General features: G+C 41.3%; 1 protein-coding gene across 1 annotated transcript; it reads right to left on the reverse strand.

The window, feature by feature from the left end:
- Window positions 1-12,125: 12,125 nt before the first annotated feature.
- anos1 (anosmin 1) lies at window positions 12,126-51,815 on the reverse strand. Its single transcript, XM_028591595.1, has 14 exons — window positions 51,551-51,815; window positions 45,928-45,975; window positions 30,734-30,796; window positions 30,210-30,432; window positions 25,798-25,982; window positions 25,305-25,434; window positions 22,794-22,999; window positions 20,758-20,902; window positions 19,570-19,716; window positions 16,983-17,071; window positions 15,697-15,868; window positions 15,030-15,250; window positions 14,185-14,326; window positions 12,126-13,224 (listed from the first exon to the last, which is right to left on the reverse strand). Exons 1-14 carry the CDS (start codon window positions 51,740-51,742, stop codon window positions 13,166-13,168), a joined length of 2,022 nt encoding a protein of 673 aa, XP_028447396.1. The 5' UTR covers window positions 51,743-51,815; the 3' UTR covers window positions 12,126-13,165.
- Between the last annotated feature and the right edge of the window lie 2,662 nt (window positions 51,816-54,477).

Consider the following 54,477-nt stretch of genomic DNA (forward strand, 5'->3'; position numbering starts at 1 on the left):
CCAAAGAGGGCTGCACTCACTCCAACCCAGATTGTGTCTGTGTTTGTTGGCCTACAAGTGGGTGAATTTATTTCCAAAAGGCTTTTTTTTCCTTGTCAGTATCTTGCAAGTCTGTGGTTAATTTTAACCCTGCTGTAAGCTGACAGTCAAACAGAGACTTAGCAATTAAAATACTCAAGGCATCCAGGATTTCATACCTGGCATTGTGGTTGGATTCTATAGCACTAATGAGACATCCTTCTTACTCCGGTCACGAGGTGTTTCCTTAAAAAAGTTTGCGTTCTTGGTTTGTTGGCAGCTCTCACCATCTCTAATGATTCATGTCTTTAGAGATGAAAATGGTTGTTTTTGAGAGCTAAGATGAAGCTTGTAATAATAGCTCTTTTCCAAAGTTTGATTGATAAGGTGTTAGTTAATAAACCACCTTGAACTAGCGCCTTATTTTTCAGGACACCATTAATATCTAATCTCTTTCAAAACTATTTATCTCTTCTTTCTAGCACGTTACTTCATCTGTCTTAGTTTACATTTAGCTTTCAAGCATCTGTCAATTGTTTGGATGTCATCGCATGCTAGCTAATGCGGACAAAGAAATAATTGTTTAAAGCCACTTGATATGAAGTTTAAAGGCATTCATCCGGTGTTATCATACTGATCCAAGACCAAACAGCCACACACTGAATCACGCATAATGCTGCTTTCTTGCACATGTTTCATGAAGTTGGGATCCTTTTGGCACAGCAGACTGGGGAGACCACGGCAGTCTGTGATGTCATAGTGACAGGCCTGTTGGGATTGACACATTTCAAGTGGGATCTAGTGGGATTGAAAGACCATGAGTGCATTAGCAGTGAAGACACGGTGGCAAAGACAACACCTGCAATATGAGTTGCATGTTTCAAACAAAGTAGCATTACAGTCACTTTTGATATGTAAGAAAATGAAGCATAGCGGGCAGATAAATCCAAAGATTTATAAACCTATTAATGCTTTCCCATGCCATGCCACTCTGTCATTCATGTTTCTGGTAATTTTTATTTACAAAAACAGTGAGATAATGGGACATTTGTCTTTTCATTCCATGCATTTAGGTTTGTCTTCAGATGCCAAATACCCTCAGTTAGGCATAGCCCAGTGGAGCGGGGAGCAGGAATGCAGCAGGGATGGTAGCTCTGAGAGTGTATTTACTGTAATGGGAAGCAGACAGGAAGAACTCTGAGCTGCTATTGTTGTCCACAGGTTTGCTTTGGATTCCTGTCTCACCCCTGCAAGCTACAGACCCATGAATATTTAAATAGGAAAGGGACTTCCTCGAAACATCAGTCAAAACTCTATCTATTCTATCTGGCCTCAGATCTGATATGTCTAAAAGCAGCTTTTGATGACAAGAAATTCTGCCTGTGGCAATGCCCCTGAATACACCAATGATGTGGACAATGGGTCAATTAAAAACAGCCCCTTCTAATTGGCAGACCTGCAAGAGAGGAAAGTCACTATATATATATTCAGTGACACTGCACTTGGAAGAAATTCATAAGAACTTTTAGTATATTGAAAGAGGATCAGAATACAGAAGAAAAAAATCGCAGTAAAGAAAAATGATCCCCTTTTCTTGTAAAAAAAAAAAAAAAAAAAAAAAAAAAGATTATAATAAATGTACCCAGTATGAAAGTTTAACTCAATTTGATATTTTCTCATAAAGTATGTTGAATAGGCTCAAATTCAAAGGCTTACTCTTTGAACACATTTCATCCTTGATAAATGCCAGAGGCCAACACTATTTCTTTTGTATGAAAAGATGAAGAAAAAAAAAAGCAATAGAAAGCCAGTGTGTGGGTGTGTGTGAGAGAGTGGGAGGGGTGGACTGAGATGGGATCAGATACACAAACAGTAATGTCAAATAAAAAAAATATATATGAAAAAAGAGCGATGAGAAAGAAAAACAACACCTGTTCAAAGACTCAAAGTCTGTTGTGTGGAGCTTTTGCCATGAGAAAAAGATGACTCACACTGGCAGCGGATCAGTTGATTGGAAGTGTGTCATTTAGCAGCCCTGACATCTTTGTCAGTGAGCGATTGCACACAACAGTCCCATGATCTTTTTCAACCACAACAACAACATGGCTCAGCCTGCAGAGAAGCTGTGCTTGACACAAACCTATCCTTCGCTAACAAGAGCCAGAGTGCTATTCTTGGCAGTCAGCACTGGTCGACTATGAAAGACAGATCGTTCAGCAAGGCCAGAGGACTACTAGAGGGGTTTTACAGCAACCACTACAGTGGTTGGCTAATATAATGTTTGCTTTTTGTATTATCTTGACATATTGTGGCTTCCTGTTCTTGATTGTTTGTATTAATTGAGTTAATCAAAGATCAGAGTGTTGTGCCCTACAGCACATGGTTGATTTACTATTATGAACATAAGAAAACCAAAGAGAAATGTGTAAACACAGCAAGGGGATGAATGACCAGTGAGAGGGCTGAAATACTGTGCTTTGATTAAAGGAATAGTTTGACATTTTGGGAACAACCATCGCTTTCTTGCCAAGAGGTAGATGAGATGATCAGTATCACTCTTATATCTGTACGGAAATGAAGCTACAGCCAGGAGGTGGTTAGCTTAGCTCAGCATCAAGACTAAAAATAAAGGGAAAAAGCTAGCCTGGCTCTGTCCAAAGGTAGCAAAGCTCTAAAGCTTACAAACAAATATCTCGTTTGTTTATACTCTGCAAAAAACGAAGTGTAAAGAGTATTTCACAGGGGGTTATGTGGCATTTAGCTTAACATAAATGTATTATTTCTTTCAAGAAATAGTCCTGTTTCCATTCGTCATGCTAAGTTAATCAGCTACTGACAGTAGCCTCAAATGTAGCATACAGACACAAGAGTGGTATCTATACTCTTATCTAACTCACGGCACTCTTGGCGCTTCCTTTACTTTGTTAAGGTTATTAGTCTGTCTCTGCTAATGTGGTCGGTGGAATTTTTACAGTTCACTGGCAAGTGTGGTGTCTCCACAATGCCAAGAAATATACTTATGAGGTTGTAAAATGCATTCACAATTTTACATTTTAGTGTGTTAAAGTGTTGAATCGCCTGGATAATAATATCAAATATATAGTGTATTAGCATAATCAAAGGTTAATCTATAAACACTATTATCTGAAATTCTGCAGTTTCTTTATCAATTATTATTATTATTTTTATTATTATTAATATTATATGTGGATGTGAGCCATTCATTATCAAACATTAGGTAGATTTTGTTTGAAACAAAGTTCAAGATTAATTGAAACACATTCCAGAAAGCCTCTAAAAAGAAGACGGTAAAATATAGTCAGAGCTGAAAAGAATCTGCAACGCATTAAACGCCTTGCTTGGATGAGCAGATGAAAGGCGCTGCCTATATTATTAAAAGAACTGCTGGGGAGGTGAAGGATTCTCCTCAGGAGAAATCTGAAACACTCTTCTCCCACTGGCATACTGACAGTAACTCACCAGGCTGTCAATCCATTCTAATCAAATTACTGTGATTTTTCAAACAGTCTATTTAAAAAACAGGAATGACAGAAGTCTGAGAGATTGTTAGTTTCACATTATGAAGACTGTTTTCAATCAGATCTGCACAATATATCATTGCCTTGGAGCTTTGCTTGAAAGGACTGTGAGTATGAGAAGAGATGAGCACAGAGATGAGTTGAGTTGAGGGGGTCTTTAGCAACATCATATATCCACAGACGTGAGACAATAGACGTGGCACAAATCATACGAGGCAGTAAATTGTTTCTGAATTGAAAAGAAATTGTTTTTGTTTTGTTTAGCACATATGAATATAACAGAAACTATGTAGCTTTTCAGGAATCATCTCTCTTGAGGTGCTCTGCTTCAGCCAAATGGCAGCTAATGTTTCATAAGAGACAGCTTTTTTTGTAGAATAATTATATAATAACAATAATTTAGGGGCAATGGTGGCCTAAAGGTTAGAGAAGTGAGCTTGTGACTGGGAAGTCATCGGTTCAATCCCCAGACTGACAGGGTAAAAAAATCTGGGTGGGGAAAGTGAAAAGAGCAGCACTTGTCCCTCCCTCATTACCACCACTGAGGTGCCCTTGAGCAAGTCCCTTAACCCCAACCGCTCCAGTGGCCATGCAGCAGATCAGACTGTGGTATGAATGTGTAACTGTGTGAATGTGATCAGGGTGTTCCTGCAAAAGAGAGGCTTCCTCTCAGTGAACCTTCCCTGAATAAATAAAGGTTAAAAAATATATATATATATATTAAACATCAAGCAATTAAAAAAAACAATATGTCGCTGCAGTCATCAGATGTCAGTATGAAGGATTGGAAAATTTGCTTTGTTTCTGTCACAAGTGATGAAAAGCAGATAAGTAGCTGATAATGTCATTTATCCCAAAGGTGGGACGTGGTTAACAGCCACTTACCATCAAAGCGTGGAAAAAGAGAGCTCATCCCTCGGTTAGCCGGGCTGTGCAAACCTTCCTAACATGTATACCATATGTTTTGTTCTCCTCTTGAGCGTCATAAACGTGTTACAGGCTGTGTGGGCACAGTGGCCTGTCCTGACACTGAATCACAGGATTCCCTCAGCTCACCTAAATCTCAGGACCACTCAACACCTCAACACAAACGGAACTGTTTATGTTGCTAACAGGCTTGAAAAAGCACACTTGCAACGGTGCATTTAGACAAGGGATTTATGAACTATTTTTTATTGCTGATCCACCATTGACACTTTTTCAAGATGTTAATACCCACTGCAGATATCCCTATCATCCCTTCAATAATCTGTAATGTTTTTGTGAAATACGACACTGACAAATGCTTCAGTGGTGTGACTGAGATATATCCCATCACGCTCTGCTCACCATGGTGTCCTCACCCTCTGAGACAAACAAGACCAGGCTGTGCCTCAAAACATGCTAAGGCACAGGAAATGGTCAGCCATCACCGAGGTCATAAATTGGAGTCATGAAAGTATTAGTAGTGTGTGTTTTTGGGTGATAACAGTGCATACTTTTGTAATGGTTTTATGGCTGTGTTCATGGTTAGTAATTTGTTCATTCATTAATACCATGCTTTAATACCATATTCATAAGAACATTTGGAGGTTGAAGACTTATCAGAAAGTTTTAAAAAGCTGTCAACCTATATTCTTTATTAATGTTAATAGTAATGTAACTGTAGACTTAAACTTAACAGGTTTTTTGGTTATTAGTAAGTACTAGGGTTATTCCAGTACAACAGTCCTGTTTTGGGGCCTTTTAATACTGCTTTTGGATAGATGACAGTAGAAACAGGACAGGAAACAAAGGGCGAGTGAGATGGGGAATGACATGCAATACAAGTCCCCATCATGGTTGGAGCGGTAATCATGGTGTTCTTGATGAATTTAATAACTAGTTAAAGAAAAAATAAGTTATGCTGTAGGATGATATACACCAGCCAATGGGTTGTTCCCACAATTTGTTTCTACAAGTGGTTACTCACTCGTCTATGAAGCATTAATTAATGGGTTATTAACATTAATGAAGCTTTTAACTTTCAAAAACCCGTTATAAGTGATGTCGTATTAGAGAATGGTACTAATTTGTCTAACATGCAGATATATATGAATATCACATAGCATTAATGTTTGTTCCAAGATCCAGGCTTGTGACCAAAGGCAACCGGGCCTTTGCTGTTAGAGCCCCAAGACTCTGCCTAATGAAATTAGACACGCCACAACATTAGTATCTTTTAAATCGCTTCTTAAAACTTACTCTTATAGGAAAGCGTTTATGAATATTAATACGGTGTTAGGTGTATGTATGTGTATGTGTATGTGTGTGTGTGTGTGTATGTATGTATATTCTATGTATATGTATATATGTATAAATATATATGTGGTGCTTCATGATACTTATGTTTTTAGTATTTTACTTCATTGTTGTTGGCTGTATTGTTCTTGGTTTTGCTGTTTTTCTGGAAAGCACTAGGTTATGTTTGTTATTATTATTATTATTATTATTATTATTATTATTATTATTATTATTATTATATTAATGACAAGTCTATGAAAAGCATAAAAAGTGATGCTTTAGGTCTAAATGTGTAGATGATTTATTTCACACCTAGAGCCATCATTCACAGTTATAATTTCATTCTTTGTAGGACATTACTGACCAAAGCCACAGTATCAAGTCCACCAGGTCAGACAGCTCTCAGCGCAGCTGGCGTGCGCCAAGAGACGCCAACGACCAGAGAGTTAGAACGGTTGACTTTCACCAGCCAGGCCCTCTGTTTGACATCGTGTTTTGTTAATGAGAGCCAGCTGCCCGCAACATCAGTACTCAACTTCATACCGGCATAAAAAAACATGAAAGTTAGTGCTTTAAACATGTCCAGATCCCTTTGTACGCCACGGGCAGAACTAGGCTGCTCGTCAGCATTACAATCAATGGTGCCTGTGATCATCAAGAGTGGAAATGAGCTCTTAGCCTTTGAGCACACACATACACACACACACACACACACACACACACACACACACACACACACACACACACACACACACACACACACACACACACACACACACATAGAGAGACAGGACAAAATACTCCATATTCATTATATAAACATGCGGTTTGTTGAGCCATGTGCCAGCTTTGTTTTTTAATGTATTTAGATCAACATCTTCATACAAAATAAAAACAAAGAATCACATTATCCTGGTGTTAATTTATTTGTGGAGTCTGTTGCTGCCTCATGTTTTCTGGGGCCTGTAAAAGCTTTTGTGATTGCACATATAAGCCGTTCCTTTACAGTGTAATCAATTTCATGCTCCCTTTTCAGCTCGCGCCCCATTTTGATTTTCTCAGGACAATAAATGGATTTAACAAAAATTTTGAAAAATATCCCAGTGCCTTTATTGTGAGCAATACTGTAATGACCTCTGATGCCATCTTTCTATATGTAAACGAACAGCAACATTTATTATTTTGGGTATGAACTAGATGTTGATCCATAGCAGTCCTTCCACATGAAAAGAGAACACAGTAGACAGACGAATGGATTGACTGTTTGAAATATAGTTTTTGTTTGAAGCAATCAAGATGGAGACAGAGCAGATTTCCCTCAGAGAAATCTTTGAATTAAAATGTGCAACTGTGTTTGAGAGCAAGAATCCAATTTTTTTGTTTATTCTAAAAAGAGTGCATTGATTTTAATCTCTAAACAGCTCTAAGAACACATTTTTCACAGCTCTTTTTCCTGTCACGCAAGTTTATTTTGACATTCTGAGGAAGCAGAGGCGCTCAAGCAAAGTGTTTACACATCAAATCATGCCTTTCATAATTTCCTCTTCTACTGTAAATGCCACTTTGGATGGCACATGCATCATCTTATTAACACCTTCGAATTAGTGCTCGGAGCTGCAGATGTGTTTACAATCTCTGATGTTGTGCCTGCCTTGTGGTGTCTTTAGCGGCAGGCCAGCAGGAAAAGAGAAGGAAGCTCTGTTTTCCCCTGACAATATCTATTTCAACATCCTCTGTGTGGATTCCATCTGAACTCAACCCCTGACCCTTTCCCTTGTCCCCGAGCCTGGGCCCTTCCCTCACGCTGCCGTCCATCCTCCAGGGTACACGCCGACCTGTGAACTTTGCCTCGCCTCTGAGGCCCGGCTACCGATCCTGCACACTGACTTCACAGGAGAAAAGAACACAAGACGGAGAGTTGCCCCTCATCGCTAGTCACGCCTGGGGGGTGTATTGTATTGTGAAAAAGATGACACCAGCCAGCAATCCCAATTCAAACGTGTCAACTGTTGTATTTTAGGTTATTGCATATACATTGTATCATTAAGAGCTACAATACAAGCTCATGCAACACTGGATTGACCACAGTGAATATGATAGCATACCAACCTTCATTTATTAAGAGCAGGTCACTTGGGTCAACATGTGTTTATTCTCAGGAAGGAGCATTAAAGGGATTAACACTAATCAGAGGGGATTATAACAGCTATTACCCAGCTGGATGGCACTTTCCTGCCTGATCTCTCCACTTTGTACGCCTGTGGAGAAGGATGTTTGGTTTCGAAAGAGGGATCTGGATAACGACTCCTCTGGTGACATTTTCTTTGTAAACACAAACATACTGGACCTCTTTCTTACCTTTGACCCAAAGTCCTAAGGATGACAAGTACTTTGAACAAAGTGTGTTTCAGTTTAGGATAAAGGGAAAATGTATGTGAAATGTTTCATATTGGAGGTTAATTTGATTTGATGTGATTTATTGGGATCTCCATTAGCTGGGGCCGTAGACTGGAATAATCATCAGAAGACTTGAAGGAAGGAAGTATGCACATTTAATCACTGTACTAAAGTACAGTTTTGAGGTACTTGTACTATACCTGAATATTTAATTAATATGCCACTTAATACTTCTACTCCACTACATTTCAGTGGGAAATATTGTACTTTTTACATTCATCTGACAACTTACAATCACTAGTTACTTTGCAGATTTAAATTTGAAATGCAAAACATATGATCTGTTTTCAAAATACAGTATGCCGTATGGTCTGAAAGACCCAGCAGTATTTGCAGTTAGAGCTAACCAGCTGCTTATGTTAATACCATAATGATAATGCGTAATAAATAACACTATGAAATGGCTCGGTCTTCCTTATTAGTACTTTTACTTCTCATACTTTAATTACATTTTGCAATTTATGATTCTGTACTTTTTACTTCATTTATAAGTACCAATTTAAATGCATGACTTTTACGGGAGTATTTTTACATTGTGGTATTGATACTTTTGCTTTAAATAATTACAGTACATCTTCTACCACGGATTATACTAAGGTGTTTAAACATCTGTTTATAATAGTCCAATATATCTTCACTACAACTGGCACAAAAAAGCTGAATCAAGTGTCAACAAAAATTATTTGGAGAGCTATTGAACTGTTTTTGATTGCACAGGTGTACATTATAAGCTGCTATTATATACCATTATATATATATATATATATATATATATATATATAGCATTATAAACTTTGTTTATACAAAATCATTTTCTCATATTATTGTACCAGCTCAGTCGCTGACTTATACAACCCAAGAAAGCTTTTCCAGGCACAGAGACGAAATAACATTCCCAGTGGAGACACAGAAGCAAAGGCCATTTTTAGCAACAAACACATTATCTGTCTGTCTTTGGATGAGGAGGTGTTTTTACTTCAGTGTCCTGGTAGGCTAGTACTGCTTTTTAATCATGGCACACACATGCTCATCAAGCTTCTCACTTTGTCAGCCTTGAGAGGAAGGAGAGGAATACAGAGCTTGTCAACAGTGTTGTAGCTCTAGTGCTTGTGTAATGTGTGGCATGTTCTCAGGTCTGGCCATGTGTTCTGGTCTTCATTAGACTTAGACTGAACATCTTTTTCAGCCTGACAGAAAGATCCTTTCATGTGTCCCCTGCCTGGTCCCACTCACCAGAGCCTAACCAGAAACATGCCACTGCCCGGGGCAAGGTCAGATTTCTCACCATATCACAGCATTAAAGCAACATTGCCTTTCCTAATGGAGGGGGGAAAAAACACTCTTATTTTTCATCAATCTCACAGACAATATATTCCATCTCATCATATTGAAGGAGTACCAGCGCAAATGGATGTAGTCCATGTGGTAGTAATCTGGAGCGCATGCCTGGCTCTCCTTGATGATCTCACTGACCTGAAACTCACATGAGAGCAACGTTTGCTCTCAAATCGTTCAAGTTACGATCAGTGACATCTGAAAAAAGGAAAGTAAAGTCCATCCATTTTATTTTTTGCCTCATACTTCAAAGTAATGCTTGGATCGTACCTATCATCAAAACCTAAATTCCAACAATCCTTTAAGGGGTAATGTTACAGTTGCTCCGTCAAACTATTGTAGGATGACCCATAAAAGTGGCTTAGATTTGATAAATAGTAATGCATGGCTCATTGCAATGTTAATCTGCAGAACGGTGCAAAGGGGTCAGAGGAGATGTGTGGAAGAAACAGCCTATCTTTGTTGCACTCCTCTGAATGGACTCACTGTGTTATTCTCAGTTCTAATAAAATGAGGGCTAATGCCAACCAGGAGACGGGTAAATATTTAATTGACTGGGATTATTCGCAGAGCCAAATGAATAATATTGTTTTCATAAATATGTGTTCAAATTTGAAAGCAATATCCCCTGCCTGACTTTCACAATAGGGATGTAATGTCATGCAAAGTGAAAAAGCCCTCACTGGCCTTGTACCATAAGAAACAAAGCTTTTGTACTGACGACTGGCCTATTATTTAGTTGTTGCATTTTTTTCCCCTTTCTTTTATGTCCTCGGAGACTTGGACGTCTTGCAACATGCCTCAAAAGAGGCTAGAGGCCCTTTTGTTTTGAGGTTTTCACACTTGAGGGCCATGGTATTTGCTGTGTGTAGAGAGGGACTGTGACAGCCTGAAAGGGAGAGGGGCTGGGCTGGCTCGCACAGAAAGGAGCCTTGGCTAAACACTGGCCCGGCTCCTAGAAAAGAGAGAGGGATTAGCGTGCACAGACCAAGAGGAACTAATCTCCTGTGACATAATAGAACTGTACATAAACAACATCCCTGAGAAGTGAGCGGCGAAGCATTGACTGACTGAAGAGGCTGAGTGTGTGAAAACAAGGGCTCAGAATAATTTGTCGCTCGGTGTGGAAAATGGTGACAAGACTTCAGAATCTAAACATCTGGACAGCAACGTCTCTTCACAAACATACATTTCAAAAAGCAAGCACACCCACACAAATATGCAAACACACAGACACAATCAATACAGTCCATGATTTCTAGTATGTCTTTTAATGGAAATATTTGCAATACTGAATTGACACGGATTAACCTCCAACAGCAGAATAGAAAACTGTTCCTTTGCTAGCAGCACACTGGAAGGAATTTTGTCTCTTTGGTGACACTCATTTTCCTTAAGTGCATCAAAGGCAACTTACACATGGCTCAGGCTCATGAAAATGCATTTTGAAACTTGAAAGCCAACTGCACCAATTGAAAAAAAAAGTGTTTTTTTTATTTGTAGTTACCTTTCTGATGATTTTTGGAAATGCCATAACGTATCTAATTGATCTGAATTTAATTGAATCTCAGACAGAGTACATGATTTGTTTAATTCTATGAAAGATATGAAATCCATCCACTGATGGATTCACTGCATGTTGTCTTTGAAAGTCCAAAATTCCAGGTTTGGCAGATGCAGTGGTTTGAATACTCTGAATACTCTACCAATGAGCATGCTGATGTCCGTTAGCACAGTTCCTATGGAGGATGCATGCACTTCTTGTAAGTCACTTTGGTTGAAAGTGTCTACAAAATGACCTTAAATGTAAAGACAACGACCACATATACAGTATAGTGTATACTGTATGTGGTGTAAATAAACCTCTATCTTATTAACAAGAATGTAATGTCAACTTGCCTGGATACACATAATAAAACATATAAACCGTATGCACCATTAAACACTATTCTGCATGCGCTCCTTTCAGTATTGGATGTGTCCTAAAAAAGGCTTTTATCCAACACACATAAATAACTCCGCTTGCGGTTTTGAACACAGAAATCATGAGCGGCATACATATAGGATTAACTCTCACAATGTCACTCTTAGCTATTTTCTTAGCTATTACATTTCATCTTTTCATTCAGAGGGTGAAGGCTGCTGAGCAGAGGAGCGATTTAATGCTTTTCAAGTGCTCCGAGAAGCAGAGCATTATGTTGAGGGGCGCCCGACCTCAGCAATGGTAAATTTGCTTGGGCTGTTAAGCTAGATGACCTGTTTATTTGGACTTGCAGAGCGCATGTCTCCTGGACCGATCAGTGGATAGACTGTACACAGAGTCAGCCATGATGGCTTTTACAGCCAAAATAAGCAACATTAACTGCCAAATAGTGGAGAAGCATGTCTATTTACTACTTCAATTAAACAAACAGCAAAGGGAATTGGTTAAGGATTATTTTATTACTTAGCATTTTGTACAGTTTCTACCATGGAAAAATAACATGTAACATAAGACTGTATTTACAATTCCATTTTTACAAAATGTCTTTACAAGATTTTCTTGTCTGTTCAAAAACTTGAGACTAGAACGCACGAAACAAACACATTCACGCACATCCAAACCAAACTTTGTAATACACACATAAATAAATATAGACATTCACTGACTGTTCCACGACAAATATTTCTACAGCCAAGAACATGTACAATTCATCATTTCCACACAAGTTATAATTTCATTAATAAACATTACATATTACTCCCAATATAATTCTTTGTTAATCTGTTAATGAAATATTGCTAACATACTGAAAAGAGGTAACAGACAATTATTTCATGCCAACAGAATGCTAACGCTTGTCATGCAAAACCATTACAAGCTTTCAATTTGAAGCAAGTAATTCATTTACAGTTCAAAAAATCAAATGTACTACATGCAACATACTATGACTTTAGTTACATTATCCATCAGTACTGACTTATTCCTAAGCGCCTCTTTAATGGGTAACACAAAATAAATAGATGAATTTCTACTTTTCTTTCTTCATGAATAAACTTTTTTTTTTATACAGTTCTGGCATTTCCTACCATCCATGTTAAGCCATCTTCAATCAAGTACTTGTTTGACTTTAAACCATGACCTAATTGCCGGCCTATGATCAACTGATTTCAATTTTGCTAATATCGTATGGCTGTGTGCGATGACAGCTGGATCACAACTATTTTAGGGGGCTTTAACTTTTACCTAGAATTTCATAACTTCTTGATGATTTGGGGGAAGTGTTTTGGGAGCTGTGTACTAACCAACGCTGAATGTGAGACCTCGCGGTATAAATTTCACTGTACAGACCAACCCGTCCACTGACATATCTCAGTCAAGGGAGAGGGGTTGAGAAGGAATAGCTGATGTGTTGTGGAGCCTGGAGAAGATGGACCCATATTTCACGAGCAGGGGGGTCAGTTCATGGTCTGGTGCGCTGTGTTTCTGTTTGGTTCCACACATTCCTTCCCTGACAGACAGGAGCAGAGAGCCACCGGTGCTTCTCCCTATTGGGTTTGCCTCGACTTGCAGCTCAGTGCCTCTCCACTGATGGCTTCTGGTGGTGAGAGTGATGCTGCCGGAGTCTGGGTCCTAGAAAGACACACGTTATTTACACATTACTTGGCAGTGTTTAACCTGTTATACAGGTCATAAATACATCGCCTCCTTTTGCTGAGCTAAACAACCAGCGTTAAGTATGTCTTTTCCGCAAAAAAAAATGCTGCCTAACCCAAAATAATGTGGAGGAAGCACCGCATCTTTTCTTAAAACTGCTGATTTTTTGGCAGCTTGGGGGCAGTGGAACGAAGCTGTGAACATTGACATAATATCTACTTATAAAGTTGATATGGCAAACTTGTTAGAGTCGTGTATTTTGGAAACCTGATGAATGTAAGCTCAATATCCAATTTTCTTTTAGCTCTGTTTTGCACTCCACTAATTCGTGAGGGAAATATCGGACTCTTCAGCTGCTAAATGCTCCACTTGGGTTCTCTAGCTAGGTGTTTGGTGATGGGCAGGTTTTTAGAGATTTGTTTGCTGAAAACAGATGGCTGTTGTGCACGCAAAAAACGACGTGGGCCAGAAAACCAAAAAGGTGAGCTAAAAAAAGGCCAAAACGCTCTGTAGAGCTGAGGGGAGATGCTGTAATTCTCTGTGGGTTCAGCACTTCAAGCAACCCCTTTCACATATAAGTGCACATAGGACAGAGCCAGGACAGCTGTTTCCTCCACAAGTCTTTGTGCTAAAATAACCGGCTGCTAGCTGTAGCCTTATATTTGTTGTACAGACGTGAGGGTGGTATTTTCTCATCTAACTCTTGCAGGAAAGCAAACTAACAATACAAAATGTCAAACTATTGCTTTTAGGATAAAGATTTTTAAGATTTTAGGATAAAAAATATACTGTATACTGTTAGCACTGAGCAGTAAGAGCCACTGAATGAAACCCAACACAAACTTTAACAGATTTAAATTTTTCAGTCAAGAAAAAAATCACATTAGTTGAAATGATGTATAGCACCAAAGACAGTGACAGTGACTTAGTACTTACGGTGTTGAATGACTGGTAATATGTTCGGCGTCTGGAAGGTCTTGACAGTGGCAGGACCTTCCCCTCCAGTTGTTATGACCTGCACCTCCAGTCTGTAGTAGGTGGATGGCCGCAGGTTGGACACGACAAGCAAGTTATGATCCTGCCAAGTGAGGGAGGAGAGCAGCAGAAGACATGCCATCAGTTGAAATACAACAGAATTTAAATTTGACATGACTTGAATTGGAATGGGCTGTAAACCGGGGGGGGAGTATCAGCTGCAGAGCTGTCTTTGCACAAGCCACAGACAAAAACAAAGACTTTGTCTTCATAAGGCTGGCTGTCTGTCCTTTTTTTTTGTTGCTGCCAGCTTGATAAAGTGTGCGGTGGGTGCTTTTATTTATAGAAGAGTTCCAGAGGCTGGGAGGTGCAGATAGGCAGAACGTGTTGTTGATGGAGCAGATTATGTCAAAGAGCGGCTTTTTCTGAGCTCTCACAGAGGATGAAAGAGGAAGACGTGAAGGCAGATGAAAACGTAGAGGAGGATAACTTCCAGCAGGACACAACACTTCCTCAGATCTCTCCCTGTGCCTGTCTACACACCACCGCTTATCACAAGATTCATGCAAAGAGGCCACAACAGTGTTATCCTCAAATCACCCTCACCTCTGATAGATTCAGTGAAATGAAATGCTGAAAATAGAACATACCTTCCTACTACAAGGGACACTTTACTGACTATATATGAGAGCATGGTCCCTGTGAGATATGGAAACATATACATCTGCAGTATTTGAAAACAGCCTTTACGCTATTACTAGCGTAAAGGCTGTTTTCAAATACTGTTTTAATGAAAATAGACTTACTGGAGGCAGGATCTGGGACTGGGAGATGATGCTGTTGGGCAGGCTGTTTTGCCGGCTTTCAGTGGTGATCTCGGCCCAGGTGACTTGGAAGCCTGTGATTCGCTGATGGGGAGCCACCCTGGACACACGCCACAGAAAGTTGCCGGTGATGTTTCCCTCAATGATGGAGAAAGAGGCCGTCAGATTCTCTGGCTTAGCCAAAACCTTTGGAAGCCCTGGAGCTGTTAGGAGAAAGGTGGTCTCATTTAGAGTCTTGATATTAAAGGAATAGTTCAACATTTTGAGAAACACATTTACCAGTATTTGCTTTCTTGCTGAAAGATAGATGAAAAGATTGATACCACTCTCATGTCTGTAACTAGTGAGCTTTAGAGCTGCTGCTAGGCAGATTTTGTTACCGGTGCTAGGAGCCGGCTAGCTGTTTCCTCCTGTTTGCAGTCTTTTTGCTAAGCTAATCTAACTAGCTTCATATTCACCGTACAGACATGAGAGATAGATCTATCTTTTCATCTAAAGCGAATTTGTGTATTTCCCAAAATGTTGAACTATTCCTTTAAGAGTGTATAGATTTTCTCATCATTATTTTAATATGCTACGGTGTCTGATTACTGTGTAATACAGATCGATTTCAATATGTCCTTTACGCGTCAAACTGCTGAATACTCACCTCCCTCCCCTGGGCAGGGGATGTGTTTGTGAGTCTTGCTACGGATGGTTGCGCAGGATGGGGTGAGGAAGGTGGTGCTCTCGTCCTTGGAGCGTCTCTTGGACTTCAGCATGTGAACAGTGACTTTGTACTTGCAGGAGAACAGCAGGCCTGGGAGGTTGATGTAGTTCTCCTGAGCCAAGAAACAAATTATTCAGCCCTGATGACTTTGACATGTCACCCAGGTCAGGTCCCATGGAGCTTCAGAGATAATTAAATACACAGTGCCGGGGCAGATCACATTCCCACTCAGACCTCAGGAACATGCCCCACATTACAGGACCACTTTGAACACTCACATGGTAGGGGTTAGACCACTATCCTTCTATTCAACTTACAATATAAAAGATTTTTTACAGCTTCCACATGTCGCATAAACGCAACTTAATTAAGAAGCAGCAACCAAAGTAAATTTATGTTTCATTTTTCAAAAGAGAATGGCCTGTAAATCCCTGTTAATGAATTCTGTGCTGCAGTCTTACACTTTACACGTATTTCAAACTTTAATCATCTATTGATCTTAACAACAAAAAAATGCCATTCTCATCTCTTTCCAGGAAATAAAAAAAAGAAATCCCGCTGACTAGTGGATTTAGATCTTGCATTTGTAATACAGAGGTTCTACATTAATAGGCAGTCCCCTGAGAGAGGGTGTGTGTATAGTCTCTCTGACTTGAAACAGCTTTGATTAAAAGTGAATGAGGCGCTGTGCTCACATAAAAGCACAAGCCCTGGAATCCTTCCCAGCGATCTATAGAAAATGGATGTATATTTCCTAGCAACGAGAGGGCTGGTCCCCAAAGAATGTGTTGATTGCCAGGCCTCTGCCATCCTGTATCAGCCTGAGCCCAAGACTCTCCCAACCCCTACACAGAGCCTACAAGGAAGCCCCGTGCAAAATGCATGGCTGTGGCCGTTGGAGGTGAATGATCCCCCATTCCGGGAAACATTGTTTAAGTAAATGCATTTTATTGGCCAACACACCACATGCCTGACCACACGACTGACTCATAATATTCAAAATAACAGCCAGTGATTTGCCTAGTGCAAATCCAACGCAACAGGGCTTCAGCCTCACTCAGTAAAGTTGTTTTCTTTAGCGGAGGTGTCCTTTTTTAAGCATCAGACAAAAGGTTAGGCACGTGCTTTGCATAGCACAGAGCTGCTGATCAAGTTGTAGCTGCGCTTTGCACTCCATGATCAGACCTGCAGTTGGAAGGTGTGTGAAACAGCTGCTGGAGACTAACCTGCGTGACAGATTTTTCTGGTCCTCGGGTCTCGTTGTGGCTGCAGTACTCCGGCATCCACTGGACATGATAGCGACTCACAGTGGGGTCTGAAACAAAGGGAGGATGAAAAGAGAGAATGTCACATCACATGACAAAGACCCAACTCAGTACTCAGATCTTTAGCTGAGCAACAAAGAGCAATCGATGAATCGATGAGCAAAATGTCTAAAGAGAAAATGCACTGACAACTATTGGAATGAACTACATTCATTTGATTCATTCAGTGTAATGATTTGCTGCTTTTCTCTTTATATCTGCAAAAAATATGTTTTGTACTTCTGACCGACAAAAACAAGCCATCAGGTAATCGATAATCTAAACAATCCTTAGCAAGACACTGAAGTCCAAACTGCTCTTAACGTACATTATGTGCATAAAACTTGCTTTGGACAAAGGCATCAAATGAATATATACCGGTCAAATAAATGTAGTCGAGTAAAAAGCATAACACTTCTGCCCCTCTAAGTATGAAGTAGCCTTGGATATCTTAAATTGCACCTTTGTACAGTACTTGAGTAAATGTACTTAGTTATGTAACACCACTGCACCCACTGAACATGAATTGGATATCAAAAGACAATCCGACTGGCTGAAGTGATTAACTGATGGGTATCTCGCAAATTACAACAGTCCCTATCTGAGATCTGATATCACTAGATCCATAATTGATGATCCTGATAACTAATGTCTCTGAAAAAAAGAAACATGAAAGCACTTTCTTCTTTATCCTTGCATTAGTTTATTAACTTCATTTTCCGGTTTCCTAAACCTTTCCTTTTGTTCGCTGAAGGCTCAATTCCAAAGCCAAACTTTTCTACTTCAACTTTAGAGATTTGCATTCTCATCAGTGGAGTAGCAGCCTTCATTACTGTACAGTAGCTCCTCCTGAGCTCATCAGTGGCGTTTATCTGCCCATCACCCTCATCTTATGTTGCTAGATTTATTATTCATTCAACTGTGTCGCTTGCATATGTGAAATACTTCTCCGATTAATAATTGAGTTATGCTATATTCGCCCTTTGGCGGGGGCCTGGGTTGTGGTGGGGAGATAAAAGGGGTCCTTTGAAGGCTTACACACAGATCTGGCACTTGGAGCCCCTGAGCTCTTTGGAAGCAGAAAAGAGGAATTACAGGGAACCGGGGAAAAATAAACAAGATATGCTTAGTTGGGACTGACAGAGAGGGGAAGTGGTATGTAAAACAAGAAATGGGACATGTAAATCAGGTAGAGAACAGAACCTCAGCAGTGTTGGATAAATCCTGGCTGGAAGCGAGCCTCAGAAGTGCCGCCACCGCCGGACTGCTGTCTATTGTCTGGGTGTTGGGCAGACAGCGATATATTATCTAAACTGGTGTACAGTAAGACTCTTTTTTGTCTGCTGGAAAAAACCCAGAAGCTGCTCTGGATCACAGAGACAATGAGTGAGAGTTTAATCACGGTTCAGTTAACCTGTCCCTTCTCCCTGTCACACAAACCAGATGTCCAGAGACTACAACTCTCCAGACCATCTGTACGTCTGTATGTTTACAGTAGTGGAACCCAGGTTGTCAGAGTCAAAGCAAGGGTCATCCCTCAGACTAATGAGTGGCAGTGGCACGCACACACACACACACACACACACACACACACACACACACACACACACACACACACACACACACACACACACACACACACACACTGCAGACCAGCACTGCAAACGAGACAGAAAAAGAAGCTGGACCAGGATTAACTCTGCACTGCAACACTGTGATTCCCAAGCCACGCTTGATCCCCGTCAGCATCACTCAGCTCTCTGAGTCCAGGCCAACCTCACTAACAGCTCTGGGCCAACTCTCTCTTCCCCTTCTCTCTCTCTCTCTCTCACTCTGATTCAGCAGTTGGTGTCTCACCAGGCCTCTCCTTTAGCCAGGGCTTGCATTCTTGACTCTAAGATGTGGAGTTTGGCTTAGATGATGACATATATTAGTAACATAACATAGACCAGTGAATGGGACTTGACAGGTTACCCTGAGAGCATGGCTTTCAAGGTTTCCATATTTCCACTCTGGTATTAACAGAAGGTTTGGGGAATGGACGCCGCTGGGACAGGCATTCCTATAGGCTTTAACCCCTTGCTGTGCCACAGCCCACAACCGTTTCTGTTCCCCATGACATCAGGTCTTGTAAAACAAAATGGACCGCTTCAACACTAATGCGAGGGCGAGGATCTATTAAATACAGCTGTCAATAAATCCCATCGCACGCCTCCGGCTCTGAGTGTTTATTGTTCTTTACTGAACGGTGGCTCTGCTCTATGTGCAGGTTTACACAAATTTGCCCAGCGCTTACATTACTCAGCTCTCACAATGACACATTGTTTCATTTATTTCATTTACACCATCTGATGCCACATTTATAAAAAGGAATCTTCCTTTGCTTGTGTAACTGAGGATCAGTCATAACACTTTATTATGGTGTACATGAGTCATAGTGATTGATGTGCATAATGGGGTGGAAATTAGATTCTAACAAAGCTGTAAATCAATACAGTAGAGTGCATACCTCCCCGGTTCTTCCAGTAGACACGGACCTGCAGCTGGCCATCCTGGAAGAAGGGCGTGCCTACCTCCAGAGGGCCAGAGGGGCGTTTGGCCAAGGTCGAACCAAGAGGGGATATCTCCTCCTTCTTTGACTTGAGCACTGATTTTACTGGGAAGAGAAAGGAGAAATGTTTGCTGCTGTAGCTAAGACAGTGACTGTCTTGTGGCAAACTCTCCAGCATGGTAACAGAAACACAGCAGTTACAACATGTTCTTTATGCATAAATGTGGTGTGACTTGATGGGTACGCACAGTACTGCGTAAAACAGCCAAGATTAGGGGTTCAATTCCAGATGTGCTGTCAGCGCACCTTGGCCATTGCTGCTTTTTGCCATTCTCATGCTGATGGTTTGCCTGAAGACTCTCAGTAATTTAGGAAAATTCAATTCTCAAAGAAAACAAACAAACAAACAAAGAAAATTGGATTCTGATTGTTCAGCCAACCCCATATGTATCTGCAATCACAAAACTGCAGCTCCATCCAGATTTTTTTCCTTCTTTTTATTTTTTTATTTCAGGAAGTGCATGACTCAGCATGTGACTCGTAATTGCACCTACAGTACCAATGATTTGGTTGCAGTGGACTGTTAACCAAAACTAAGGTGCTTTGGCTAAAAGTATTCACTAAATTGCAAATATATAGTAAAACAAGACTAAAAGTCTACAGCCATGCCACGTTCACCATCTTAGTTTAGCGTGTTAGCGTTTTCAAATAAGCACTAAACACAAAATACAGCTGAGGATGATGGGAATGTCATTAGTTTGGCAGTGATTTGGTCATAAAGTGGACAAAGTAAAATTTCGACCTGATGATGGTGCAAGGTTGAAAAACCAGTGATTACCCAAAATGTCTGAACTACATTTCTATCTATTACGACAATCCATCCAGTAGCTGTCCATTAAAATGTCCCTCAAAAGCCACATATGTCAACCTCAGAGTGGCGCTAGAGAAAAAGTCACTAGGATTCATGTTCTGGGGACCGTGAATGTTTACACAAAATCACATTGCAATCAATACAATAGTTGTTGAGATATTTCAGTCTTGACCAAAGTGGTGGACTGACCAACTGACACTGCCATGCCTAGTGACTAAAACACATAACAAGTCCGACAGCAGAATGACCGACAGAAAGTTAGCACCAATGTTTACCTGACTCATTATTTTGGGTGGTGCTGAAGTGGAGAGAAGCCTTGGAGCTCTTCAGGCGCACCTGTCCCCAGTATGTGACGGCCTGCAGCTCCACAGTGTAACTGCTGTTTTGTAGCAGTCCCTCCAGATCCACCCAGCTCTGAGCCTGCAACAACAGAAAACACTTGCATGTTGGATTTTGTATGTTACCACAGTGTCACTTGAGGCTTCTTTCAAAGCCCTGTCATTGTCTCAGTCATAGTTCCAGCTCAGCTCAGCCTGGGCCGACACTGGCTTGTGGGAAAGCCCTGCTTATTAAGAACACATGTGGAGCTGGGAAAGGTATCGTGGCAAGGAGATAGCCTTCAGGGCCTTGTGATGGAGCCATATTATCAGAGCCTCCCAGGGCTTCCTCACTGTGTTTGACTTGCAGCATTCCACCATCAGCGTGAGCTTGATGAATTCTTGTTATTGACTGTGCGTGTTTTGACATTCCTCTACCAGCAGGCTGCTTTCAAAGCCCTGAGGTGCCAAAGTGGAAACCAGTAGTACATGTGTCATGGGTGTCTGGTGTCTCCCACCTTTATCTCCTCTGTGCCACATCTGCTATGCATTTCATACACTAATTCAGGAGAAGACTCTATGGAGGTGTGTGTGTGTGTGTGTGTGTGTGTGTGTGTAAACTATACAATCTGTCTATCTGCCCAAGTAATGAAATGCTCTTCACAGATACTGAGCCACAGGTATGTGCCATCAGGTCACATATTGCTGGATGTATTGTGTAAATGGCTCATAAAACGTTTGAATACCAAATATATTTAGATATGCGCAGAGAGTATGTTATTTATGAGGACAGTCAATGATTTATCTATAAGGTTCATTTATATGCTTATGGACCTGTTGCTTCAATCTGTGACAGTCTAATCAATGCTTGCATACACACTTCTATGTAGAAGCCAAAAACAAAACAAATTTTCAATACTATCAAAATATTATTCTATGGCTTTCTGAGTTGTCATAGCCAGTAACTCTAACTTTTGAAACGTTTGTTAAAGCTTTTATATCCAAATTGTATTAACCTATTCTTTGTGATCGCAAGTGGGGCTTAGTCTATGATGTGACATCCCAGACAACGGCCCATGAAAACTCTTTGTTCTGGCTGGACCAAATAGTTGAGAATGTTCCAGTATGAAAACTAAACTATTCCAAGGAATTAACAGCTGGAATCAATTGTATTTTCCTTTAAAATAGATATTTATGTCATTATTAGAGAATTACTGGAATTGTTAGGTCTTTGTATATTATAGAGTGTGGTCTAGACCTACTCTATCTGTAAAGTGTCTTGAGATAACTCCTTTTATGATTTGATACTATAAATACAATTGAATTGAATTGAATTGAATTAGAAAATGTTTCTTAAATGTTTTTAGCTGTTCTGTTTTACTGAGTCTCCCCTTAGTTTAAATATACTGTAGGCATGAATGGTGAAGATAATAATAGGAGAGGAATTGTAAGTATAGTTATATAACCACTTGACTTTGAAACTGCTTGAAAAATAGGACAAATAAAAACCCATGTAACCACTTCAGAAACAGCTGCTTGAATTGCACATACAAAAACCGAGTAGGAGAAAATGAAAGCTCCAAAATACAAACTGCAAAAAACAATACAAATTGAGATATTTAAGAAACACAGCTCTTGAAATCATGATTTATAACTATAAATAAGGCTATTTATCACTCTTAATGTGTTTTCTTTAAAGCTTAACAGCGCGTTTAAGGGTTCTTTCGTCAGTATATAAGGAATTAAAACAATGAAGACCACATTGTATCAATCTGTGTGTGATTGATTGAGTGCCTTGCAAGTATATACAAGTCCCATTCCATGTTTATCCTTTCTTCCATTGCAGGCCTACATGGATAATATTAACAGTGATGTGTGAAGGCCAGAGAAGAGAAGATGCTGAGATAATCCTGGACAAGAGCCTGGCGTCTTAGAGAGAGGAAAAGGGAGAGAAAGAGAAAGAACACATCACTGAGACAGGGTGAGAAGATTACCCCGTTGGTGGTCTTTCTCCTTTTCTTCTTGGATGGCACCATCGACTTGGTAGGCACAGTCCAGCTCCAGAACACTTTGTAGTGATGTATGGGGATATCAGGCTCCTCTGGCAGGGTCCAGTTGAGACGGGCTGTCACCAGGCCTTCGTCACCCAGCGTCACGTTGCTGACATGCAAACTGGTTGGGCTGGGAGGGGCGGACGGATCTGAAGACATAGTAACAACAAGACACAACACAGTCAGCTCAGCTGTAACAGATTTCAGTACATCTGTAGGCATTTAGAGCGGAAGACAAAGACGGCCTATAGGTCTTGTATGTGACAAATCTTGAGCCAAGGCAGTTTTCTTGCAAGTATAATTTCAGGTCGAATGCATTACAGGCCAAGACACCTTTCACCACTTGCGGGTTAGCATTGCAGTTAAGGAGGGGGACCAGTATGACACATGTGTAAAGTAATTAGTCCTCCACTGACAATCTGCCATGAGATGTTATGACAGGTGTCATGTCACGTCTATGATGGCGTTCGGCAGGACCGAGAGCACAGGTCAGGGGTTAACAAACACATGCTGCTCACTTTGGCTCCACACTCGACATTCCTGTACTCTAAGTAATGTGTGTTTGTGTGTGTGTGGAGTAAAGCTGGTTCTGAACCCATCCGTATGAGCTGTGACCCATCTGATGGCAGCCTGGTGCATGAGGAGGGGCAGGGCCACATGCCAGACGGCAAACCAGAGGGAATAACCCCCGTAATGAGAAAATGATTCATGCCACAGCCCTGTTGGCTCTCCTCTTCTACTGCCCTCTCCCACCTGAAACACATTTAATCCAGTCCAACAACACAATTGGACACATCGGTTCTCCATACCAGCTGATGTTGGCTGTGCAAGATAAATAAGCAGTCAGTTCTTACAAATTGCCCTAACAAAGTATGGTAGTGCAAAATTGCAATCAGATGATATGGCCGTACTATATAAATAACAATGGCATGACAGAATGGCCAGGAGCTCATCAAATCCATGACAGCTCCCATCAATCTATCAATGTTCTGGCACTGATTGGCCTGATTGGAGATTGGTTTCCATCCCTGCAGCAGAATCCTTTTCCCACCTGGTGCCTGGCTCTGTCTGACAGCCATCCAAAACGCTCTGGGGAGTAAATGTATGACGAGGGATTGACAGGGCAGGTCAACACGCAAATACACGCCACCAAACCCACTAATACTTTTTGTATTTGGCACAAGTTTTCAGTATTTGGCAGAACATGGAAGTAATTAGGATGTCTGCCAGTGTCCCACTGATAAACAACTTTATATATTTTAAAGAATAAATAACACAAGCTTGGTAAAGTATGTTGATGTGCACTGTGCGTTACATAGATGAAAAAATGTAAGTGATCCACACAATGCAGACACTATTTTACATGATATACATTTACAGACCGGGCTGCATAAGGCTGAACTGGCGGGCATATGTCTCTGCCTCTACATGTCAAACAAATACTGTATCTGATCTGGATCAGATTCAATCTCGACACATTATATTCACAAATCTGCAATCCCTGGGAACCACACAACAATTGGCCGTTGCTTTAACAAATCCCATCTGCAGCCCAACACTGTGATTTAGTGTCATTCAACACTAAAAGTGCAGGGTACAGGAGCAGAGCAGCAACACAGAATGCCATCAGACCTTGTTCACTAATCTGTGGCAAAGATCTGAAGCGCGTCTAGGTTACGTCACTCCCTCTGGAGGCAAGACAACACTTGCATTCATTTGAAACCTGCAATATCCTGACTAATTCAGACATATTACATTGTATATGACTGTAAAGAGGGGGGAACCCCTCCTTTGAAGACATAAACGAAGATCTGGTTGCAACACAGAAAAAAAACATTCTGCACACCCAGTCCCTTCTCATTACTCGCATTTTAAATGGCATCGGCATGAATTACCCTTTCCACTTAGCTCAATGGGTAAATGTGTGGAAGCTGTGGAGGGGAAGCACTTATTTACAATTCAGGTTAACAGGGTAAAGAAAAGAATTCAAAGGTTTAAGCCCTGAATACAGTTTTAAATTAACGCATTGAAGCAGTGTGAATGCCATCAGTAAATAGTAATAAATGTATGTTTGGCTTTACCAATCATATTTCAGTCATAATCCGTTTTCTGCTGGTGTATGGAGCCATGCGGTTGACCAGCTTAGCACTTCAGTTCTCACTAAAAATACCGGTGCAGTGTGGGTGACTAAAAACCAAAGTGTGGGTGACTAAAAAAAGATTTTTTTTTTTAAACACCAAACAAAATACACCCTTTCTTTGAGTCAGTGATGAAGAAAGCTTCACCACATACACTTGGTTTGTAAGGTCAGATAAAAAGTCAAATCAGGCTTTGCAACTCTTTCCCAAATGCTCCACCTGTTCTAAGGTCTTAACCATAACAAATGGAGGGCAGTGGGTGTCAAACAGGAACCTAAGGCCACACACACGTGCATATGTACATACACACACAGACCTCTGGAGGAGCGGAAGTGTTTGCTGGGTGCAGTGAAGCCGCGGGTCCCATGGACATTGACTGCAGCAACTCTGAACTGGTACCATCTGCTGGCTCTGATGTCAGCCAGTTGGACGCGCTCCTCTGCAGTCTAAGGGACAGATGGGGGGAGAGAAAACCACAGGGGTCAGGGTTCACGCAGGGTCACAGCCTCATGTGAGTTTGCTGCTACATCAGTCATCTGTGTGTTTCTCTTTGCCAAACTTTCAAAGACACTGTGACTGTGAGGAATGTGCAACCGTGTGCAACAGTCTGTCAGCGCACTGCAGCACTTTCACAGCTGTAGCATGTGGCAAGCTGGGACATATAAAGCTGACATTTCTCAGTGATACAAATCCCAAATGTCTGATCAAAGGAATCACTCACATGACATCATTTGAGGGGATCTAAAAGAGAAACACTTTTCATCTTACTGACATGCTTCAGTATTATTATACGTTTGGTGCATTCCTACCTGTGCCACAGTCTGCCACTCAGTGGCATCGTCTTCGCTGGGGTGGATGCCATAATTCCAGCGGCGCTGCACCACATAAAGGACAGGCTCCACAGAAATGTTGAACTTGGAGGACCAGCGGATCTCCAGCTGACCCGACGGCTGCTCCAAAAACACCAGCTCTTTCCTTGGCTTCAGAGGGACTCCTAAAAGTACAAGCAAGATAGACGATACCGTGACAGGAGTTAATATCACCACTGTGTGGAACATTGTAGGTGAACTTCAACATTAAATTGTAGTTTTCCAATCTTGGGTGGAAAGATAAATGACACCATCAGAGTTGGACAGATACAGATTTGAAAATGAGACATGACCTCACCGCAATAGATTTAATACATGCTGCGGGTCAACAGCATCATCTTTCTACTGTGACAGATTGTGATATTTCCTGGCCAGAGTGATGTGTTTTAGTAGCTGCGCTTCTTAGTAATGACACACATAGTTTGCATCTAGGTATGGGAGATGGTGCGCGTAAGGTCTCCATCTCTTGCGGACATGAGATACCACAGTGAAAACATACACACATGCATGTAAAGTTTTTTGCATCATTGCACTTCACATTCAGCCTTTCAGAAGAAGTCGATGTGGCCATGTGCAATAAATTAGAGCTTTATTAAGTGCGGGACTGGGCCAAGTGCTCAGCCAAGTCAGACTCTCTCAAGTAAATTTATTGCACTGGAGACGTAGTGAGTTGTTGATTGAGCGTTGGGCACAGTGATAATGAGATGGAGATTGGAAAAGCAAGTTTGAAAGTACAGGAGAAGGCTGAATACATCTCACAGTTCTTAATAAATCACCTAGCACTTCAGACCATTATGTTGGACCTCTGTTGCTGCTGAGCGGCCCACCCCTGCTCGGCAGTTATAAACAGCATCAACACACGCTCAAGGCTACTGCGCAGCGTGTCGGTAAACAACATAATCAAGACTGTGTTTTGTATGCAGAGCACTTGATCTACTTATATCTCTATTCAGTCTTCATACAGGGCATGTAAAGTGATTGATTGGTGCATATAAAATCCTGGAAGATGGAGGAGGGCCACATGCATATGGAGTCAGTACTTTGTTTTGAGCTTTCTGCACACTAACAGCTGGGGGTCATTGTGCTGTGGTTTCACAGCTCCACAGTCCAGTGTGTGTGTGTGTGTGTGTGTGTGTGTGTGTGTGTGTGTGTGTGTGTGTGTGTGTGTGTGTGTGTGTGTGTGTGTGTGTGTGTGTGTGTGTGTCTGTGTGTGTGTGCGCAAACAAACATGTCACATTTCCTGTGCAATACTGAACACCACAGCATTCCTCTTCTCCCTCTGTCTTAGCTCATCTTCCCACAAAGTCCAACAAGTACTACTGCAACACACACACAAACACACACATACAAACACACAACCTCTCTCTTCCGCAATATGTGGGAGGGCAACAAATACACTTTCTCTCAGCTAGCTCTTTCCAAAGATAACTTTTGGGTCAGGTTTGGTCCAAGAATCATACAGCGTTCATTTTTCAATGGCTGCACGCTTCCTCCAAACCGTGATGTAACTGCTGCTGAAGCAAGAGTACAGCATCCGTTCATGTCTTAATCATGCCAACAATTACACTCCAGGAATATAATTCTCAATACTCACGCACATACTGTCATAATGATTGCTGTAATTACAGGGGTTGAGGAAAACACTACAAATACTGCTTGTAGCACAAGGACATACCGTAAACTGAATATGGCTAATGGACTGATTAACTGACTGGCTTGTTGTGACAATGTGGTGATAACTCCATCATTTATCTTCAATTTCATTCCGGCATCTACATTTTTCACTTGTTTTTTTTATTTTAATCACACCTTCAGCTCCTTTGCCAGTTTCTCTCACAGTATATTGTGGAATTGTGCACTGCTTTTATTCAGAATACAGACAAATATGGTAGCATCACATGTGGTGCTATTTCTTCTGAGTAACAGAGAAAATGAGAGACCTAGAGAGAAATATATGAAAACAAAAGAAATAGAGGAGCCTAATAAACCACCTATTTCCATACGCACACTGCATATTTTATCAGAGGCACTCCCCGCGAATACATCTTCGATACGACATTTCAGAGCAGTGGATGATGTCTAACAGCATCGGGCTCTAATGATGTAAAAAAAAAAATAAAATAAGCTTTATTACTCATCAAAAGCACAGTGGGGGTCCAGTCCTGAACACTGAAGTTTTTCTTTATCAGGGACATACACATGGGCTGGGGACCCTAACCTGAACACACACACACACACACACACACACACACACACACACACACACACACACACACACACACACACACACACACACACACACATCTGAGAGTGATCTCAGTGGGGGAAACGCTCCATTTCTTCCCGCTTGTGTTTGCTAATGGCTTCCAGCATCATGGCTCATCATGGCAAAGACTACACACACACTTGTGCACACATAGAAACAATTACGCTCTTCAAACCATGAGCACCTAATTAGACCTTTAACACTGAGGAGGACCAGGACAGGAATTCCATCCAGACTTTCACTAAAACGCTCAGTGTAATTCAATGTAAATGCAGTGCTGACGGCGGCCCGTCGTGAGCTCAGTGTTTGGACTGAAAATCAGCGTGTAGGCTGCTTGATTTGAAGGTCTCACAGTGTGGTGAATGGTTTTCATTGACTGGGTCACTGTATTTTCAAGGTTACGCCTGCTTTCATCTTTCCAAGATTAACGTGCTGTTCACCTTTTGAGCACAACATCCACTGTGAAGTCCCTCAGGATTCTTTCCAAATCAAACATAAATACTAGCATGCTCTTCTGTGTGCAAAGGCTCAAAATCACATGTTCTTGCCTCTATCAGCTACAAACAGTAAAACATGCTTACACTAGCTGCAGTGTGATTTAAAGCATACACAGTCGATCACCGCTGCGGTTCAAAGCTTGATTTAGACTCATCTTCCACTGCTTTCACTTCAACATCTCCTCAACTTTGTTATGGCCTCAGGCTGCCAGCAATTGTGCGCTGATAGTGTATATAATGTAGTTCAGAGGCTCCTGGTTCTCTAACATAACAACTCAGCACCCTCAGAACATCAGGCCGCCTTGGGCAGCGCTATTAAACTGTTTTACTGGAGCAAAGATTCCTGGGTACATCTGTGTCTGTGAAACCCTCAAGCTTATCCAGCAAATTCAAGGCTTAAGATATATTCTAATTTACAGCAGGAACAGCATGAGGGATGTGTGGGTGAAGTGCAATACAAAGAGATGAAATAAAGATTTATGATTCCTAGCAAGTTGTCAAAAACTGTTCAAGATAATCTGCAATTTGCGTCATTGAGATTTAAAACTAATGTTTGACAGAGAGGCATTAACTGGCCCAACACTGTTTATGAAAACAGTACAAACTGCAACAGTTAATCCCATTAAAAACATGATGTTTGCATTGGACCATTACCAGATATGAAACGTCATTTATTGAGTAGGATAAATAGAGAGGGAGGGAGTATCCATGATTCAGCTGATGGACCGTGTTAATCTGGTCCCTCTGGAAAACAGTAATGAGCAATGATTAAATGAACTGATGGGTTGCTGAGTGCACAGACAATTAAACAACTTTATCAGTGCACTCGGTCTAACATTTAGACACTTGCACATTCTAGTTTGTCAACCTAGCTTGCTGTCGAACTCCCTTCTTCCTGTATTTAATAAATTAGGTTTGTTTCTAATATGTGTTTTGCATGATAATAATCACATTGCATTTTCATGTAAACCTGCAATAGCTGATTTCTTGGCCACTTTGGGGCAGCAGAGACAAGTTGTGAACACAACATTGACATATCATCAGCTTTTAAGGTAATATGCCAAACTTGTTAGCAAACAGTTGCTTATTTAAACAGTTACAGTGCAACATAATTATTCATTTGCAGTCGTGTTTTTGGCCACCTGATGAATGCAAGTCCATTGTTCAATGTCTTTTTAGCTGCTAAAGGAACCATTATTCAACTGTGTCTGTCTGCTGAGCAGGTAACGAACAGTGGATTTTTTGCGTTTTTTTGCTGACAACAGCTGCCTGCTGCAGCCATGAGAGTGGTGTGAATGAACCAAATGTTAAGGTTGCGGGCCGGACACCTAAACAGAGAGCGGAAACTCCCTATAAAGCTCTGTAAAGCCGAGGGGATTCAAGTGATGATTATCTGTAGGTGTATTACTACGCGCAACCCCTTTCTCATTGTCACATTGTTTTCAAATTGTCATTGGATACATTTTTATTATTATAATAAGGAAATCGATTTTAGCCCAGAACTGAAATCTTAAGGACTATAACTTTAAAGATCAATTTGTTGTGTCAAAATCATTGTAAATGTGATGCAGGTTTAACCTTTAGTATACCTTTGTAGAGGTTCTTAGGCAGCTGGCAGGTGTGGCCACAGCCGTTGGAGCAGCACTTTTTCACGGCTGAACACTCTCCATCCTCCTCACAGCTCTCCACGCAGGCTGCTGCAAAGCCACTGGCCTTCTCTGGTGCAGGACAGTCGCCTTGCTTCACTCCCTCTACTGACTTTAGGAACTCACAGCTCGTAAGACACTCGTAGTGTTTCTTGGGAAAGAGGGGCTAAGGAGTAGGGGGAGAATGAGATGGAAGAGAGGGAAAATAAATGTTAGATTACTTTTTAAGACCAACCTGCCTGCCTGCAAACAGGCAGCTCTGTGAGCTAACAGGGATTGTCCTGTTTACATTTCAGCTTCTGACTCACCGGAGCGGTGGGTACATTTAAACAGCTTTGATTCAGCCTCACAGACAGAGTTACTTCACACTACTCTCAAACTTTCCTCTTATTGAATTTTCCGACTAAGTATGAAAATCTCTAGCACTTGAGCCTGAGGCAACCACGGTATTTGTAGTAGTGACATACCTCGCATAAATCCTGGCACTGGTTTTCCTTCAGGTCCCAGGATTCCTTGCAAGGCTCCAGGCACTGTGAAAAGGAGAGAAGGGTGTCAGTTCTTCAAAGAGCCAGCCACATCAAAGAGCCAATGCTGCGGAGATGTTGCTTTCTGGTGCTCAAGCACTGGCTGCCTGACGGGCACCTCGCTCAGCCACTTCCCCTGCAACAACCTGTCACCAGTCACGCCTCTTTTTGTTATAGATGCATGGCATACCTTCAAAATACATTAACAATCTTCTACAAAAGTAGACATGGGGCAAAGGGGTTGTCCAAGTAAACAGACACACCCTTGCTGTGTCTAGAAATCTACGGATGCTTGGTTTTGGTGTGCTTTGTGTGCAGTCTACGCCTCATTCTTATCCAACCACTTCTCCTGCTCATGTTTGGGCCTGATACACTCTGGCACCAGCAACAAACTCACTCACAAACTTACCACGCTGAACAGAAAGCACTTAATAAATGATACACTTGGGTTAATGTACTTGGGATTCCCTTTTTTAACACGTGGAACAAATTTACTGAATATTTGGCATAGGCATGGGATAAAAGAAAACCCTCAGCATGAGTGCAGCTCAAGAAGTCAAACATAATGGGATGATAAAATGTCTAAAGTTTACCAATCTAGTCATACTCCTCTTACTTTAAATACTACAGCTCGCCCTGGATGGATCAGATTCAATAAAAGCGAATTCAATTTAACACAAAAATCCATGCATGTCCAATAGAATCAGGCAGATGCTGCCGCAGGAAAGGGAATATGTTTAGATGGGACTGAGAGAAGCGAGGGTTTTATATGCTCCCGTTGCTGGCCACAGAGAGCTGGTGTGAAAGAGAAGAGCAGGCTCAGTCAAACAGTCAAACCACTGCCAGGCTGCTTTTATGCTGCACTGGGAGCAGCCCAAACCACACCAACCAGAAACCTGCCAAAGTCACTCATTCAACTCCATTTAATTTAGACTCCTGCACCAGTTACAGTACTAAGACAAGGCACACCCGTACATTTTCAACATATTTGCCTAAATTCTTCATTTGGGACAGTTTGTTGATCAGTGGGGGAGGGTGATAATGATAAAGTAGATATGGATAACTGCCATCAGCGGAGGTCCACTTTTGGCTCAATCTCCTGAAAAGAAAAAGATAATCAGAATAATATGTAATGTTATGCAAGGTAGAGTACTGACGTGTAGTTAAATGAGGGCATGCATTGTAGAGAGTGTATTTTAAGTCGATATAAGAAATTTCACATCTCAGTCAGGGGGCAGAGTTGTATTTACGACTCTTTAATTCGCTCATTAGCCAACTCAGTCATTATTATGCCATTGCCAGTGAAAAGTTTATTTGTTTTTTATAGAGTGCGGTGGACGAGCGCATGATGAAACATAAACCTTGCTTCTGGAGGAAAATGCTGCAATCACAGACCATGCGCACGTCTGCCAGCAGTCAATTACACCCAGCTTTGACTCTCGACTTTGCCCAGCCTCGTCTCGGGCAACCAAGGAGCCCTGTGTGGACAGTATGTTGAGTGTTTAGCAGCTGGCTCCAGAGGGTGGAGGAGGCTGGAAGGGAAGCTATTTTCTTAATTACTTCATAGCAATATAGACATCCGTCTCGTGATGATATAAAATATAAAGCACCAGAGGGATTATCGGACACCTCGGAGGGGAACCACGTAGTTATGACAGCCGAGAGCTCCAACAGAAACTAATGTGGTTTCTACAGAGCTGGTCAGGTGAAACCACTGCAACACCTCAGAGACTTCAGATGACATATGAGCTCAATTGTGCTGTCCAAGTGCCTCATCAGCCACAGTGTCTATGCAGTTTCTGCTATTAATAATATGGTGACTTTATATCATTAAATCTGTTCTCAATTGTGTCCTCTGAGAGTAGAGCCTGCGGCGAAGACGGGCAGAAGGCGCAACCTCAGCATCCCAGACTCGCACAAGCACTGGGCAGGAACAATGAGGTGTTGAGGCAATAACTGTGTGCTGCACCAGTGTATAAAGGACATTCTGCCAGTAGACGCACATGTTAAAGCCCCCAAATCCCTTCTACAAATCACTGAACATACGCACATAAGCCAGGGGATCAAGCTCATTTTACTCATTGAAAGATCTTGTGTGCACGGACTGAATGCATTCCATTGGCTTTTCATGAGGATGAATCTTTTTCTGGTTCACCACAATCACAACTATATAAATGAAAATAGAATCATCGTTACCTCGAGATGCTCGGGCTTGCGTGCCAAGCAGCATTAATTAACACAACATTGCGTACCAAGGGTATTGCAACACAGATCAGAATGCTGGCTGTGTGGTTAGTACTGTTTCACCCTCAGAGTCCCAGTTTTAAATTTTTATTTTAAATTTTATTTTTTTTACTCTTCAGAGCAAAAGTTCCCAACTAACAAAAACTGCTGGATTCTAACAGGAAGTTGTATTTACAATAAAAAATGTTACCTTCAGGACAGTTATTTATTGCTGAATGAGCGGCTACATCGTAAACGGCACTCTTAAAAAAAGATGAGCATTAGTGTCGAGGCAGTGAGAGCTCCCTGCAGGTGTGCTGAAAACTGACAATCTGTCAGCGTTTCTCCCGAGCCACACCCACAACCTGACATTTAAGTAGGGAAGAAGAAGACCGACAACAGACATCTTGCCAAAGCAAATAGGACGGCTGTATATAATTACAAAGGCACTCTCATCAATCAAATGCCTGATTCCTATTTATACAACTTGGTGCTCGATCTAAAACCATAGTACCGATGCCGCCAAAAGCATGCTTGGGAGAGTGCCTTAACAGATTTTCTATAAACTCTTGAGCAATTTCTCCACCTTTCCCCAATCCCATGCAGAAACACACCCTCATCCTCCTGAAACATTTAGTTCTGCTTTTATATGTCGAAATAAAAAATTTAAAATGTGTAGCAATACCACTAAATTGCTAATTACAACAAACCAGAAATTATAAATCACTTCCAAACCATAATTAAAACTTCCTGCTGTATGTATGAATGGCACATAAAACTGATGCTACTCTATTAATGGGCTCACATCAGAAGATATCTGTGGTCTAACAGTTAGTATTAGCGGGTCGCTTAGAGGCTTGGAGCCCTCAAACATCTGCACATCTAGCACTGTCGATAGCTATACTAGTGTTTGACTTCTGAGATCTAATTTGGGAAAACACACCATGGAGCTGGAGGAGAGAACATATTTGAGCTGGACATAGTGTATCTGCTGGGTTTGGGTGCCAACGTCTGTGTCTCCCTAAAGCAAATCTCTCCAGCTGGCAACACGACTACCATCTGTTTGAATAGCGTAAGGAATGCATGAAATCATCGAATGTGATGTTAACATATTTCTGGACAAATTTCACCTAAAAAGACACAAATGGTTTTACTCTGAGATGTAAACAAGAGCATGGGGTTGTTTCTATGGACTTGAGCTGTTAGTCTTAACAAAAGCATTTGAGCAGCTGATTTCCCCTTTGTCCTCTTATCTTCCTCTCCAATAGTGACACATTCTGCATGGTTAAGTAGGAACATCCATAGCGCTCTTTCACTCCACATTTCACGCTGTAATAAAACGCAGCAGTTGTTACTCTGGGGGACCCTGAAAGGCATTATGTGGGGCCGATGAGAGAGTCAGGCTGAATGGCAGCCAATGCCACAGCCCATCCTTACTTTGTCAGGGTTGGGACGAGGCAGAGGGGAGGTAGAGGGAGTGAAGAGGGGGAATATGGGGGAGGTGAGGGAAGGGAGAGAGATTGTGTGTGCATAAAACTGCCTTTCTCCGTCATTGGAGCATAGTTATATCCACCCATCATAAAAATCCTTACTGCCCCAAGTGAGTGACTGGAATAACATAAACTATGAAAAAAGTGTATATAAAATGTCACGCGAGTGTTTTGTTTTCGTTAATGAAGCATAAACTGCTACCAGTCGAGATTTCCCCCGGGCTTAACAATACACAGTGTATGCAAAATAAAAGATGGATAATAATTCATTCTGATGCAGATGACATTTTCTCATTTTGCCAGAACATATTTGTGCAGTCATAGGGAGATGAGTGAGACAGCTATGACTCATCCTGTTATTTTGTAAATGAAATTTAGCAGACGGAAAACCATGCACCTATACATGTGGGTACCTGTGCTTTCCTTGCATCTAAAATATGGACTACCCCAATATGTTTTCTCTCCGTTATCCAAGCCAAACGTATCGATCCCAGCGCTGACAGTCAGTGTGAAGCTCGAGTGGTGCCAACAGATATTTACAAGGTGCCTGTGCGGTGCCTTGTGACAAAGCAGCAGCTGTCTGCTTCTCTGGGAGACTCATATGGAGGAATCTCTGTTGTTGATCATAACGTTGTAAATCTCACCTCCAATTTCATTGAGTTATGGCTACTTTCTGCTGTCCTGGTGCTTTTTACACTCCCGATGACCGGACTCAATTATTCCAGCAGCTCTCAGCCCTCTTCTATCGACCCATCCAGGAGCGAGTCGCTGGCTTGCTTGGCTGTCGTCTCCCCTCGGCCTCCCCAGTTTCTTCTCAGATTGTATCTGCCTTTCATTCTCTCAAGCCACGTATGCTCTAATCCAGATCAATTTTAAAACTCATCTTTTCTCTCTGTTTTGGCCTTCCATCTGCACTAAGCCAATGAGATCATGCTCAGAAAATGGATGTTTTTCAAAGGTCACTCCAAAGTAGATAAATTTGAGAACACCAGGCTCACATTGCAGCACAGACAAAGAATGAGCTTATTATCATGTGATATATCTTTCACAAACATGGCCAATGCACTTTCACTTGCCAGCAATGTTATGGGACACTGTTTCTGTAGCCTCTAACATTTTTCTGTTATCATTTTGTGTGTGTGTGTGTGTGTGTGTGTGTGTGTGTGTGTGTGTGTGTGTGTGTGTGTGTGTGTGTGTGTGTGTGTGTGTGTGTGTGTGTGTGTGTGTGTGTGTGTGTGTGTGTGTGTGTGTGTGTGTGTGTGTGTGTGTGTGTGTTTTCCAAGCCTAATCTCAACCCTGCAATACAGGTGATGTCACTGACACATGCTTAGTGTCTTTTGAAAGACAACTGCACAAGTACAAAAATCACATCACAGATAATAAACAGACATTTTGGAGCCTGAATTTGAGATTGCCATTTTATGTAATCTTGGAAAAATACAAACTTGGTCAAAGGGTTGGGATGCGCTGAGGGGGGATGCAAGCAACAGTTACAAATTAAAAAAATAAAAAACTTTTTATACTGCACTTTTGTAGTTATGTATATTAAACAGAACAGAAAAAAACATGTCAATGACCACACCTGTGTTGTTGAGTGTTTGGACGCTCTGAGACAGAAACTTCGAAACTACGGAGGGAGTCATTTGTGACCGAACTAAGGTTTAAAGTAGGGCTGCAATTAACAGCTAACTAATTAATTCATAATTTCGTCAATAACAAATTCAAAAATATTTGAAAAATGACCATTATAATTTCCCAGAGCTGGTACTATTTCAAATCTGCTTGCTTTATCTGACCAACCACATATAACCCAAAGATATTCAGTTGACACCAAAGCCCATACAGTACATTCAACCCCATTACTTTCCACATTTTGGTGCTGGTGCACCATTCCATTGTTTGAAAACCACCACTAAACATAAAATAAGAAGAAAAAAGAAAAGATTTTCAACTTGTTGGGCATTTAGAACATCTAGAAAACAATCTGAAAACACTAAGATGAATGTAAAACCTTAGACATGTAACTGTTCCCTTTTGTCACCCTCTGTTCTTCAAAGAAACAATGAGGACCATTATTCTTGGTGATTTTCCTGTTTTATCCCCCATTTCCATTCATGGCACAAGCCCTTCTTAAAGCTGCCTTTTAGAAGTCAAAGTCAGCTTGATTTCCATTCAAAATTGAACTCTATTTTTGTGGTCAAAACAAGGAGTAGTGTGTCTAAAATCTGTGTAGTTGCCTTTCAGATGATGCCCACTGAGACTATGATTACAGGTTAAACAGACTGGAACATATTTCATCAAGCGCTGGAGCTGTGATCTGAATAAGTGTAAACTCATACGCTGGCAAGGCTTTCCAATACGTCTCTGACGTGCCATTAAGTTCCAAAGGACTGTAAAAATATGGTGATTAAATCAGGAAGAAGATATCCCCGTCCTGAGCTGTTAGAAAGTCTAGACACGCCATTTCCTCAACCTTATGCAACCTTATCGTTTTTTAAGTCCATGAGATATCGCGTATTTAATTTCAGCGCTGCTGTAAATCAGCACGAGAGCGTTGAGCAGACAGTGGGGTGGATCAGGTAGATCAAAAAGATTAACAGCTTGCTGACTTGAGATGCAAGTCTGTAACTCTATACACAGCAAGCTCACGTGGGTGCTGATAAATATGAAATGAGATTTTCCAATGAGCAGAAGATTGCTTATCTGAATGCCCCAATCTAATTCAGGAATTGTATCAGAGCTGTTTTAATTATTCCCAGTCAATGTAAATGTTACATTTGCAATTTAAACTAACAGAAAAAGCTGTGTGCATCCTAAATATTCATACACAGTTTTGGTCTGATAATTTAAAGGGGACACAGATAATATTATACCGCAGTGGTTGCTGTGGGATTTTCTATTCTGCAATTACATAAGCCTCTGCAAACTAACAAGAAACCCACATGGCTCAGTGTCAGTGCTGTATTCAGAGTTAGAGAACAATTACAGCATGTTGGTGCTCCTGCGCTTCATTTGCTCCCACTGCTAAAGTGTTGGAGGTACATACAGCCTATATGTGTGTGGAGCAAATTGGTAGCTCTCTCCTCCATCTCCCTAAAGGTGCAGATGTCCAAACTATATGAAAATTTGGCATTAGGTGCAGTAGATGCCTATCATCCCTGTATATGTTTATCACTTCTGTCCTAGCTGGCCTGAGGAAGGACAAGCTGTCTGCTAGCGATGTCCCTGCAGCCCCCCGAGAAATATAAGAAAAAAATGTCAATGTGGTTTTGACGGTGTCTGCTAAAAATGGAGTAAGATACAGGGCTGCCAGCACCAGCAACCAACTGACAACATTTCTTAATTATAAATAATACAAGATACAGTTATGATAACTATGCCAATTAATTCAGACCAAGATTGAAACAGACTTTTACACAAGTAATGGCACATTTTCCAAATCTCCAAGTGTTTTACAGCCCTGAGAGGTACGTATGCTGCGAACGTTTCCAGTGTCATAATTCCTTCATATTTACAACCAACTAAAACACTGTAGTATTCCAGCACTAGCTGGGGTGAACTGAAACGTATACGGTTCAAGACTTTCTATTTTGTTTCTCAAAACTAGGCTCAGAGATGGTGAGTAACCTAGCAGGTGGTGTTACAGACATTCTTTGAGCATCACTTTAATTATTAATTTAAATGCAGTTGAGGGTGCAGACAACAAAGAGCTTAAAAGGAATAGCTTGGCAGAAAGTGAGAAGAAAAAGAGGAGTAGCAGGAGGGGCAGTGCATGAATTATACATTTACCCCACAATCAGAGGTGCCTGCCTTATTTATGAGCAAAAAAACCCACACAGCTTAGCCAGAATTGTGCTTTGTCTGCTGTGGAATGCAATAGCAGTTCACTTAATAGTTAATGACTCTGAAGTTTCACCCAGACACCCCTGATATATATATATATATATATATATACACATATATATATATATATATATATACACACACACACACACACACACACACACACACACACACACACACACACACACCCCTCCTCTGGGCTCCTTCTCTTACAGGTCCTCTGCCATCTCATGTTGTTATGTTCTGCAGTGACTAGAGTCAAACTTACAGTGGCTGTAACTTGAGCCTCAGTTATCACCTACCTCTCAGCTCAGTTTACATTTCATGACAATTAGACTCAACAGGATGTATCCATCATGTGGGGTCAGATTGGTGATTAAGGAGGTCTTTCTCTGTGACGCGGCATGGGAAAGCCAAACCCTCACTGTTGTACTCCGAAAACCCTTGTCAGATCTGCCCCGCACATGATTTACTGTATTTACACCCACACCATCACACTAAATAATTTTATGATGACAGATGCATAGGAGCAGAGTTGAAAATGCGATCAAATGATAAAACACTTCCTCTGCGGCAAAGCTATTTATTCAAACTGTCTACTGTATACAGTTGATTTACAGCAACTCGCAGAAGTTGACAAATGCATTTCTGTCCTCGCAGATTGAGGAGATAGTAAACAAAGTAAAAGGATGTCAGCCCCTGCTGGCTTGTTCCTACAGTGACCACTAAAGCCGTCTCAATCTCCTCCTCATCTCAAATGAAATGAGACATGGAGATTCTGTCTCAATGTAGGCCAATAACATGTAAAACACAACACGTCATTAAGGGGAAGTAAAGCCGCCCTAATCCCATGCTGCAGTCACATTCCAGCACCATCTCCACTTGTTTATTTGAGTCTCAAAACACTTGAAATGTACTAATCCTACTTGCCCTCTCCAGCCTCCACTAACAGCTCCTCACACCCGGGGACCGTTTCAGGAAGGAGGTTTAACAAACTCTGAGTCTAACCCTGAACTCTTAGTTGATTTACCCTGAGATGGGAAACTGAGTTTTCGGTTCCAGAACAGCTGATTTGAGTTGGTTCAATCAATTCAGAGTAGGTTCACTCAGAGTTAAGCGCGTGCACCACCACTATAAAAAGGCAGCATGAATGGAGCCATGATAGTACGATTCACCATGGTAACAACCACAAACAAATTGGTCAGCGGAAATACTCATGTGCACATACAGCGAGTTTGAACATGTATTTCGTTAAAAAGTGGCTGCTGCAAAAGAGAGAGAATTTGCATGGGAGAAAATTGCTGCTAGAGTAAATGCGTATGTTCCAATATAGTGTATTAATATCATATGTAATCATAAGTATAATATTACTGGTGAAATGGTATTGCACCTAATGTATTTTATTTAGGTGCAATCCTGTAGGTGAAAAAGTCCTAGGCCTACTAGTCCCATTCTGAGGCTGCAGCACCATCATTAACAGAATTATAATTCATAATCTTTTATTTCAAAGGGTTTACATCATTCACCTGCAATACTGTGGAACTCCTTTTTACTGGTTTGTGTCCAGGGAACACTACAAAAACGTTTAAAAAACGTTTCAGAGCGAGTCACATTCTTCCGACGGCACTTTGCTATACAGTGGCTTTACTAAAATGCTCCGCATCACCAATGTTGTAAAGAAAACTGCCGTTTGCAAAAAAAACGTAATGTGACACAAAAAAATCTGCTGGGATGTAAGAGATGTACACGATGGGTGACGGTAGTGATATGAGGACGGATAAGGTTATGTAGGCCACATAACTGATAGACTGGGAAGAAAAACGATACCACTCAAATAGGTAGGCTAGTATCTGGAGATGAAAATGCATCTATAGTTTAACTCCATGCGAAAACGTTTTATAGTCTGCCTAACGTGCCTAAAATGCGCCTGATACAGACTGAATGAATGAATGAGGAAATGAGAGAGCAATGTATCAGAGGGAGGAGACTGAGAGAAATGAGAGCTTTATTGAAGAAAACCTGCTCCCGACCAGGTTAGGTTCACAGGCTCAGTTACCATAGTAACTGACTCTGAGGTTACGTTACCTCTCTTTCTGAAACGGGCTGGAGTTACCCCTCTCTCTCAGGTTTGATTAACCTCCCTTTCTGAAACTGAAAACCCAGTTTTCCTAAACTCAGAGTTTTCACGAAATGGACCCCAGGATGGCACGTACGGATTGAGAAAGAATATGCACCCCAATAACAGTGATACAATGCTTTTTATGTGTCTGACGTGATGATTGATTTCTCTTTTATATGCATTTCAAAAGCTGAGATCAAAGACCGTGCAAAGAGAGGGCAAACCTGGGCAAGCTGAGTGGGAAGACTTTTGGATTTATACTGAAAACAAACAAAAGGATCAAAAGAAGAGGTTTTTTTTTCCCATTGCTGATACATGCACAGTCTGGATCTGTGAAGTAAAAATGACTCTGCTGAAGTACCCAAGTCCATGGCAAAGGTTTAGAGAGCTGTCGATCACCGAGTCTTTGACACACTTTCTGGTTTCCATCGTCCTGAAACTGTCACACGCAATCTATGGGATTTATCTGCGGGATGCAGCAGCTTTAAGTGGAGCTGGAATAAATTGATAAACCCACATCTACTAAGTACATCAGTTTTAAGATTCTTACAGTCTAATCTTCCCTTCGTCAATGTGACAGTTGGCACGATTAGTTCTGTAACGATTTATTAACATAGACCAAAAATAAATCAGTGGGAATAATTTCCTGCTTTAGCACCTTTGAACACGTTAGCTTGTGATGAAAAAGACAGCAAAGTCAACATGAAAGGTGTGCTGTAATCTATGATGTTCAGCCAATCCATCCTCAGAAAAATAATAAACATTTTGGATGACAGCAGATTGTCTCAGTGTGACTGGTCATTATTGCTCAAAAGAGGATTTCACAGCAGCTTTGATTACATTAATCCTTCAAGGGAATGAAATCCCTTCTGACAGAGAGAACATGTGAAATCAGGCTGAAATCTGTGAAAGGTTGATTATCTCAGAAAATAAATGGCAACTATTTAAAAAAGGCCCCTCTGCTCTGTGGGATCAATAAAAACACAGGTTGGTATGAGACACTGAGTGCATTTCTTCATGGACGATTTCCTGGAGTGCTCATCACTCACATATTCACCAGACAGCCCTGCAGAGAGCAGCTTTAGATGTGAGCTTTCGCTGCTGAAGAAGTCTAAACTGCAGTTCCACTGCCTCTTCGCCTCCTCTCCTGTGGCCACGTCTTTAGTTTTCTGCTATGGGGGTTTTCGTTCGTTCTCTGCCACCCACCATGTGAATAATGAGCTCCACAGATAGCAGCCAATGAAGCGACCCCCCCTTTAGCCAATGAAACTTAACAACCATGTCCAGATCAGGTCCTTCCTGCTGGGACTGACCAGCCCTGCTTCACGCTCCTCCGCCACCCACACACACAAAACACTCACACTGCCTCAAACTAGATAAAGTTTAAAGAAAGGCTTCAGAGAAAGTACAGTTATGGCTCTTCACATAATCTCCACCACCTAAGACTTCCAAATACACACACACACATATATATATATATATATATATATATATATATATATATATATATATATATATATATATATATGAAATTAGAAAATTAAGTCAAACTAGCAAAGACTTTCTCAAATTTTACACTATCCAGTGATTTGCAGCTCCATTGACAGGCAATCCACTGCCCACTTGACAGACTGATTTCTAGTCCAGCTTGCTTTGAGGTGTCGGTGCTGGTAATGTGGCTAACACAGGCAGGTGAGACGAACGTCTGGCCTCAGCATGACCAAAAGGTGCTTTGAAGTCTTTCTAAGCACCTAACAATCCCAGCCATGCCCAGCTGTAAACCTACCAACCAGCACCCACTTTAACAACATCTTTTCAAAATATACTACCTACCGCCAAAGAAAAGATGACTACACAAATGCATCTAGTGAAAGTGACCGTTATTTTTGTTTTTAATTCAGATTCATATAAACTGAAGAATGAGAGAACTCCAAGTTCATTTTATAGGTTCAACTGACCCAGAAAAACAACTGATGGGAAGTTTGACCACTTCCTTTTGGCGTGAGAAAATGTGGGGTTTGGCAGAAGGGACGGGGGGGGGGGGGGGGGGGGTTTGACAAGAAAGACACTTTTGAATGAGACATAGTAGCATTCCAGTGATTGTTATTCAGGCAAACGGCTCCAAAGCTTCCGACATGTGAAGACGAAAGCGCATGTAATCCAAAAGAGTAAACACTTCTTATTATTGCGCTGGTATGTGCAGCTCAGGGTGTGATTGGTAGAAGATCGCTCAAAAGAGCCACCTGCGATATGTTAGACATCTATGAAAGACATGCACGACTCATTGCTGTCAAATGGCGACAAGACATTGTTGCTGTCTAAAGCATTCCCTCTGGAAAGCTTTGATAAATAAAAGGGCAGGGACATGGCAGGTTTAGAGAAATGCAAGGCAAAGTCAACATTTCCCTGCTGCTGAAAGTTTTATTACAGACCGATGATTTAATTGTCTTCAACTCAGTAATCACCATTCAATTTAATTCATCGAGAGATCAGTCTCAGCAGAGGAACAAATATCCAGACTTTAAAAAATTGAGGATATTCGGTGTGTTTACAAGAACAATATGACACTTTTCTTTCTCAGGAATTATAAGTGATGGCCATGTTCCAATGACTCACCACAGGCAAACGTATCCAGGCATAATGCACATGTCCTTTCTTCTCTTCCTTCCCTGAGAGAAGTTTGAGTAATGCGGCACACCGCTTTGTTGTAGACTGGCATTTAGCTGCCTTAAGTCAATCCTAGCATTTGATTTGGAGCCTGGATCACTCCCATGGGGGAAAAGCAAACCCTGCTAATATCAGCCATTCTCTGAATGTGAAAAGCTTCTTGGCCGCTTCTGCACACTCTCCCATGCACACGCACAAAATCTATTTTCTTTGCACCAGCAGAAAAAGTGAACACCCTGGAGTTTTGAAAGTTTTCAGGGAACACAGCCAAACTTCTTAAGGGGGAGCTCTAACAGTAGGGAGACTTAATGACAATAGCTCATAGAAAAAAAAATGCCTGCTGTTTGTTCTCCTGGCGTCTACCCAGTGAATGGAGTTTGTCTGCTGGTCCAGTGTTATGGCATCATAATTACTCCCCAGCTCTTCAAAATGCCACCTCGCTCTGCTCTGGAGAGAGGGCAAGCAGGTTAATTAACATGACAATGGGGACACTGAGAGGGGGGCCGGCTCTGGACACTGCATACGAGGTGACCAGGATGACTTTGTCTTCACAAATGCAAGCGGGAGGCTTTGATTTCCTTAAACGCAGACAGATGGACGAGGTCACAGCATCTTTGTCTAAATTATTAGGCAGCCCTTTCCTCAAATTTTCCTCACAGGCAGGGAGCTCTCTAAGGCTCTTTAACAGAGCTCTGGGTGGACAGGCCTTCTGCCCTAACGCACTCCCCAGGAGCCACTGCCTTTGTCTTTCTGTTTGACTGTGTGCTGTTCATGAAGTGAAGAGGCTAATCAGCGGCTGTAGAGCTATTCACAGGGAACCACTGTATAGCATGGGCCCATTTGGTACAATTGTTAAAGTGGCCACAATAGCTCTGTGTTTTAACACACCACACACAGGCCCTGAGTGTGCACTCGAGTCATTGATGTGGAAGTGAAGTGTGGTGGTGTGTTTGCTACCAAAATATTGACTTCTGGCCGCAAATTAATGCCCTGACCCGCATCCTGAATGGCTGAACCTAAAACCTAGGATACAATTGAATTAATTAAATTCAGAGAGCCCTTGAAACGATTTGGAATGGCAGAGCAGCAGAACACCACATTTGTGCAGCAGTAACACAAGCATATCATTATTTTTACGGGCTTACATCAAATCCAGCCTCATTTATTTACAACCTACCAGTAGGATAAAGAAGTGCTAACTGACATGCTTGTTATAGTAAGGAAAAACAAGAAGTCTATTAAAGAGTTTTGGGACATTTGCAGAGCTTCAGCAAATTTTAGCTAGATTATGAAAACAGTATGCTGTGCTGGACTCACAGCCAGCAAAAGCCTTTTTCAAACATAAAACTCTGCCGAAAGACTGGGGAATGACTAGTGCCAAGAGCCAATGTTGGCCATCACAGTGGAAAGGAGAGAAACAAGTTTCACGGCATTATGGTGAATACAAAAGAGGTGCCTATACATTAACTTTAAATGTGTCACAGAAGGTTTAAGATAATATAAATGGCATATTCTTTATCACAGACTTTGTTTAAGGGACAGTTAATTATGTTTTGCCTCCCTCGAAACACTTAAATGACTGCATAGAGTGTAATAATAGGACAATATAACAGTTTACAATTTACACAGAATAATACACATTCAGTACAACAGATTCAATATTGTTGTAAACATCTGCTAGGTTGGGTCAGGGAAGTAAGTAACCTATACATTTGCAGATGTAAGCACAAAGAACAATGGTTCTGCTGTATCCCAGACTTTATGCAAATTGCCAAGGAAACAATTTGAAATTCAAAAGAAGAATTTAGAAATCAAACACAAAGGGTCATTTTGTGAGGCAGTTGATACTAGACACTGATTGTGATTAATATGTACACCAAATGTGAGGCCATGTTAAGTAAGCATACGCGGGGAAGAAATCTGCATTTTCCTGAATTTCCAATTAATCACCAGCATTGCAACACTGTGATTTTGCCCAAATTCTCAGCATGCATTCCTCTATGTACACCGAGGTCTGTGGACGTTTGAGAAAAAACAATAAACACATACTAGCACCACATCTAATTTGTCATCACGACAATACCATACTTCCTGTATTTTATTCAGACAATGTATACTGTATGTGTTGTCTATGCCCTACTTTGAGTCCTTATGGGCAAACAGTATTGAATCCTGTTTTCACGGTCTGTGTGTGAGGAGATGAGAGCCTCTGACAGCTACAGAGAGCATTGTTCAGATTTCTACTTGGCTAGCGTATCATCGTCCTTGTTTCAGTTCTGTAGTGTTCCCTGTCTACAGTCTATAGGGCACATCTCTGAGGGCCTTGTCAACAGCTCTGGGAGAGTCTGATAGAATATGTCAGCGCCGTCTTTTCAGAGGAGCTGTCGACACCAGCTTTGTATCAACCTTCTTTGGGACAGGGCACGAAACACAAACAAGCCCTGTGGGAGGCGTAGTGTAACACATCCTACTGAAATTCCAAATGACACGAGTAGGAAAAACAATCATGGTTTGCGTTCATAAATTTGCTTTCATTTAAATGCATTAAACTTAACATTTTATATTTAGTTGTATTTAATTGTATCCCAGTAAGTATCAATGGAAAGCAAGAAGTAAGGACTAGCTGAAAAGAGTTTTTTCATGAAAGTCTATGTCAACAGCTCTCGAAGTGATTCCTGCAGGCATGACAAAACTAGCCCTGTCGTGACTCGCACACTTTATGTTGTATTATCCTCTGATAATGAGGCATGTATGTGGCTTGTGTCTCATTCAGGGAAGAAGGCAAACCACACTACCTTGGAGCACTGCTTGTGATTCTGGCACCAAACCAAGGATCCATTATTCTGTAAAAGAGAAGGGAAAATATCATCAGTCATCAGGAAAAATACATTTAGTTATCAATTCATCAAATTAATATGTGGCTTTGAGCTTCTCCTCTTCTGTCAATACATCTTAATACAACTTTCCCTTAAGTCAAGGCCTTTTGGAGTAACAATAATGTGAACGCTAGACACATTTCAAAGAGTCAGCTTTGCATGCTGAGTGCATGTAACCTAAGCAGGAAAGTGGGGTCACCGGCACCAGGGCCAGGGGCCTGCAGATTCAGCAGCATGGTGACCTCAGCTTTTCTGGGGACCTGTTTGATCTCTCAACAGACGTCCCCAAGGTAACTGAGGCGAGAACTGATGTCAGCACTGCTGTGTAGACTGCAGATAGTGCCAATTTCCTCTAATTGCCATGGAAGTGCCACCTTGTGTGCTTCAGCAAGGCAAACATTTGGTCCTAATAGTGCTGCTGCGTATTTATAAATCATCTACGTGTAAATATGGGGAGTTGTCAAGCGAAAGACCATTGGGGGTAAATGGCTTGTGCAAGTGGTCATTTCCTGGATTCCATTAGGGCGAGGAATTATGCTGTCATCCTCTGCAAACATAATTGTGCTTGGATGGCAAGGGCAAGGCTAGTGCTTCAGAATAAATGGCCAGTTGGTCAACATGAAAGAGATTAAATGTTTGGATGTGATGTGTATCAGAAAATATGACGTTTAGGTTGATGTTATAAAAACACTGAAATAGCAGAGATTTTGTCCACCTGTTTTCCAAACCTTTGATTAAGTGATACAAAATCAAATGCAAATATTCTCAACAGAGGCTCTGAGTTTAGAGTTCCATTGATAAAAATTCATTCATCCAAGGGTCTGAATCTGAGCTTCACTTTTGGATGTTTCCTGCACTTCTGCATGAAATCAACGTAGCCGTAGGATACAGCCAAACTTTAAGGGTCTGCAGGCAAAAAGTCTGCTTAAGTTCAATGTCAAGTTCAAAGCCTTTTCCAACAATGTAATCCAGAAGAAATTTCCCATGAGACCTTAGGAGAGAACTTATCATTAAAGGGTTTAATTTGACATCCAGTACCAGTAAGTGCTGTGCTTTTAGCGTCAAGGATAATGGTCAAATGGCTTCAAAGGAATCCATGATTATATAGTCATGTCTTTGGAGAATCTCTTCAACAAAAAACTGCAGATAAAGATGAAAAAAATATATGAGTCTCAGCGCCAAGGAGACTAGAAATAGTTGTTTCATTTTGTTACCAAATGAAGTGGAAATGAGCGCTAATTTGGCTGAAGAGTTGAGAGTGCATGAGCAAGTTTTCTGCCCTTTTCTGTGTAGTAGTGCTCATTCAATCTGCTTGACCAAATGTTGATTAAAATATGAATTATTCCTCACTAGTACATCTTTGTGTACTGTATCCCATGATTAAAATCCTTGTGGACTTCGCTAACTTATAACAAATGATCAATCCAACCTAGCCAAACTCCCCCATGGATGACTTGTCGTAAATACAACCTTGACATTTACACTGGCAGCCAGTGCCTCTGGATAATTTATACAGATTTTCACAACTCTAAACCATGTTCTAAATCATCAATCCTGTTTTTGACACCTTTCTTCACCCATCCATCATTGGCGACAAGGCCAGATCCACAGAGGAGCTAATTTTGCTGTGTGACAGCATCACTGTAGAAGAGAAGCTCAGCAGGATGTTGCCCCAGCTGTCCAGGCCTGACCCCACCATGTCAGGGACCAACGGGGGAATAATTATAGGTCAGAACTTCATCCCTCTGACTCACCATGACATTCCTCTGCAGTCTGAACATTATGCAGTGCTGAGGACTGTCAAGGACTCCAGTGAATGAATGCTGTCCAGATATCCTCCTGTGTGATGGGGTCGAGGAGAGGATACCAGACAGTGGTATATGAATGTGTGGCTAAGGTGTACTCTCTGCTTTGTTAGTGACACCGGTGGAGTCATGTAAACAGGGAATTTATCACAGAGATACATTATGGCAGCTGAGAAGACATAGCAGGTGGTCAGGGGCGTGTTGTATTGTCTAGACAACTGAGGGGAACATGGACAAAACACCTTTTATCTTTGAGGATAGCGTTCCACCTTTTGAAAATGGAAATCTTTTTCTATCCTATGATCCTCTGATTTGGATTAAATGGATCTCAGATTACACAGGTGAATTGTGTTTCAATTCCTTCTTATCTTGCCAATATGTTTTCCAGCTTTACACTACTGGGAAAGTACTGCTGGTCTATGAGACCTTCATTTCTGGCTAAGTTAACAAGAGACAGAACTTCAAAGGACAGCCTGGTGTCTTTGTGTGTCCTTTGACAGCACAGGGGTCCTGAGGCAACACCAAAATAACTGATCCTGAAGGGCACATATGCAGCACTAAAATAAAAGGCCTCAAGATTTAGGCTTTGACTTGAGTGGGTGTGAGGGTTGTGGTCATTATGCTCATCAGGTATTCACTTTAACTATATTATTCAACAGGGGCTCTGAAAGTGAACTAATGTGTCCAGCGCACATCCAATGTTAAGATGAAAGGGTGTTTCAGAAATCTCAAACAACAACACTGGTGTGAAGTTGTCCCCACTTAGGAATGAAGGCTATTTGTCAAATGAGGTAGCTCAGGGTGTAACAGCACTGGAGGCTGAGATTTACAGACAGGACTGTCATGGTTTAAAAGCATTTACAGAGAGGTGAGGCCAAGCTACATAGACCTCTATTCATCCGCTGTCTTTGCTAATGAAAAACTCCACACACGAGACGAGCACTGGCTGTGGTTTGATTCCACCGCAGGTTACTTAATATCAAAGGCGAAAACAAGGGGACACGGAAAAACTATTTTCCAATGTTTTTTCTTCCCTTCGCTTAAAACACACATCTCTCAAGCTTGATGCTTAGGCTTTACTGTGCAGCACATTAGAAATTAATGACTGAATGTAATAACAAGACCTCATGGACACACCTTGTTTTTGGCTTCACAGGTCTCCACATAAATAATCCACTACAAGGCTGATGTTTTCAGAATACATTATTGCACAGGGCTCCCAGCTCGCTCTTAATATTTTAAAGTGTCCGAGGCTAATATTTATGGTTGGGTGTTGCCGTCTGTCTATTGTACAGGGGTGACAAGTTCCCCAAATGTGGAGTAAAATGTCAATAAATCTCTATTTGGAAACACTATTACATCAATAGATCTGCAGTAGCTATAAATCTGCCAACCAATGGACGACCCATGGGTTTCCTAACTCTGCAACTCTATGCTTGTTTCCATTTCACACTAATTCACAATTGCTAAAATTAAAACAAAGTCTTCCATTTGTCCTATGTTTCAGCCACATAAAAAGGAAAGACGCGTGGGTGTTCGTAACATCTGCAAGTGCTAAATTCTCCAAGTATTGTCCAGTATTCACAGAATGATCATATTAAAATTGATATGAAAAACAGGAGTTTTAAATTCCAGCTGCAAAATGTGTTAAGAGGCCAAATTGTCTATTGTACCATGACCAAAATAAGCAGTGGTCCATATAGATTACTAGATATTGAGTAGACACAGTAAAATATTAAGAAACAGTAGGCAAATGTCACCGCTTTGACATACAGCCCAGACATTTCATTTCCATTAAAATGGAAAGTGTTGTATGTCTTGGTTTTCCTATCGTGTATTAAATGACCCTTGAAGGATGTCCGAGTTGAATTAAGAGGTCTGTCGTCTCAATCACTGGAGTGGAGCTCCGAGCTGCTGCCTGTCGGCACGTTGCTGTAATAAGATCTGGCAGGGGAAGCAGATCCACCTGTAGGTTGTGCTGACTGAGCATGCTCCAGTGTTGTGGCAACAGTACATTAGAGCTTATCACATTTAGCACAATTGGACTCCAGCATTTAGCAGGAAGGTGACCTCGGAGGAGCAGCATCAGTAGCTCAGTGAGTGTATCCTCTCCATGCCTATGAGGTGTGATGCTGGCATTTATTGGCAAGGCCAGGGGGTAGAGGGCAGGGGGGAGGAGAGCCATATGTTTTTGCAGCTGAGCAGACCCCCCATTTTCACATGAAAGGGCTGTTGAGAACACGGTGCATAAGACAGTCCTCGCAGATTATCAACCATTGCCTTCTATTCTTAGACCAACAAGCTTGCTCAAGCAACCTTGCTTATCACTGACCACAAAAATGCTCCTCTCTTTAGACAAACACCTCCCTCTCATTTCCCCCTCAGTGAAAGAGGCTGCCTCCGACTTCGAGGCTCTGCAGTCAATTATGTAGACTATTAGCCGTTCATTAGAGGCGAGACTTCCATCAGTTATTTGACTTCTCTGTCAGCTGGTGACTAATATAATTCCCCAACTTTGCAACCCAGAGCAGCAATATACCCTTGGATTCTTCTCAAAACAAATACCCAACACTGCTTGCCAAGTTGTGAATTAAGAAACACTGTTTTCAATCTGTGTCTTTGGATGCACAGCACTGCTATTTTCTGTTTGCAGTTAACCACATTCTTCCCTCACCCCAGGTGTATTCCCCCTTAATAAAATTGCCAGGATTCAGGCAGTAGGTCTCTGTGTCCCACAGACATGCATTAAGAGCTACCAGATCAATAAGTGCTTTCAAAGTAAAGTTAATTGGTCACAGAGAAACAAGCAATGCACTATGTTGATTCATTAGAACTAATTACAAATTTGCCTTACTCCACAATGTTTTCTAGAAATTAGGGATTCATTAATGCACCTTGAGAAAGACATGCCATGCAGATGCAAATTAAGTCAGTATAAAGGCAGTCAGCAGATAGATAGCTGGTGAAAAGGCACAAGAGGGTAGAAGGATCTGTGACCAGTCCTTTTCTCTAGGAGTCCTGGGAGAGAACAGTGTGTCCAGTGGAGGGTGAAAAACAACTTCTGACACCACATACCAAATCATACAAAGAATACAGCTAATTTATAGTAGCTTCAAGCAAGGTATGCATCACAACATGATTTGTGGGGACACTAGTGTAACATTCTCACTATGAATATAGGCTGTGTTGTATGCATGCGATTCCTTATAAATAAGAAAAGTATCACTATATGGAGTCACAACAGGAGTTAAGTCCATCACATTTGCACTGACAGAAACGGGTGTCTCATTTTCCAGTGATTAATGGAAACTGACTCCTAAGGCGTCCATCACCCATCAGTCTCAAAAATACTGTGTTTGGTTAAGTAGATACATTTCCAAACGTCCCTCTCTACACGACCAGTGATATAGGCTACGACATAAGTGGCAACTTTACAAGCAACTCAAACCATCATATAAATGCTTCAGCAACTGGTGTGTTTATTTTGGTGACACTTTCCGTTTAAAAGGGTCTTATTTTCTTGTCAGTGACAGAAAACACAAGTGAGAAAGTAGTAGCCTATCTCAGCAGCACCATTGGTGACCTGCTCCTGTCTCTTCACGATGGGCTCAGGAGAAACAGGTTTGACTTATGTTGGAAGGATTCCACTAGCACATATTCATTAAATAATACAACACGGCGTTTATTCCTCATCTTCAACGCCAGAAGTTTGAGTGTTTGGGACCACATGCTCGTACCTGAGAGTGCTTGAAAAAAGCGGAGATGCGAGTGATGTGCAGGCTGAGGCATCTCGAGGCGCATCTTGCTCGGTAAATACTGGCAGTGAAGAAAGAGTCGTCCTGCTTCCTCGCGGACACACTTCCCGGGCTCATTAACGCTGTAATCCACAAACACAGGGTCACACACACGTTCAGGCTCCTAGAAAACATGGTCCCGAGGTTGTGTATTTAATCCCTCCACGGATCGGACAATACTGCGCGCAGGCTCCGCCGGAGAAACTAAAGAAACTTCAATTATACACTGGGGAGGAGTCACGGGCTCATGTGTCCTGCGATTGGAAGATCGCGTGGTGACTGACAGACACGAGGAGCGTTAAAGCAGGTAGACTGCTGCATAGTCCTGTCCTGCACACACTATTCAAAGCATGGGCAGGTTGTTCAGTGAGCAGGCCTACATGGAGGAAGAAAAGGATGTATGAATGGAAATCATGATCTATAATCAACTTGTAATATAATAATCGGTCATGGAATGAGCTGCAGTATAAAAAGAAACAAGTGATTATAATGTAATTACTACATGCAGTACTAATGTGCAGTGTTTAATACTAGGCATATTGTCCAATTTTACTCTGACTTATTCTATTGTAGTTTATGAATTAGTTATGTTTTATGTAGCCTATTTGTTTTTTATCTCACCTTTTATCTATCTATCTATCTATCTATCTATCTATCTATCTATCTATCTATCCTCCTTACATATACCTAATGAGTTGAAGGTCTGACTCTAATTAAAGAGGTACTGCAGCAACTTAGTATTTCACATCCATAAAGTTCTGGGAATCACAAGAGACGGATTAAAGAATGCATGGTAAACATTGAAGCGGCAGAGGCCAAGGCATTCTGATTATTAGTTCCCTAGTATGGAAATCTTACACTTCTCATAATGCATCTCCGTAAAGTCTTTCATTAGCTGGCCCCCTGCCTCCTTAATGCCCACTCCACATGTCAAGTTTGTAATGCAGACTTTCTGATTTTCAATTCAAGTGTCAAGTCCAATCAGAGATAACCCCGATTACATCATCAGGGTTCCTTTTTTGGAAAGCTCCAGAACAAAACAGAACTTCATGAGTTTAATCGGTACAATACAAACGTTGCTTTCAGAAATCTTAGTTAAAGGTAAATAACAAATGATTACTATGAATTTCCTTTTGGGCCAAAGAACACGGGAAAAAATATGTGTGCTAAAAATATTGTGCTTATTTATTTTATTTGCTCCCGTCCTTCCTTTCATTTATTCATTCATTCATTCAGTTTTGACAGAGTACCAGCTCATGACTTAATAAGAATGCCCCAACAATATATACACACGTCATCCACAATGGAAAGCCAGGTACACACCTGTCTACTAAGCAGAAGGGTTAGCCCTACTGCCATCTACTGATGACACAACTCGTCAGAAATGTGGAGGAGTCAGATTTTCTGTATCAAACCCTCACATATGGCCATCGTGAAGCTTGCCAAAATCCCAGGGAAGCCCTTTCCCTCTACCTCTCACCTCCCAGTTTAACAGTAGCTTGGAAAAACAAATCTACTTGGAAAACTATTAAAACCATCCTGACTAAATTCCTCAAGCTGGACTCTCAACTACTGGCCTGAGGTATGGAGAAAATATGACACGTAGGAAAAGCTTGAAATCCTCGCTATTTATTGGAGTTAAAAAGTGAGTATTTAATTAGAAAGTTCCCTCGAGGGTTTACAAGACACTCCTGCTTTTGTCAGCTCATGGAGTACTTCCCTCAACCCCATTACAGCAGCAGCATAATGAAGTTTTATAGATGTTGCTCTTAAACTGTGTGCAGAGTGGGAGTGAACACACATTTGCACACCATCATTACATTTGGCTTAAGTCGGCATCTTGCCGGGGGCCAAAAATTGTGCCAAAATAGTTCGACCCATGCCTCAACCATAACTGTAATGTGCCCATATTAGCACATCCTGAACAGCAGATGCCAATTCTATAATGGGGATTATGAAATCAAGCAAAAAATCCCCATCAGACACAAATTCCCATGTCATTCATGAATACTCAACATCCTGCTCGGTGAGAGTAAGCAGACGGCTGTAATGAGAGCACTGGCCACTGTCATAGTTTTGCAAAAGTATGGCTATTTATCATACAAATCATCTCACAGCTCGCTAATGATAAGATGGATGTGTGATCATTTCCCTGGTGGTCTCAGACACACAATGTAGAGAGATCCCTTGCCACTCTTAAAATATTTAAACACGGATGTCTGTGTACCTTAAAAACAGTATAATGGCTTAATTTGTTGGCTTATTACAGCCATGTGTGGTGGTTTTTTTATAGTGTGCAGTGAAGGAAACACGCTGTCTGTGTGCGGTCCTGATGTCTCCTGCAGTCTGTGGGACACGTACCCCTCCGATGCCATACTTTCATTGACTGAGAAAGGCCTCTGCCAGTTGTGAATTCAGACTATAAAGCTATCTAGAGATGGAATGTTTGTCTAACTGGATTTCATCTGTAAATCACATCACTGCATTAATTCACACCTATATTTTTCAATTAGTCACCATTAACAACATGTGTTTAGCTGTGTAAATAGACCTGGATGTACATAAACTGGCTCATGATCTAATAAAACATGTACACAACAAAGCATACTGTTCTTTTCCTGCATGGTGCACCCAGTCTTTATGACTTCATGTGATTGGTTTAGAAGATATTGCTTAAAATTAAACAAATATTTAAACATAAACCAGTGGCTCAACGCTGCTTTTTTAAATTCTAATTTCCAGTCAAACACTCAACACTATCTCTATTATAACCTTTCTCTTATCTTCATACCCCAATTTTAAGGCTCAATTTCCCCCTTTTCACAAAAAACAACATCAGCCAATCAATTGTCTCGCATTGCCAGACCTTC

The sequence above is a fragment of the Perca flavescens genome, chromosome 11 (assembly GCF_004354835.1).
Source record: "Perca flavescens isolate YP-PL-M2 chromosome 11, PFLA_1.0, whole genome shotgun sequence".
Lineage (NCBI taxonomy): Eukaryota > Metazoa > Chordata > Actinopteri > Perciformes > Percidae > Perca > Perca flavescens.

Bases quoted from the DNA above. Each gene is read 5' to 3' on its own strand.
- anos1 (XM_028591595.1), bottom strand. From the start codon at position 51,742: ATGTTTTCTAGGAGCCTGAACGTGTGTGTGACCCTGTGTTTGTGGATT. The intron at 30,433-30,733 runs GTATGTCACTAC...CCTACTCCTTAG, and splicing joins AGTGCCAGGATTTATGCGAG to CCCCTCTTTCCCAAGAAACA. The intron at 20,903-22,793 runs GTAATCTTCTCA...CTGTTGTTGCAG, and splicing joins GGAGAAAGACCACCAACGGG to GCTCAGAGCTGGGTGGATCT.